This window comes from Aricia agestis, chromosome 21 (assembly GCF_905147365.1).
Source record: "Aricia agestis chromosome 21, ilAriAges1.1, whole genome shotgun sequence".
NCBI classification, from domain to species: domain Eukaryota; kingdom Metazoa; phylum Arthropoda; class Insecta; order Lepidoptera; family Lycaenidae; genus Aricia; species Aricia agestis.
The window spans coordinates 6782542-6854002 of NC_056426.1; the positions used below are offsets into that span (position 1 = coordinate 6782542).

Consider the following 71461-nt stretch of genomic DNA (forward strand, 5'->3'; position numbering starts at 1 on the left):
CATTATGCATGTTTAATGAGGTGCATAGGCGCAACATACGTAAGTTTGTCGCGCTACATGTGCATGCAGTACATACCATTAAAATCGGTTGAGCCCTTTTGGAGGAGCGCACAGACACTGTGACACGAGAATTTTATATATTAGAAGGTTTGGCCTTTTGCTTAAGAACCTATAACTAAATAATGCCAGACACCCTTTAATGCCCTTTAACTGCCATAAAATATTAGACATTGAAGTGGTCACACAGTGGGAAGCAAGCGTTATTAGTTTTGGGCAGTGGAAGATGCGATTCCTACAGTTATTTTATACGTGGGAGAGCCATGCTTCGGCACGAATGGGCCGGCTCGACCGGAGAAATACCACGTTCTCACAGAAAACCGGCGTGAAACAGCGCTTGCGCTGTGTTTCGCTGAGTGAGTGAGTTTACCGGAGGCCCAATTCCCTTTCCTATCCTCCCCTATTCCTTTCCCTTCCCATCCCTACCCTCCCCTATTACCCTATTCCCTCTTAAAAGGCCGGCAACGCACCTGCAGCTCTTCTGATGCTGCGAGTGTCTATGGGCGACGGAAGTTGCTTTCCATCAGGTGACCCGTTTGCTCGTTTGCCCCCTTCTTTCATAAAAAAAAAAAAAAAAAAAGTTATCCCGAAGAGACTAAGATAAAAAAAATGAGTTTTATACGTCATCGACGGTCAGGTAGAGCTTTAGAACTGAAACTCCTAAAGTAACTGCTACCGAAACCCTTAGTTACTTGTCGTTCTTACATATAGGGGTCATAAATAGGTTATTTTTAAAAAAAAACAGCTTTTATAAAATGACAAAAGTTTGGGTGTCGCTGGTCTTAAGGGTCCCACACATTAACAGTCCGCCCGCAGGCTCTGGTCGGTAGGCTGCCTGACAGTCATTGACCGTTGATACAAAATCTACAAAATCGTCAGGGGAACTGTGAGTCTGTGGTCTTTTCCGATTAACTGCCAGGCGGTGGCCTGCTGGCGAACTGTTAATGTGTATTTTTAGGCTATACTGTCGTAACTCCTGGACTCCAACTTACAAAACAGCGGAGAAGCAATCATACATCTTTTTCTTTTGGTCTGATCGACTTTTGTCTTTGATGTTTATGAATCAGGTGGCTGTTCTGCTGAAGTTTCATTTTCTTCTTCTTCAATGGTTAAACAGCAGCTGCATCTCAGATGCCCTAGACAAGCGGCAAACGCTTATCGTTTAAAACGCCAACGCCAACGTCACAAAATGTATGGGATTTGACATTAGTATTCCTTAATTGTCAAATCGCATACCGTTTTGTTAGCGTTATACGATATACGATAATCGCTTGCCACTTGTCTAGTAGAGCAGGTGTCATCTTACAAGATCTCGGCGTATTATAAGCCTTGTAGAGATTTATCCCATGTAGATTATCCTTACTAATATTTTAAAAGCGAATGTGTTTATTTATGTCTGTCTGTTACTTCTTCACGCCAAACCGCTGAACCGATTTTGCTGTTTTGTATGGAGATACTTTGAGTCCCGGAAAAGAACATAGAATACTTTTTATCCCGAAAAAACTCCCGCGCTATAAACGAATTTTGGCGCAACGGAGTTGCAGGCGTCATCTACATAATACTTGGATACATTAGGGGTGCATTTAGGTTTTATTATGCGCACTAAACCATAAGAAATGGTTTGCATTAAATTATATTACAGCTGTTAGTTTTATTAGAGCTGCTAAAAGCTTGGCCCAAACACTAGACGACACAAGCAGACTTGTAAATGGTTAAGACACGGCATGAAATCGGTGACATTTAATTTTGATAATATCATAATGTAGTTACAAGTCTAAGCTTGTTTTTTTTATCAAATAAGGGGGCAAACGAGCAAACGGGTCACCTGATGGAAAGCAACTTCCGTCGCCCATGGACACTCGCAGCATCAGAAGAGCTGCAAGTGCGTTGCCGGCCTTTTAAGAGGGAATAGGGTAATAGGGGCGGGTAGGGAAGGGAATAGGGGAGGGTAGGGAAGGGAATAGGGCCTACCCTAGGATTGGGCCTCCGGTAAACTCACTCACTCGGCGAAACGCAGCGCAAGCGCTGTTTCACGCCGGTTTTCTGTGAGGGCGTGGTATTTCTCCGGTCGAGCCGGCCCATTCGTGCCGAAGCATGAAGCATACCAAATTTAAAACGGTAATAGTATGGGAGTTACGATTCCTTAGTTTTTATTATTCGTAGTGTTATGTGATAATATCAAAATTAAATTTCACGTGGGAGAGCCACGTGAAATTTAATTTTGATATTATATGATATATCGTAACTCCCATATTATTACCGTTTTAAATTTGGTTCCTTTTGATCTGTCATGTAACGTCAGCCTAGTATCGCTCAAGGCCACCTAAATATTGCAAATGTATTGAAATGTGTACCAAGGTACACTTTTTTGACAAGTATTGTCATTGGAGCATGTTTTTTGACGGAGTTACTTTCCCTTAGTTTTTATTATTCGTATTGATAATACCTTAGAACAGTTTTAGTTGGGGTCCGGATACTGTGGGAGAATTTTGACGAGATCCAGAAAAACACTCACTTGTCCTATGTAGCTTGAAATTTTATTATTTTATTTATTAAAGGTATACGTGTACCTTATCTATGTATTAATTGATACTTGGCATACAATAGATAGTACATTAAGGCTTAGGCCAAACCTACGCGACCACGCGACTACGAAGCGGGAGCGTCAAGTTGCGTCAAGTTGTCAAATGTGTGTTTTGTATTGACGCTCCCGCTTAGCAGTCGCGTGGTCGCGTAGGATTGTTCTAAGCTTAAATTTGTTTTGCGGTCCGAGATTCGACCTTTGAAGTCTGTCAATTCAGTACAAATTTAGAAATTTTGCGGTCTGATTTGACCCTTATAAAACAATATAGTATTTTGACATGTTTAGCACTATATAGGTCTACATCAAGACCTTAGTACGAAGGTTAAAATTTCACTGTCCCTAAACGCCCTGGGATGCGTAAGTCGTTTAGGGTAATTCATAGCTGAATCACCGCCAGCTTCAGTCACAAACCTCGTAAACCAAAACAGTTATATGAATATTATCTTGTATACTAGGCAATGTTAGATTTATATGCGTCCGTCCAAACGCGCGGTTTGGCGACTCTACCTCGAGATCACAAACAAAATATGTATGTAAGTGTGCGCTTTAATAATTTTGGACGTGACGGTAATATAAATTGGGCGATCTCTAGTACTGTTTATTCGCCGCCACTTTAACGATTTATTCGTTAAGACGTATACTGCAAAACGTGAAAAAAAAACGTGCAGGATCATGGTGAACTTAACCTTACGTAAATCCAAACAATATTTAGAAATAAAATTAGTTGAGTTATGAAATGTTTTAGTTTAGTTAACCTGAGCCAGCTCGTGAGCTGAATATGATTATAAGCACTTCTCAATTTTCCGCCTGCTCAGCGAGTACGGGAATTTTGGGATCGCTATAATTAATATATTATTATTATCATCATTACCACCCATCAATTTTTAACCGACTTCAAAAAAGGAGGTTATGAATTCGACGCGCAGGGCCCCCCTAAGGGTTACTGGCGCCTGTGTGCAAAAAAAGTATTTTGGCGCCCCTTTAGGCAAATTGTTTTGGGACCTTGGTTTTGGCGCCCCTAAAGATGGCAATTTGGCGCCCCTAGAGGATGGCGCCCGTGTGCATTGCACACATTACACATATGGTAGCGGGGGCCCTGTCGACGCGTATGAATGTTATATTTTCAGAACTGCCCAATTTTCGTATTTCTCAGTCTATATCAGCATCTGAACAAATGTGTGTGTATGTATATTTTATGTTTGTGTTCGCAATTCGCATATCTCTGGATTCTGGAACTACCTACCACTTTGATTTCAGTCACTTTTTTTGTTGTACTAGGTATTGTTTAACTTAGGGAATAGTGCCAGTTTCATCAAAATCGGTTAAGTAGTTTTCGAGATAGGGAGTTTTAATTTTCAATTACGTACAATTTTGAAGTCGGTTTTGTCTTTTTAAAATATAATTCATATTGTATCCTTTTCTAATATTACGAATTTTTATAATATCTTTTAATGAATGGTTATGTGAGGGTGTGTTCAAAAAGTAGGTATAGTCTATCAAAAAAGTGAATAAATTGAAAAAGTGGCAACATCGTAGTGTCATGCCTTTCAAATCAATGAAAAAAAGGATGACACTACGATGTTGCCACTTTTTAATTTCTTCACTTTTTTGAGAGACTATACATGTTGTATTTGTGCAAATCTCACTGAATCCCGTGTGGGTTGGAATTTCGCTTCCAAATTTTCGTTTCCAAGTTCGTATTGAACAATACAGGCTGATCACCTGATTGTCTGACAATTAAGATCATCCATGCGTCGGATACTGGATAGGCATGTAAAAAGTCGGTCCTTATCTTTCGCCACTCGCCAGTCATGTCATGTCATATCGATCATCCATCTTACTAGGCTATGTGCAAGGAAGAGTGAGTGCTCCTGTGTACTGCGCACATATTACGACACTATAAAATTACTCTTGAATACTAGGGCCGGTATAAATAGTCAGTACCTACTCAAGATGGATCTCGGTCTCAAGACACGGTTCGGCTCTATGATTGGTCCAAAATTTGAACGCCAAACAATCACAGAGCCTGAACAGTGTCTTGAGACCACGATGCATCTTGAGTACTGACTATTTATACCGGCCTAGGTTTACTTCAAATTAAACCGGTGTGAGAGTTAAACAATAACGATCATTAAACGAGCCCTTACAAAGATACTTAATACTGATTGCAAAGGGTCTCAAACTACACAAACAGAATTAAATCATAAACACTGTCCTAATGTGCCCTTCACGGGCCAAGCAGTGATACCGCGTCCCTTGGGTCCGTTACGTTTAATGAAAAGGGTTTAAATTATATCACTCTCTAATAAAAACATCTACACTACAGACATTATAATTATTTATTCAATGCTTTGTTCTTTTCTGGCTAGCGATTGTGAAGTATCAGACAAGCTTTTTTTTAATATATGAAATAAGGGGGCAAACGAGCAAACGGATCACCAGATGGAAAGCAACTTCCGTCACCCATGAACACTCGCAGCATCAGAAGAGCTGCAGGTGCGTTGCCGGCCTTTTAAGAGGGAATAGGGTAATAGGGGAGGATAGGGATGAGAAGGGAAGGGAATAGGGGCGGGTAGGGAAGGGATTAGGGCAGGGGATTGGGCCTCCGGTAAACTCACTCACTCGGCGAAACACAGCGCAAGTGCTGTTTCACGCCGGTTTTCTGTGAGAACGTGGTATTTCTCCGGTCGAGCCGGCCCATTTGTGCCAAAGCATGGCTCTCCCACGTATAAACATATAAACAAGTACATAAAAACAGTGTACCTAGCTATTTTTTTATTAGTAAAGGGGTAACGGCCGCAATCCGGCTCCAATTAAGAGGATACACCAGGGGAGAGAGAAATTGAAAATAGGTATTTGAAAATGTATTGCTGTCTCACCAATCTCAAGTCTCCCACCGCAGAGCGCGATAGAGACAACACGACAAAAGTTCTAATAAAAGAACAGAAAATCTTCGATTCGTTGTCCGCTGATTCCTTCTCCAAAACTTAACCGATTTAAGTAATTTTTTCATTACGAATTAAAGCAAGGCTTGAGCTGTGTTCCTATGGTTTTTTTTTGTATATTCTAGTCAGTTTTGTTTTCTGGGTGTTTGAACAGAGGAAAATCTGGCCATTTTTTTGGGTTTTTGGACGTTCTTATCTTTTTTAATAATTAAATTATGAAAAAAAGAAAACATAGGGACATGCTAATAGTGGCCATAGATATTCAGGAAAAAAAAATCATAACTCTACCGGCATTATCCAGGTAGAAACAGGGGACAGCGTTTGTATGGAAAAACGGCGGTGTGGAATCCTCTTAAATAAAGATTTTAACATATTATTTTATGATATTTAACATATTATTTTATTATATTATGATATTTATGCAGCGTATTCACAGTCCGCTGTCTTTGCTTCCGACCTTCGAGACGGAGGAGTTCTGGCCGATTCCGAGGACGACTTCCGAACACGTCGCGCCCCACGTTGCAGACAATACGTGTTTAGTGTTTTAGTGTTAGTGTTAGTTTTAGTATAATTGTATGTATGTTAGTCTATAAGGGTATATATATAATATGGGCCTAGATGCCTAATTTAAATAAATAAATAAAGGAGTATGGGCAAATTTGTATGGAGCGTGGGCTATCCGCGGCCAAGAACAATTCTAACATATATTCATACTTAGGAGTCCTACAATTATTATAGTGTAGAAATCTCATCGCCAAAATATACTTTAAAAGTAGATAAAACACATTTTTATTTTTCAAGATGAAATATGCATAATCTTATAAAAATCTTAGCTTATATTTAAAGCAAAAACGTGTGCATAGCAGCACAAACTAGTTTTATTGTATTAATTGATTCGGAAGTTTAGAATGAAGCATTAGCATTTAGGTAAACATAAATAATTATTGAGCAATATTTTTCTATGCGATCACATTATTTCGCATTTAATTATTTTCTAAACTAAATGGAATACAATAACACGTCCAAAGCAAACGCTGTTTCTAAATATTATCAATACTTTCATTTCACACTAATTTCATCAGTGGCCGCCGATAGTCCAGATGTGCCCATACTCCTTTGTCCATACCAAATTTCATCAAAATCGTTTTAGCGATTCTGGGCCTCTTGGCCCTAAACCTTGCCTCTTGGTAACAGACAGACAGACAATTAACACACTTTAGCTTTTATCATAATATTACACATTAAGATGGATATTCAGTGTTTTCCGACTGTAGAGTTTCCGGATAGCGCTGAAATAGCATGGCTGCCATTTTGCATCGTGAATAAGCATTACTTGGAAGCAGATAGCATCGCTGGTCAGGGTGTTTTCGGTAAGACCCACCCCAGTGCAGACTGCATGAGGTGTGGTCCAAGACAGATACTCCAGCGGTATTATAACCGTAGATAGTGTGTGGCTAACAGTTAATATCCTAAGATCCGACCCTAAAATTCTGCATGAATCGTTTTTTTCGATCAAATATATTTTAAAATAATCTTTAGAACGTATAGAATGGATTAATGTTGGGTTGCCTTGTTAAAAGTAGCCGCAAGTACCTCTAATTGAGCAAAATGAAAGCCAGTAATACAAACTTGCGTGTATTCAATAGAAAAGTAAGAGAATTAAGAAGGAATGACATTGAGGAATGACAGGACAATACACATAAAATTTTATTTTTATTTAACGCCTGTTAAATAAAAATAGCAATCTTGCGAGTTCTCGACGTCCTCAAATAATGCCAGGCAATCGACGGTCGAGCAGGTCGTGGTCTGTGGACTACATCAGGAGCAAGACCCACTTCGTCTTGAGGGTCGAGCGCTTGGAGTCCCGCCACAAAGTGAATTTTAGCTCCTTTGTGGTGAGAGTCCCGACGAACCATCTATCGACCTTCGAGAAGGAGGAGTTCTGGCCGATTGGAGTCGTCGGACTTAGAGCTGGCAACCATTTATACCTTACTTTCTCACGTCATTTTCTTTCAAATGACGTAAAATTTACTGAAAAAAAAATATACATGCAAATTATGCATTTATCTCATGAACATTCTACTTAATTAGAGGTACTTGCGGCTATTTTTGACAAGGCAACCCAACATTAATCCATTCTATACGTTCTAAAGATTATTTTAAAATATATTTGATCGAAAAAAACGATTCCTGCAGGATTTTACGGTCGGATCCAATACTATAATGTCATCCAAAAACAATTTTGCAATATGGCCAAATAAGAGTCCTTTTTCATAGCACACATTGCAAAAAAAAAAATATGCACGAGTGAGATGATAACAATTATTATTTCATTAATTATGCAACCATTTTAAATAATGTAACATAACTACAAGGATCTTATAGCACACGGTACTCCGTGTGCTATAAGATCCTTGTAGTTATGTTACATTGTTTTAAATGGTTGCTTAATTAATGAAATACTATCTGTTTGACCGAGCTTTGTTCGGTATTCGATAAAACACGAATAAAATGACATTTTCTAAAAATGATTCCTAGCTAGATCGATTTATCGCCCCCGAAACCCCCTATATGCTAAATTTCATGAAAATCGTTGGAGCCGATTCCGAGATTCCAATTATTTGAATTAAGCGTTAAGTATGGGGAAACACTTGACGCTCGGGACCTTACCCATACAAAAGTGAAAAAAAATTTTGGTCTTTCAGCGCTGCTACTTTTACAGTGAACTCTCTACAAGGAACACGTACACACCCTAAAGTATTATCACTTATTTTTGTTACACACTGTATATATATATATATATATATATATATATATATATATATATATATATATATATATATATATATATATATATATATATATATATATATATATATATATATATATATATATATATATATATATATATATATATATATATATATATATATATATATATATATATATATATATAGTGCTCGTTTAAAGATATAAGATAATTATTCTTGTGTGTAAAAATCATTGTCATGGAATCGTGGGTGCAAAGCAGGTTTAATTCAAAATAATATTAATACTAACGTATTAACAACGTATAATTTCAGCCACGAGCAAGATGACATTGACTGAGTATTGTAAAGCTTTTTCACAAATGACAGATTACAAAAGGCTTATAATTAACTGATCACCAGAAATAGTAACATTTCACAGACAAAAATAGTAAACGATCACCAAAATACAGACTACCATTTTAATGTAAAATGATAACCAAAGATTTCACATCTCGCTATCCAATTTATGTAAAATGATTCCAAATAAATCATTGTAAAACCAAAAATAGTAAATGATCACCAACATTATATTAGCATTTGAATGTAAAATGATCACCAAGGATTAAACATCTCGCTATCCTATTTATGCAAAATGACTCCAAATAAATCATTGTTAAACCAAAAGTAGTAAACGATCACCAAAATTAGTAAATGATCACCAACATCATACTAGCATTTTAATGTAAAATTATAAACAAAGTATTTTCATTTTGCTATCCTATTATAGAAAAATAAACCATAAAAATTATTGCTACGGTTAGCAATAATTTTTTTAGCAATAGTTATTAGCCGGTAATAATAATATAATATAGTAATGATAACGGAACTCAGTATAAGTATCTTAATACCAAATTTCAGCAAAATCGGTTCAGTGGTTTGGGCGTGAAGAGTTTACAGACAGACAGACTTTCGCATTTATAATATTATTATGTAGTATGTAAAACTCATCATCCATGCTAATATTTTAAATTGGAAAGGGTAGGTGTCCGTCTGTTATCTCTTCAGGTTCAAACTGCTGAATATAACATAATAGGGAGATATTTTACTTTTTTTGTTAATATACTTACATTTTTTGTCGTTCGTAGTGATTTATTTGGAAAGAAATATCGCATTGATTTGCTCGCTTTGGTGATCATTTACTATATTTGGTGATCATATACTATATTTGGTGATCGTTTACTATATTTGGTGATCATTTACTATATTTGGTGATCATTTACTATATTTGGTGATCATATTCTATACTTGGTGATCATTTACTATATTTGGTGATCATTTACTATATTTGGCGTTCGATTACAATTTGAAGTGTAGCCGTGACTAAAATAGCTGGTAGTATTACAATTTTAGACTTTCTTTTTTTGGTGGTAAGTATCTTTTTTTGGTAAACAAGTTTAGGGTATCAGGGCATTTTTTGGTGGTCATTATATTTGTTCCCTTTACAAAATGGCAGCTAGCATTGTAGGGGTGTAAATCGCAACGGCAACAACTGTATAAAATAATTTTCTCTCAAGTTATATTATCTTCTTATATATAAAATTCTCGTGTCACAATGTTAGTTATCGTATTCCTCCGAAACGGCTTTACTGATTTTAACCAAATTTTATATGCATATTCAGTAGGTCTGAGAATCGGCTACTGGCTACTTTTTATATTGATAAGTGCATATTTTGTTAAATAAATAATAGTAAATTATTACAACTCGAGACTGACGGTGACCATTGTTTGTGCGACGGAATAGCGATGGACGTTGCCATGGTGACATACTTATTTAGTCACTTTAATAAAATAATACGGGCGAAATACTTTATATGGAAAAACAACGTTTGTCGGGATAGCTAGTACTTTATAAGATTGCAGCTAGCCTTGTGGAGCCGTAAATCGTTCAGTATATTATGTATAGAATAGCTTTCTCTCAAACAAACAAACTTTTTTGCTGATAGTGACACAAGCGATTTTACAAAATGGCGGCTGGCCTATAAATCGCTCAGTTCATGAGCATGAACCATAATCACTTGTGTAACATGTCTATAATTTGCTATCATAAAACCATTCAGTACACAATGCTGCTTTTAATTCTACATGGCTTCGTGGTTTATTGTTGTACTGAACCTGAGTATTAGTAATAACCCCCCTCCCCCCTACCTGTAACAAGGAGGGGGGTCTAAAAATCATCGAAAATGTGTGACGTACTTTATGGATGGTTCCTAAGCGAGGTAAAACAAGTACTGCATATAAGCCATCTTGTAATACATTAGTCGTAAACCGGTGATGTATCGTGAGCCATCGATAAACGTCGACGTTGAGTGCGATTACGTCACGATTTTAGCTCCTCCCCGCTTCTTTGTGACGTTTAAATTATACGTACTTCCATATTTCATACGACTTTATTGATGTGGGAGAGCCATGCTTCGGAACGAATGGGCCGGCTCGACTGGAGAGATACCACGTCCTCACAGAAAACCGGCGTGAAACAGCGCTTCCGCTGTGTTTCGCCGAGTAAGTGAGTTTACCGGAGGCCCAATCCCCTACCCTTTTCCTTTCCCTACCCTCCCCTATTTCCTTCCGTACCCTCCCCTATTCCCTTCCCTACCCTCCCCTATTACCCCTTAGAAGGCCGGCAACGCACCTGCAGCTCTTCTGATGCTGCGAGGGTCCATGGGCGACGGAAGTTGCTTTCCATCAGGTGACCCGTTTGCTCGTTTGCCCCCTTATTTCATTTAAAAAAAAAAAAAAAAAAAAACGTCTAGAGATCGCCCAATGGTCGAAATTCGACTTTAATTTTAATTTTGTAAAAAATTATAGACTATATCATTTTTTTTTAACTCTTGTGTCTGGGACTCAGCTGATCTCAGACTGGCCGTGCAAGCATTGTCTAATAGTATCTTAGATTCAATGAAAAAAAACTATAATCCATTTTCAATTTGTCAACTTGTTGTCAACAGACTTCAACCATAAATAAAAGAATATAATTCGTACGTATATAAATAAAAGAATATAGGCTTGTCACTCAAAAATCTGACGTTTCTCATGTGTGTGTGTGTTGTAGTGTGTGTTTTATTTGTTAAAAATATGTATGATAAAAGCATAATTTCAAAATAATATTAGTTCGATGCACTCCTTCACCGTATAAACTATAACTGTGCAAAGTTTCATGCACCTACGTTTCCCCATTTTTCGTAAAAAGGGTTATAAAGTTTTTCATTCGCGTATTAATATTATGATTATCCATCCATTTATGCAAAAATAAAGCATGTCTGCATATCTGTCATTATAAAAGTTACTTTTTAGTCCCCGACAAAAAAGAAAGATGTTATAAGTTGGTCGTGTCTGTCTGTCCGTCTGTCTGTCTGTATGTGTATCTGCTGACATTATCTAAAGTGTTCTTAGTTATAGTTCATCATCAGCCCACTCAGTGATGTTTTTAAATTTCTTTCCTTTAGGTTTGCTTTTGCGTCCATGAATAAAATGAATGGTAATGCGATAAAAGACTTTCGTCATTATAACTGGAATAAAAAAGTAAAAATGTCAATGTCAAATGCCGGACTTCGAGAATGTCGGAAAATTAAACGCGGGAAAGTTATGCTGATTATCAGATCTATGTCCAAGGAGTCAGAAAATTCATTTTCCTCGACTTTAATATTTCCGACTGTTGTCTGAATAATTCTGTATTATGGTAATGGAGATGTAACGTTTTTCTTTTTTCGTTTTGTTGATTACAGAATAAATAGGTCGAATATAACCATGTACAAAAAGGCACAAGTGATCAAATTATTGGCCCCATTTCTACATTATATTTTGGACAATAACCACAACATTATGATTGCTAAAAAAAGTATGCGCTAAGTCCATTTAGGCTTAGAAAACTTATTCTTCAAAATCAAAAAATCAAAATCAAAAATATTTATTTCCAAATAGGTTAACAAAGGTGTCTACATACCTACCAGGCCTACCACCGGTTCGGGAAGTACCCCGCCGAGAAGAACCGGCGTAAGAAACTCGCACGGGTTTTACCAAAAAGGTGGAAAATAACAATGATAGTTTAAATTAATTTATGCTAAGTATGTAAGTAAAGTAAGTAAAAATATGGTACACTAGATGATTCCCGCAACTCCGTTGCGCCAAAACTCGTTTATCGTGCGGGAACCGTACATTTTTTCGGAACAAAATATATCCTATGTCCTTTCCCGGGACTCAAAGTATCTCCATGCCAAATTTCAGCAAAATCGGTTCAGAGGTTTAGGCGAGAAGAGGTAATAGACAGACAGACAGACAGACACACTTTCGCATTTATAATATTAGTATGGATTTATACAGAAGCGACCTATGGTCAGTCAGCCTATTTTTCCCAAGGTGTGCTATCATTGAGAAAATCAGTTACCTTATAATAAGCCTTAGCACACAAACGATCTTTAACAACTTTTTTAAATTTATTAATTGAAAAATTTTGGACGTCGTCTGAGATTTTATTGTATAGGCGTATACATTGACCTTTGAAAGATTTTCTTACTTCAAAAACTTAACCCTCCCGAATCAGTTGTCGACCAACGTAAGTAGTCCATAAAGTTCTCAATTAGTACCATTTCTCAAAAAAGGTCCAGCTTATGAACGCCGATGCTGTAACGTTGATGATGATTATCCTATCATAAAACAAAGTACGTTAAAGAGATAATATTGAATTTTATGCCGGGCTTAGCTCACATCGGGCCACCGCGGGACCAACAGTTTGGTAACTCATTATAACTTTTAAATGATTTTTGTTTGGTTTAACCAATTATCTGGGGTTTTATTTACAATGTTATTGCTAGATGTACTTTGATTTTTTTTTAATCTTATTTATTTTATAAGCCTTACATCCTGAAGATTAAGTCGGCTTAAGAGTTAAGTACATTTTACAATTATATTATAACAATTACTTTAGGACATTAGGGTTAACATATTATGATTAAGGACTATTTTTATAGTATTCAAATCTTAGGCTCAGAGAATGTGTAATAAAATTTAAAAGATTGTTACTGTGTTTGTCAGTGAACTCTGAGGCTAAGATTCGATGGAACAAAAAGAGGAGGTCCGCCGAAGAACACCCACTGTCTCTTAAAAATACCAGCCTCGGTTGTTCGTTGATTCTACATTCTAGAATAAAGTGTAGGAGGTCCTCCTCCTTCTGACATATTGAGCAGTAGGGATCGTCTCTTTTTTTCATAGTATAATTAAATTTATTAAGCGGGACGTGGTATGTTCGAGTTCGGAAACAAATTGTCAATTCCTTTCGTTTCAAATGTCGTGAAGAAAACCAAGGGACGCGCGGTGGTTGGTCTACAATGGATTTATACCAAATACCCTTGTTTTGAGAACATTCATCGAAATATAATTTGAATTTAGCGTACATGTCTGCTTTGATTTTTGGAAGATGGTCAGTATAGTGAGGTATAACGTGGAGAGGTATACCGTCCCGGAGGGCCTCGGCCGCGAGCGAGTCTGCCACCTCGTTACCCCTGAGGCCCACGTGTGAAGGAATCCATTGTAGACGAACTTCAACCCCGTTAAGTATCAATCTGTGGATATATTTAATAATGAGGTAAGCTTCGTAACGACCGGCACCACCGCCCTTGATAACAAATGTTGGAGACTGCTCTTCGACTCTGTAAATATTACAATTTTAATGTATGGAATCGATTCTGAATAATGTAATGCTTCACTTATTGCTGTCAATTCGACTCCCATTATAGGTATACATGAATTTTCAATTCGAAATTTTGACCCAAAACCGGTAGTGTCATCATAAAAAGCGCAACTAGAACCGTCTCCTGTCTTGGACCCATCAGTGTAAAGATGAGTGTGATCAGAATACTGTGACTGAATCATGACTTTGCAAAGTTGTTTCAGAACATGGGTGGGTATTTGAGCTTTAGGTTCGTTAACAGTGTTCACTTCGTGTATTATGATCTTATTCCAGGGGATTGATTTAATTTCACGCGAGAGTAAAAATGGGGGCAAAACTTCAAATTGTGACATAGATAAAATGGAATACTGTCTGTAACTCTCGACCAGGAGTGGCAGTTGATTTTTGCGCCAGTACCTTGTGCCCAAAATTAATGAATCGTTAAATGCTTTGATTTGCTTTCTCAAGATATCAGATTTTCTAGACGAGAGCCTCAGAAAGTATTTATTACTTAAATACATTCTTCTTAACTTTAAAGGTGTAATACAAAGCTCACTTTCCATTGCAAAAATTGGGGTGTCGCGAATGAAGCTTCCACAAAGGCGTAGACATTGATTTTGAATCACATCCAACCTCTGGAGGAGCCTAGCACTGGCGTTGCCGAAGATGGTACATGCATAATCAAGACGAGATCGAACTAATGCTATATAAAGTCTTCTTAAGTGTATTGGATGGACACCTCCCTTTGAACTGCCTATGCAACTTAGGACATTAACGTGCGGAATACATTTTTGGGCCGTTTCAAGAATATGTTTAGTCCAGTTCAGGCGACCGTCCATCCAAACACCCAAAAACTTGACACAATTTATAACCTCTATTTTCGTGTTATTAATTTGTATACAAATAGTAGGCACTCTGTACTTTCTAGGGAATATACACAGTTTGGTCTTTGATAGCGATATTTCTAATCCTATTTTCTCTAACATAGACATGAATATGTTAAGGCTTGATTGAATAACATTAGCACAGGATTCAAGATTTCGACCGATACAATATAATGCAAAGTCGTCAGCATATTGTGATACTTTAACTATCCTAACGAGTGCGTTGCATATCTTAATAGTATTTATATTAAACAAAACAGATGACATTGGGTCACCTTGAGCCAAACCCTGTCGACATATTGTTGTGATTTCCCTACCATCCCTTAGCCTATATATTAAGATTCTTCGTTTTAAAAAAATTCTAATGTATACACACAAAAGCGGGTCTACGCCAAATTCAAGTAAAGTGGATATAAGTGGTTCAATAGCCACATTATTATAAGCGTTACTTATATCACAGTAAGCGCATAAAACGTATTCTTTGTTTACCAAGGCAGTTTCTGTGTCTACAATAAACCTACTGAGATTGTCTTGACATGAAAAGCCACGACGAAAACCCAAAGTGCTATCGTTAAATATTTTATTATTTTCGAAATGATATTCAAGGCGACGAGATATCATTAAATTAAAAATCTTACAAAGGCAATTAATAAGTGAGATTGGCCGATGTTTATCTCTTTGAGTACCCGTATCTCTTTTCGGTATTGCAATAAGTATTATTCTACGCCATTGTTCTGGTATCTCACCTTTTGTATAAATTATATTAAATATATTGATGAGGTGTGTTTTTGCGTTATCCGGTAAGTGACTTATCATAGAATAAGTAATATTATCCAGACCAGCTGAAGTATCTATTCTTTTAAGAATGAAATTCAGCTCTGAAACTATAAACAAATGTGGATTTAAATTATCAGTACTAAAATTAACGGGTGGTAAGTCAACACTATCGGGAGCGAGTTCTGTAATAAAAGAAGTCGCATTACTTTCTGTCAAATAGTCTTTGGGGCTGCTATGACCTTTAAGCCATTTTAGTTTTCTCCATACCTCACTACTGGACATTTTAGAGTCTACGCTGTCACAGAATTGCTGCCATGAAACCCTTTTTGCCAGTTTTATTAATTTTCGTGCATAGACTACTTTTTCTTGCTAAATTAAGTAATTTTCAACCGTACGTGATTTCCTAAAATGTTTGAGTGCTAATCTTCGTTGAGCTACTGCTCTAGATAGGTCTGGACTCCATCAGGGTTTCGGCTTAAATTTATTAGGGTCACTGCCGATTTTAGTATAAGGAATGTTTTTGTTAGCACTATCGTCAATAATATTTATAAATTCATCGTAATTGCTTTGTACATTGTCTCCAAGAACTAATCCCTCACACGCCGATTTAATGTGTTGTGTATATTCTACCCATTTGGCCTTCTTAATGTTTCTTTTCAATTCGGGACTGATTTGAGTACTATCTAACGTCTTAATAGAAATAATAAGGTGATCACTGCCTAGGGATTCATTAGTAACTTTCCAATCAAAATATAGTGAGATATCAGCACTACAAAAAGAAATATCGGGTGATGTACATATTATATTATTATTGAGCTTAGCGCATCGTGTATAGTCCCCACTGTTAAGGTAAACATAACCATGTTTTAAGCTTGTGTCTGCTAAAAGCCTACCCCGTGTGTCCGTTGTGTATGACCACGCTGAGTGGTGGGCATTAAAATCACCGACAATCAAAGTTTTCTCAGAGAAATGGCTAAAAAGTTCGTCGTAATCTCTGACGTTTACTGTGACATTTGAAAGAGAATACATACCTATAATATATTTAATCTTCTTGCTATTACGGATTTCAAGGCACAAAAGGTCAATATTATGATTGTTTCTGGGAAAACTCTTGAGAGTACAACTTAAAGATTGATGGACAAGAATGGCTAAAGCTCCATATCCATCTGTTCGGTCCTTTCTATATAAAGAATAACCTACTACATTAATTTGATTTTCGCTTTTTAGCCAAGTTTCTGAAAGAAAGCAAATATGTATTTCTCAGTATGTAAATAGGAATCTAAATCACTAAACTTTGGTATTAAACTTTGGCAGTTCCATTGAATAATGTTAAGCTTGAAATTTATCAACACCATTACACAAAAATAAATAATTGTAAGTAGGTATATAAGTGTAAATAAATGTATATAAAAATGTATAGTATGTATAGTATGTATAAAGTATGCTTTGTGTCAACCTAAAGGTGGCTGAGTTATGTGTTTAGGATTTTTATTACCTACATGTAATGTCTGTACTCTTCACTCTTAAAATACTGAACTAATTTTGCTGGGTATGGAGATACTTTGAGACACGGTGAATGACATAGGATGTTTTTTTTGCTGAAAGATGTACGGTTCCCTTAAACTACTTATTGCGCAACGTGAAAATGACAATAAATAAAAGTCTAAAGTCTAAGCTTTCAAAAATACAATGTAAGTATAATTTTTGTGACGATTTTAATATCGTTTTAGTAACTTAGTTTATAAGTCTTAGGAAGTTCTTTATGACCTAATTCTAAAATATCCCCCTCATTAAGAATTCCTGGAGGTCAGGTTAATCTTTAATGACTCCCTAAGTTAGGAGCGCGTTTAAACTCAGCTTATATTGAGTTTAAATAAGTATTTGTAGATCGCGCACAACATTAAGGTTGCTTGACGAAAATGAATGCGCAGTAGTCGATTTTTATGTTGTTGGAAGATGACTGAAATTGTGATCATACTACATACCCACTCAAGCAATTGAGTCACAGAGGTCGTCGTTAATTGCCATCTATTTTCAACGAAAAATAACATTTTAAAAGGGTAACACACAGTTTTCGTTCATTTTTGGCGGAATTAACGAACATAAAAAAATATCCTCTCATGCTTGCTTAACGCTAATGGAAGATTCCTTTAGGACGCACTGAGCTGATAATAGAATAATAGATTCTTTCAAGACCATTGTTAGAAAACTTTTTGTTAGATCAAAAACACGACGAAACGATGTGGCTGTTATTTTGAAACCACAATGTGTTGAGATGCGGTAATGTCTGTCTGTCTATTACCTCTTCACGCCCAATCCGTTGAACGGAAGTCCTTGTTTGGGGTACTTCAAAGATGTAATTTTTTTTAAATTCATCTACCGCGCTGGAACCGTACATTTTACCGGGATCAAAAGCATCCTATGTCCTTATCGGGGACTCAAAGTATCTCCATACCGAATTTCAGCAAAATCCGTTCAGGGGTTTGGGCGTGAAGAGGTAACAAACAAACACAGTTTCGCATTTATAATTTTAGTATGGATGTATACAAAATTACCTCGCTTACTTCATAAACGCCGGAGCGCCGAAACAAGTACTGCTGTAATTTGGTCCCATGTGCAGTAATTCATAACCCCACATCTGGCAACGAGCTTCATCTACGCCTAATGGAAAGTGTTTGACTACGCAATTTGTCTGCCTCAGGATACGTTACTATACACTTACAGCGCAGAGCTAAGTAGCCGTAGAAGTGGCAAATAATCAAAATTTTTATTTTTATTTTTTTATTTATTTATTCACAAGAGAATACATATTACATGAACAAAACTCGGTGTCACAAAAACCTGAAGGGTTTGTCCGTACACCGGTGCATCCATCTTCAAATGCTCAATGTTATTCATAATACTTGTCAAACTATTACCGTACATACAATATATAAATATGGCTAGAAAGCTTTATCCTTACTTATGCTAAAGTGTGTCTGTCTGTCCGTCTTTTACCTCATTACCCTTAAACGACTGAACCGATTTAAATGAAATTTGGTATTTAAGAAGACGATATTTCACAGACATGGGGTAGTGTTTATTGCCGAAAACTGTACGGTTCCCGCGAAATAAATGAATTTCAGCGCACCAGTGGAGGTGCGGGTGTCATCTGGTTATTTATAATAACGGGTAGCACTTCAGGAGTGCCGGCATAAAATAAAACGGCAGGAGGCCCGTAGTCAACACCTTTGCTTTATTGTTTCTTTATAAATTCGCCATGCGGTAGAAAGGTAGTGGCTATAATATTTCCTTTTCTAAGTCGCGCTGGGGGTCGAATTTTCGATCTGGTCACGTGTTCTGACCCGATTTGGACATTTTTTACTCTTACCAAAAAAATAACTTTACTTCTGAAAAATGAAATCAAATTAATTACTCGTATTGCTACTATATTTTTCGATCCATCGCTTGTAATGAAGTTGTTTGTCGTATCTACACGTTTCCTAGCTCCAAAACTATCTCATTTCGGCTCAGCCCACACATTCGTCTTGCGGCCCGGGTAGGGCGGGAAAGGCGGTGTAGGGCGGGCGGTCTTTTTTATCTGTCAGCCTTATTACCAATCATTGCCTACACTTGATTTATCACGACAAGTTTATTTTCCTTGTTATCTGCTGAAAAACTCTTTAGTGTGGCCATAGAGGCTTTATAGTTCTTCATTTTATGTCATTTTCTGCGCCCGCGTAATAGCGTTTTCCCGTGGAAACCGTACATTTTTCTGACACAAAAAATATGTTTTTTTTAAATGAAATAAGGGGTAAACGAGCAAACGGGTCACCTGATGGAAAGCAACTACCGTCGCCCATGGACACTCGCAGCATCAGAAGAGCTGCAGGTGCGTTGCCGGCCTTTTAAGAGGGAATAGGGTAGGGTAGAGAAGGAAAGGGAAGGGAATAGGGGAGGGTATGTAAGGGAATAGGGTACATGATTGGGCCTCCGGTAAACTCACTTACTCGGCGTGAAACAGCGCAAGCGCTGTTTCACGCCGGTTTTCTGTGAGCCCGTGGTATGTCTCGATTCGTGCCGATCCATGGCTCTCCCACGTTCAAAGTCAAGTCGTTTCCGGTGGTGTACTCTGCATTTAATTTTGTGCCAAATTCAATAAAAATAAGCCCAGTAGATTCGGAGCTTAGTCAATACAAACAATTTTCCACTTTATAATTACTAAAATAGAAACAGACTAGATTTTTCAACGTACGTGACGGTAAATTTTGCAGTAATATAAAGGGTACAGATCCTTTCACAGGCTCCTAAATAATGTTATTTCGATACCAAATTTCATTAAAATCAGTTCAGCGAAGTCAAAAAGGGCTTATATTTTTACCAGCTGTCTCGGCAAACGGTTCTTTGCCATATAAAGTATTTCGCCCGTACTAATATTTTATTGAAGTGACTAAATAAGTAATGTCATCATGGCAACGTCCATCGCTATCCCGTCTCACAAACAATGGTCGCCGTCAGTCTCGAGTTGTAATAATTTACAGTTATTTATTCAGCAAATGCACTTATCAATATATTACTAGCTATTTGACCGAGCTTCCAGTAGCCGATTCTCAGACCCACTGAATATGCATATAAAATTTGGTTAAAATCAGTAAAGCTGTTTCGGAGGAGTACGCGGCCTAACATTGTGACACGAGAATTTTATATATAAGATTAGTAGTATAGTATATTACTTTTTTATGCGCTACATAATATCAGATATTATGATTAACTAAAGTGTGTTTTTTACACCCTTTGTGTGTTCCAAGTTTGAATTTCTGAGTACTTAAATAAGTTACTTAACTCTCCCAAGATGGCGGTGTGAGTCACTAACACCTGCCTTTGAATTATTTTATTATAATCATTCAAAATTTCTGCGAAGTTTTTGATGAATTGAGTTCACTAAAGAATTGTTTCATGGACTTGGAAAGCTGTAGAGAGTACAAGAATTTAATATCTATAATCTTTTCAATAATAAAAAAAAAACTTGAGAGGTGTCAAGGGACACCCGGATGGAACGAAGTTATTTCTTATGTACAAAAAACCTGTATACACTCGAGAAACACGCGCTACCGTACGGCTTAGGTACAACTATAGCAAAAAGCACAGGCATAGAGAAGTTCTATGTCTGTGGTAAAAAGTGTCGTTATAACTTTTCGTATGAATTTTTTTCCGTTTAGTCTCCTTTCGCAACGCGCGATAAGGAACTTCGTTCCAATAAAATAAAATTTAAATTTTGTTTGTCTTGCTAAAACTCGAGAACGGCTGAACCGATTTGGCTGATTTTGGTCTTGAAATGTTCGTGGAAGTCCAGGGAAGGTTTATATTAGAAGGAAAGTGATACGAAGTTCACTGAGTCATCTACGAGTAGTATAGTAAATTATTAAGCTCTGAAAACACCGATTGTAAATATACCTTCTTTTTCTCGTAAACATATACGAACACAGAACGAAAATAAAGTTTAAACACAAACCTAAATGTTTTACAGTTGCTAGAATTCAGTTTTCACATTTCAGAGCTTCAAATTAACAAATCTTTACGAAAATCTTTTTGGTGTTCGTCAAAAAGGCTTTGAGAAGATTCTAATTACTGCAGAATCTAAAATTTAAGGCTTAAAGTAATGCATGGGTTACACGGTGTAAGCTGACCTCGCATAGTCAGTTACTGAGGTGCAGCTAATTGCACCGTTTGATCGTATCATACGAGTTTCATATGCAAGTTGGTCAGTTACTCGCGTGCGAGTTACTACAACATTTTGATTTCACTCGCCACTCGCCTTCCCCCACAGACTCGACTAGGCGATGTCACTGGAACATTATCTGTCTACTGCGACGTCAGTAGCTTGCATGATGTGACCCAGAGCGAGTCGAGCTGCTCTCGTGCGAGTACACAGGCACAGTAGCTGCCTACTGTCACTTCAGCTCGCACTGTGTAACCTATCCTTAACTCGGGCTGAAAGAGGTGCTAAATCATTTAGGATTTTTCACTGAAACAAACGAAATTTTCCCCAAAATAGCGCAAATTATACGGAGAAATGTTTTGTATGTTTTCCACGGTAATTTACTTTAAGGTTCTTTTTAATGTGGAAATGGTGTATTATAAAGGGGCTTACATTCTTTCTGTTATTAATGTTATAAAATTGAGCAAAAAGAAGTAAGATTTGGGATACAGAAAAAAGTGGACTTATAAGTTTGACGTGTCTGTCTGTGGCATCGTAGCATCCAAACGTGTGGACCGATTTTAATTTTTAATTTATAGAAGACACCATAGAAGCAGTTTCTTTCGACGGAAGAATAGACAAAGTGACAGTTAGACAATGGAAATTTGCCATTTGGTCGATAAAATCTGTCAGTATGTCGATTCTTTCCCATTTCTACTGTTGTTATGCTAAGGCTGTATCGATTCAATATTCTGATTCCTGACATTTATTAGGGTTTAAATAGATGTTCTCTTAAATTTCTTAATTTAACTATTTCCGGTTGAGACGGCATTTTCGGTTCCAGCAGGCTAATCACGGCCTCAGTAGAAATGCAAAAAATAGAAAAGTTGACAGTTTTTTGAGGACGAACTGACAGATTTCCTTTAAAAACTGAAAGATTTCCTTTAAAAACTGAAAGTCAATCCACTTTGTCTACTTTACCGAAAAAATAAACCTTTCAATGGTGGCCATGCTAAGCCTGCAGGAGCTCGATTCTCTTTCTTCAAATCTCGCTTCGAAAGTATCCTCATTTGCGCTAGACAGTGCTACGCAATGTACGCGCGAGTAGGTATAACCTGCGTACAAACTTCAAAGTGACATTCTAAGTATGAGATACGGGCCCGTAACGGGCTCCAATAGTAATAATAATAATAATAATAAAATCCTTTATTGAAGAATTCCACAAAAAAACTTAATCTAATTACCCGCCAAACCACATTGCGGTTTGTCGGCGGGCTTTCACGCTCTTTACTTTCTATAACTAATATGTTTAATTCTAATATTGTAACTAAAATTAGATGACCTTAAAGCAGCCAAGTAAGTACCCTGAGAATACAGCCCAACAAACAATAATTATTATTGACATACTTATTTGATAAAGTACACTGTACTGAACAAGTTTTACATTATAAATTATCATTTATGAAAGCCCCTTATATTATGTACCTATATAATGTGTAACTAATATGATAATGAGCTAAAACAGCTAAGTAAGTATCCTGAGAATACAGCCCAATAACAATAATTGGACGCTGCCAAGCATCCGTGTACCAACCCACACAAAAATTGCGTATCCAGTCATGAATGCAGTTATGTTCTTTAATTTAGAACAAGACTGCATTCAAAACCCAATGACAACAAAAAATTGTGGGCCAGGACACTAATGCCCAACAGCGACCAACCATTGTCATTTGATATTTTAAAGTACACTCAGTACTGAACAAGTTTTACATTATAAATTAACATTTATGAAGTTACACATTATATAAGCACACAATATAGGGGGCCTATATTATGCACCTCTACAATGTGTAACTAATATTATAATGAGATAACATAGCTGAGTAAGTACCCTGAGAATACAGCCCAATAAATAATAGTTATTGACACATTTGATATTTTATAATACACTGTACTGAACAGGTATTACATTATATATCAACATTTTTGTTTAGTTTTAGTTTGGTCAGCTTATACTCACAATTATTATATTTATTTATTATATTTAGTATTGAGTTTTGAATACTTAATAAAACAATTCGCTACTACAGCAAAACCAGTAAGTCCACGTGACATAGCTAGATCAGATGGCCCGCATATCCCTTGAGGTCCGTTTAAATTGGCCCAGGTATACCCCGAGGCCCGCAGAAATTGGCCCATAATTAGATCTTATTTCGTTTGAGGTATTCGGGTACCCTTTTCCTTGTGAAACGTGATTTTTAACCTTATGGCTCAAAAAATAAGGGTAGAAGGTTTTCAATAATAAGGTACTAATTTGGGTATCCTTGTGAAACGTGATTTTGAAAGCTGAAACGATTGTTCGTATTTCGGTCAGTGATTTATTCATAAAGAAAAATACGTCATTGATATCTTAATTGGCGAGTCTTGTTAATTCAATATTTTATAGGTAAAGTATTTTAAAAGAAAATGTCTGCATCCGTATTCTTTTATTTTAGCTAAGCTTACAAATTTTTATCAAAATCGGATCCGCGGTTTGGGCATGGAGAAGTAACAGACAGACAGATACACATTTGCATTAATTACATTAGTATGGAATACGGATATTGGATATCATTTTGTAGTTTTACTGTACTGGCCCTGTATGAAACCTACATTGAATCTGGATTAAAGATAGTCGTACACACATTATGAAATCGGAAATTCTCTGTTTGATCCTGGACTTACATAATATTTAATTCCGAAAACTGAATAAATGGACATAAAATGTCCTCTTGTAACCCAAGAGCCAGCGACAGCCAGACTTTTGTCATTTTATAAAAGCTGAAAGTTTACCCACTTATGACGGTCCCTATCTGACAAGTAAGAACGACCAGAAACTATAGAGTTTCGGTCGCGGTTACTTTAGGAGCTATCCACTTCTGAAGGTCTTCTTAAGAGGAGTTCACACCACCGTTTATCCATACAAACGTTGTCCCCTGTTTCCTCCCTGGATAGTGCCGGAAGAGTTATGATTTTTTTCCTGAATATCTATGGCCACTATTAGCATGTCCCTATGTTTTCTATTTTTTCATAATTTTATTATTAAAAAAGATAAGAACGTCCAAAAACCCAAAAAAATAGCCAGATTTTCCTCTGTGTTCAAACACCCAGAAAACAAAACTGGCTAAAATATACAAAAAAAAAAAAAACATAGGAACACAGCTCAAGCTTTGCTTTAATTCTTTATGAAAAAAGTACTTAACGGTTAAGTTTTGAAGAAGGAATCAGCGGACAACGAATTGAAGATTTTCTATTCTTTTATTAGAACTTTTGTCTTGTTGTCTCTATCGCGCTCTGCGGTGGGAGACTCGAGATGGGTGAGACAGCAATACATTTTCAAATACCTATTTTCAATTTCTCTCGCTCCTGGTATATCCTCTTAACCTTCGATAAAGTATTAATCTCAATGTTTTTATCTTATTTTCTTTAGAATGAGAATATAATAAGTTAAAACAAAACTAAGTGATAATACTTAAGGGTGTTCAATGTTCATGGATCCTCTATTAGAGTTCGCTATAAATGTAGCAGCGCTACATTATTTTATTTTTGTTAGATTAGTTTAGTACTTTTGTTACACCTTGGATAAACCTTCCTAACTAGACAACCTCCTGAATTAGCTGCGACCGAACTTTCATAGTTGCTGGTCGTTTTTACCTTTGTAAAGGTCATAAACAGGTAAACTTTCAGCTTTTATAATATTACGAAAGTCTAGATGTCACTGGCTCTTGGATTATTGAGTCTTCCATTTTAAATTAAAATTTTTAATCAACATAATTCAGATTAAAAACTTATTTCAATGAAACGTCGGACGCACGCGTACAGTGTAGCAAATTTAAACACTGGTGCTTGGGTTCCGTATCCAAAGGGTAAAAGCAGAACTCTATAACTTCTAAGACTTCGCTGTCTGCCCGTCTGTCACCACTCACCAGGCTAATTCTGTATCTCATGAGTCAAGAAGCACGATAGCTAGATAGTTAAAATTTTTGCTAATTATGTATTTCTGTTGCCCTTGCCACTTAATAAAAAATATTAAACAAATGTTTAGTTATACTTATTAATAACTAAAGTATAAAAATAAAATCTTCTTTGCTTCATAATGATACGAAGGCTGGTTGGCTGAGTTTTCTGTTATTCATTTAACATTGTTTAAAGTAACACAATAATACCTAAGTAATTACAAATAAACATAACAACGTATACTTTCTCATTTGTGTTAAATGATTCGTATAAGATACTTAAGGGTGGTTGCAAAGTTTGTTTTGTAACTTTGGTAATAATATTGTGTGGTGATTATGTACAGTCAACAAAACATTTATCTCAACTCTAGATGACCCGGTAAACTTCGTATCCCTTTCCTCCTAATAAAGAGGGATTAAAGTCCAGGGATGTTTAATCCCTGGACTTCCACAAACATTTCAAGACTAAAATCAGCCAAATCGGTTCAGGCGTTCTCGAGTGAAACTCGTAGGACTAACAAAATTTAGGATACATTTTTATTTATACAAAAGATTAATGCCGCTATGGTCCAGTTTAAAGTGTTGCTCGCAGGTTGTGGGTTTGTTTCCCACGTTGGAATATTCTATCCATGTTTTGTTAGGATAGACTTGTCAGACAATCAGGTGATCAACCTGCATTAAGGCTGATCTGATTGTCTGACAAGTGAAAAGATCTATGCGTCGAAAGGGCGTGTCCGAAAAAGTCGGTCCTGCACCTGATCTCTCGCCAGTCGTGTCCTACTGAGTTATGAAAAAAAGGGAATAGTTATAATTACTCTTGTGTACTTTTTGTGTACTACACTAAGTCATTCCTGCGTAGGTAGGAAGCATTCTAATATGAAAGACCTTGAAACAAAATTAAGATTTTAGTGTTGGCTGTACCCAAGATGTATGATGTATGAAGTTCGGTATTGACAAATTTTCATGGATTCCAAACTTTTACATTTACAACTTTAGGAACTCCTGAACAATTGTTATTAAAAACTTGTTATGTTAATGTATGAGTATTGTATGGAATGGAAAACTCATTAGTCGAGTATAATAATATATTTGTAATTAATTTCGCACGCGTCAGAATGTAGTAGTCAGTGAGCCCTAGAACAGATTTTTTTTTAATTACTATCAAGCAAATTTTTTGGGAGTAGATTCATTTTAATGAGACGAACAACATTTTTATTTGGGGAAATCTCGAAGGTCTCTAAAGGAACTCTAACGAGCTGATGTTTTGTATATTAATAGATTAGTAGTCATATTATAATTTAAGAGTAACATTGTAATACAAATAAAACAGTCCATATTTTGGGACCATCAATTCAAAGTATCAAATTTTTACTATCTCTGTTAATTACCACTTTCGAGATTTTTCGCAAATAAAAATGTTGTTCGTCTTATCAAAATGAAGCTACTCACAAAAAATTTGCTTGTTAGTTTAAAAAAAAATGTTCTACGGCTCCCGTACTACAGGCTTTTTTCTTTATTTTACTTTTTCATCTTTTTACGTCATGTATTTCAGTAGTGAAAAAGATTTTTATACAGCACTAGCTGACACCTGCAACTCCGTTTTTTTTTTTTTTTTATGAAATAAGGGGACAAACGAGCAAACGGGTCACCTGATGGAAAGCAACTTCCGTCGCCCATTGACACTCGCAGCATCAGAAGAGCTGCATGTGCGTTGCCGGCCTTTTAAGAGGGAATAGGGTAATAGGGGAGGGTAGGGAAGGGAAGGGAATAGGGGAGGGTAGGGAAGGGAAGGGAATAGGGGAGGGTAGGAAAGGGAATAGGGTAGGGGATTGGGCCTCCGGTAAACTCACTCACTCGGCGTGAAACAGCGCAAGCGCTGTTTCACGCCGGTTTTCTGTGAGAACGTGGTATTTATCCGGTCGAGCCGGCCCATTCGTGCCGAAGCATGGCTCTCCCACGTATAACCAAAATTAGTTTGCCAAAATTCGTTTATCGCGCGGGAACCGTACATTTTTCCGGGCTAAAAGTATCCTATGTCCTTTCCCGGAACTCAAAGTATCTCAATTCAAATTCAAATCAAAATTCAAATTCAAACTCGCACTTTATTTACCAAAAAAAGTGAGAAAAAAAATATTAATCTTTTAAAATAAAGTTTACAATGCTGTAACTTAAAATTATACAATTATACAATAAATACATAATTTCGGCTCAGCTCAAGCGGTTCAGCGGTTTGTGCGTGAAGAGGGAACAGACAGACAGACAAACTTTCGCATTAAAATATTAGTAAGTATGGATATAGACACGATAAAAGTATAATCCCTTACGCTTAAAGGGAGAATGCTACTTAAGTGGGTACTTCGGAAAAAAATTCACCAACTTTCTACGTTTCGCCTCAATTTCGGGATAGGGATTATGGACAGCTAAGTTTTGAGTGAAATCCGAGTTGAGAATTTTATGGATTAGAATTATTACTTCACTTTGCGTGTGATTTTAAAAATATTTTATTTTTGGGGGAAGTTTTCCAATTCTATAAAAGCTTTTAATTTTGGTTAAAATTAAATTCGTTGGATATAGCGGGCTAAGTAGTAAGTAATGACGCCTATACCGATTTTGATGATGGTTCAGAATTTGCCCGATTCTGCCTTTAGACCGTTTTGTATCTGCAAAATGATTCTCATACTACGAATAGCAAAAATCTCTTATTTTATTTCAAACGAACTCATAGGAATACCATTTTTTAGTTTGATCGTTAACAAACTGGATAATAAACGAAACCATGTTAGAAGTGATGAGGGAGCACACACACTCTACACCTTTTTTTTTTCGTTGGGGGAATGTATTAACGCATCCCCGGGGCCTGGGGAGGACCACCGAGGTATGTAGGACTCCCCGGGGCGGACGTCCGCACCCGGGACTACCCACTAAACCCAACGGTGTTCCTGCTCCTGAAGGTGGGACTACGGGAAACGCGAATACGGGAAACGGGGATATATAATACACTCTAACACCTGCAGGTCAAAATCGTTTTCATCCCTTTTTGCTTCGCCATAGTCGAGCCAAAATTACCTCTACTTGCAAGGTAACAGAATTTTTGCTCCCTAGTGGAGTTAAAATTACGTTCAGTTGTAAGGAAATACTAAGTAAGGCGCATTATTTCGGTGGCTGAACCTACATTGTAACAAACCTCAATTTGACAAAACATCTTCAGAATAATAGCGCGTTGTATGCCGACAACAATGTATTGTTTTGTATTGTTTCCCTAAAGCTGCGACTAGGGTTGTACAAAATATTAAAATTAAAGGATTAAATGGGACTGGGCGGGCCATAACAGCCGCATGCATCCTGACCGCTGGGCAAAGATCACCACAGAATGGGTACCAGACGACGCCGCCGTGGCCGGCCTCGATGGTGGTGTGATGAGCCAGGCCTACGGTTATGTTGGATCGAGAGGATTGAAAGACTTTGGGGGAGGCCTTTGCCCTTGGCCTTTGTCGGTTAACTATTGATCATATCAGTTTTCAAACCAAAAAAAAAAAGATCTAAAATTGGTGAAGCAGACAGACAGACAAACCCTTCTCCAACCCATATTTTTTTACATTGTATGTTTTATGTTGTCGCATTATAATGCGATTTGCAAGTGTTGATAACCCTAGATCACGGTCAACACTTTCTTGACTCCCAACAATTTCATTTTCCCCGCGAATGTAAAACCCGGGTACAAAAACCCTTCCCTGAGGATTCTCAGACATTCCTATCATTCAGCATTTGAAGTTTCTGGCTTTGCTGAATTTGTCTTAGTAGGTGATTACCTGTATCTTGTATTACTTTGTATTACTAAACTCACCGGCCAAATTAGAGGAACATAACAAAATTTTAATTTTTTTTTAAATTGTTCACTGATTTTTATATATTTATTTATTTATTTACTAATTGATTATTAAAAAATAAATTTTATATAAATTTAGGACATAAAAACGTGAAAAATAGAAAAAAATCAGCAAAAATCAAAAAATTAAGAAAATCTTTGAAATTTCAGTAGTAAGTTTTTAAGATAAATTCTCCATTTTTATTAAAGAAATGCCATGTTAAAAGCGTGTAATGCCTTCTATGGATCTCAAGAGGGCCTGGATACGCCAATCCATGCTTGCATTTTAATTGTCAATCATTTCCTGTGGGATATTCTCCTACTCCTCCAGTATCGCCAACTTGAGCTCCTGGACACATTTTGGAGCTGGAGTTTTAACTCGTACCGTTCACCCATTGATGTGCCACACGTCTTCAATCGGATCCACATCTGTAGACCACGCTGGCCTCTCCACCTGGGCTACGCCAGCATCGTTTAGGTAATAATGCCCGATTTTCTTACTCTATGGACGCACATAAAATTGAAATTACTACATAAAACTGTGTAAAAGGCACACCATGCAGTTCCAGGATGTCGGTGCTATAGCACTGTACTGTCAAAGTACCATCATCTATAATCATCAGCTCCATGCGGGCTCCAAATCATATGCAACTCCAAACCATTACGAAGCCTGCATCATAGGCCACTGTTTCCGGTAAGTTTGATGGCCTGTAGCTTTCCTTATGATTTATCCACATTCTTTATCGCCTGTCAATACAATGTACACAGAATTTGCTCCCATCACTGTACAGCACAAGATTTCACTCACTTGTCTAATTTTGATGTTCACGCGCAAATCTTAGCCTGGCTCTTCGGTGTCCTGTCTCAAGTTTTGGTGCCCTTGCTATCACTTTTAAGTTTAATTTAACTTCTTTGAGTCTTCTTCTTACTGTACAATCACTTACACGTTCATCTTGGACCTGTTCCGACAGGTTTCGTGTCTGCATAGCAGTTTGAGGTCGATTTTTTAAGTTTTGTTTCCTTACAAAATGGTCATCCTGAACCATTGTCACCCGATATCTGCCTTGTTCTCGTCTCCGAACGTAAGATCCAGTCTCTCTGAAGCGTTGAAAGTTACGCTGAACCACGGAAGCCGACACACCTAAGGCCTGACTGACCGAACGGTAGGTGTGACCTTTCTCTATCGTGGTTACAGCTCTAGCTGTCGCAGATGCTGGGAAATCACTAATTTTGTATCTAAGCAATGTGTTCTTCCAAAAACCAAACAATCAAATGAGCTGAGCATACCTTTCACCCCGCTAAAACGCCATTCTTATCAGGAACACTTACAACGTCAATAATCGAAAAACACTTATTAGGGCATAATTGCTATAAAACCTGTCAACTTGCCAGTTTTGTTCAATATTTTATTTCTTGAATGAGCTTAGAAGCTATAAAAAAGGCTTTCAGACAGCCCGACCCACTTGAGTTCAAGTTTTGGACCTTTTTACCTATGTTCCGCTAATTTTGCCAGTGTGGTATGTTTTAAACTTCTGCAAACTAATAAATCTATTAGTCTACATAACTTTTAAACTTAGTATGTAACCCATACATAAGCCGCATGTATCCTGACCGCTGGCCAAAGATCATCACAGAGTGTTTTTTTTAATGAAATAAGGGGGCAAACGAGCAAACGGGTCACCTGATGGAAAGCAACTTCCGTCGCCCATGGACACTCGCAGCATCAGAAGAGCTGCAAGTGCGTTGCCGGCCTTTTAAGAGGGAATAGGGTAATAGGGAAGGGAAGGGAATAGGGGAGGGTAGGGAAGGGAATAGGGTAGGGGATTGGGCCTCCGGTAAACTCACTCACTCGGCAAAACACAGCGCAAGCGCTGTTTCACGCCGGTTTTCTGTGAGAACGTGGTATTTCTCCGGTCAAGCCGGCCCATTCGTGCCGAAGCATGGCTCTCCCACGTGTGTATATATATATATATATATATATATATATATATATATATATATATATATATATATATATATATATATATATATATATATATATATATATATATATATAATTATATATAGTATATATATAGTATAGGTACCAGATGATGGACGACGCCGCCGCGCCGTGGCCGGCCTCGAAAAAGATGGCGCGATGAGCTAGACAAATACGAGCCAGGTTGGCCTACGGCTGCGTTGGATCGAGATAACTGGAAGACTTTGGGGGAGGCCTTTGCCCAGCAGTGGGACAGACATAATACTTTAGGGTGTACATATTGTGTTCCTTAAATATAGAGTTTACTGAGAAATTAGTATGAAAGTGACACTTTTGACTTATTGCCATGAGAAATGCAACATCGTCATTTTGCCCGGAAAAATGTAAGTTTCCCGCGCGAAAAGCGAATTCTGGTCCAACGGCGGGCATTATATTATTATACTTGTTATTAAACTAGATGTTTCGTATTATGTTTTTTAGATTACTAGATATTGCCCGCGGCTTTGCTCGCGTTAAGAAGTACTATTATTATATACAATCTTTCACCCACTATTTTATCCCGTTAGGGGTGGAATTTATCAAACTCCTTTTTAGCGGACGCCTACGTCATAACATCTACCTGCATGCCAAATTTCAGCCCGATCCGTCCAGTGGTTTGGGCTGTGCGTTGATAGATGACTATATCAGTCAGTCAGTCACCTCTGAGTTATTAATATTAAGATATATAGCTATGTTTATCTATTTACCGAATAAACTCAAAGTCCCATTATACCGAGTAAACTCGAAATATTTCCTGATAGAATATAACAATATTTGAACTCTTAAGCTTTATGAGAAACTTTCTTTTATAAAAATATCTGAACCCTAGGATTGAAAACCAATTTCGTTTAAGGAAAGGATTTGCATCTGAAAATATTTGGTGCCCGAATACTTTGTTAGAGCTGTTTTTTAAACAAAAAGAGTTGTAAAATAATAAATAATATTGAAGGTTTTCTTAGCCGGTCAAGCGCGAGTCGGATTTGTGCCCGAAGGATTCGGTGCTGACGAAATGAATATTTCAAGTGGTCTTTTTTTTATGAAATAAGGGGGCAAACGAGCAAACGGGTCACCTGATGGAAAGCAACTTCCGTCGCCCATGGACACTCGCAGCATCAGAAGAGCTGCAGGTGCGTTGCCGGCCTTCTAAGGGGTAATTGGGGAGGGTAGGGAAGGGAATAGGGGAGGGTACGAAATTAAATAGGGGAGGGTAGGGAAAGGAAAAGGGTAGGGGATTGGGCCTCCGGTAAACTTACTTACTCGGCGAAACACAGCGGAAGCGCTGTTTCACGCCGGTTTTCTGTGAGGACGTGGTATCTCTCCGGTCGAGCCGGCCCATTCGTGCCGAAGCATGGCTCTCCCACGTCAAGTCTGTGATGTTTTTAATATTGGGCAAACATTTTGTTATCAAACCTCAGGTTTTAGAAGTGAAAACTTCTTTAGCGGCGTTGAGCACTTTTGTGAGATGGGTAAAAAACTGTGAAACTCGCGTCATGTTCTCGTGCTGATCGAAAAACCGTAAGAAGGTTGGAGAGTAGTGTTGTAACATCGAAATCGATTGTTTTTTTTCGATTGTCGATATTTTTTAATCGATTGCAGTCCGACTTGTTTTTGACCGACCTCTGTGGCTCAGTGGTGAGCGCGTTGGTAGCTCAAGCCGGGGGTCGCGGGTTCGAATCCCGCCGACGGAACAAAAAGTTTTCAATGTTCCCGGGTCTGGATGTGTATTAAATATGTGTATGATATAATAAAAATCTTAAATATATGTATAGTATAAAAGTATTAAATATATTTCCGTTGTCTGGTACCTGTAACACAAGTCCTTCAGGTACTTAGCACGGGGCCAGACTGACGTGGTGTGAAGCGTCCATAGATATTATTACTATTATTATATATGTAAGGAAGTATGGATTAATAAACAACATCAGGTAAAAGATTTTTCACTACATTTTACAATTGAATTGTGTTTAAGAGTTGTAATTTCATAAGAACTATTGTATTTCAGTATTTTCCCGGAAATTTTCCGACACCCGGTGCACTGGGAAATGTATTTTCCAGGAAAAACTCAAATGTGCTAACATTTTCGCCACTAGCATTTATTTGCTAAAGTATTTGAACAATGCGCGTTTACTTAATACCTTAAACAGTGCTTTTATTTTTAAGTGAGTTAAAAACCGCATATTTTAGGGCATATTTTCTGAAAATTTGCATATTTAAACTCTGAACATAATGTATGAAGATAATTTTAAAATTATTTAAATATTTTTTGACACTTGTGCCACAGCCCTTTTGGGCTACTATAAGTGTCATCGCGTAATTGTTCTATTTTGTTATTTTGTTTTGGAAAAATAAATATTTCATTCAATCATTCATACATTTTTTAATGCTTAAACCGCTGAACCGATTTTGATGAAATTAGGTATTAAAATAATTTGAGTCTAGGACAAGAGATTCTTTTTATCCAGAAAAAAATATACGGTTTCCGCGTCATAAGCGAATTTGTGAGCAACGGAGATACGGGCGTTATCGTAATATTGTAATAATAGAAGACGCCCAACTCTGTTACATCAAAATTAGTTTATCGCCCGGAAACAGTACATTTTTCAGGATAAAAAGTATCTCATGTCCTTTCCCGGGACTCAAAGCCTCTCCATACCAAATTTCAACAAAGTCAGTTCAGTGTTTTAAGTGTGAAAAGGCAACAGACAGACAGACACAATTTTGCATTTTTTAATCTATGGACGCTTCACACCACGTCAGTCTGGCCCCGTGCTAAGTACCTGAAGGACTTGTGTTACAGGTACCAGACAACGGAAATATATTTGATACTTTTATACTATACATATATTTAAGATTTTTATTATATGATACATATATTTAATATACAATATACATCCATGACCCAGGAGCTTTGAAAACTTTTTGTTCCGTCGGCGGGATTTGAACCCGAGTCCCCCGGCTGAAGCTACCAACAGCCCACCAACTGAACCACAGAGGTGGTCGAAGTCGAGTATGGATGGATGTTGAAAACTCATACAAAGTATGTAATATGTAATATTACTTTAACGTCTCTTTTGTCTTGTATAATAGGGCAATATACGTGAGTGTTTGTAGACTTTTACGAGGATATAACAGGGGTAATAGAACTCAACGACATATTATATCATAAAAACTCAGGTACAAAACATATTATATTTAAGAAGTAAAGTAAATAATCGTATATTGTATACGAGACGATCTTTTGTTCTGTATGTTTAGATGCTCAGCAACGGTTGCAAGTTCTGTGAAATTTATTAAGCTGGCTCCACACTCGCGACGCGAAAGGCCGCGAAGTGCACGAACCGCGAGTGTGGAGGGTTTCACGGCTTCGCGTTCGCGCTTCCCGGCTTTCCCCGTGGTGGAGGTGGTGGAGGATTTCGCAGCTTCGTGTTTGCGCTTCGCGGCTGCGTATTTGTACGCATCGTGTTCACGGCGCGTAGCATCCGTGAATCGCGGCCACAATTCGCGCCGCGAGTGTAGGGCCCGCATCCGACGTTCGGGGACGTTTTTTTGGGCCCGCAACAAAGGGCTTGCGAAGCGCGAACGCGAACATCATCCATAGTCCACACTCGCTTTTATTCGCAGTCACAATTACAGAGCAGCAGCAACAGTGACATCAACGTCTGTTTTACTCAAATGCGCGAACGTAAATGCGAAGATTGTGAGTTTAGAGTTCCGTATTTGTTCGCGTCGTGTACACGGCGCGTAGCATCCGTGAATCGCGGCCGCAATTCGCGCCGCGTGTGTGGAGAGGGCTATATATATATATATATATAGGGCGTTGTTTAGCTAGAAATAGATCCAGCAAAGCTTCGTATCATTTAAGACAGAGTGAGGTATTGTCTCAGAATCTAGTTTTAGCCCAGACACTCTCAGTTCAGGATTCAGGTCATCAAAAGATCTCCTGATAGGCTTATAAATTAAATTGTAGATCTATTTGTCTAGCCTTGGGGTTTGTTATTGCTATTTTAATTATATCATTATAACTATCCAGCCATACTAATATTATAAATTCGAAAGTGTGTCTGTTTGTCTGTCCGTCCACAGGTTCGCCGTATAAAAAGTTTGGCAGTACACCTTAAAAGCCAAACGAGCGTAATTTGTGAGTTGTGAGTCGCAGAATTTCGGCTGACAGAAATTCTGCTGCATTCAGTTTCATAAAAAAGTCCTGTTTGATTCACACGAGCGTAATTTTGTGAGTCACGATTTGTATGAAAAGATATTTACGCGACCGAAATTCTGTGACTCACAACTGACAAATTACGCTCGTTTGGCTTCACTCTAAAGGGCACTTTTTTTAATGTGGGGTCTACCAGACCCCTCTATCTCTTGTGTAACACGGCGCTCCACGGCTATTTACTTTCTGTAATTTTCACTAAACAGAATTTCTGTACTTTGATGTCTTTGTCCAACTCAGAAACTTTCAGAGTGTCTGCCATTTTCTGATCTCGCTATTTAATTACAAACTTTTATCTTAAGGATTTGTAAAAAGTAGCAAGTAATTTCGTCACTAGATTTTGCACTTAATCTAATATAATTTATAATTCTCGTGTCACTGTGTGTATGATTTATAACGTATTATAATAACCTAGTTTGCCAGTGCTCATAACGTGTAGAATCGACGCCATACTATTCGTTCAGAAATATACGCCAGTGCATTGGCGTATATGAGTTTCTTAGGATGTAATTAAAATAATTTTTACGTGGGAGAGCCATGCTTCGGCACGAATGGGCCGGCTCGACCGGATAAATACCACGTTCTCACAGAAAACCGGCGTTAAACAGCGCTTGCGCTGTGTTGCGCACTTGCAGCTCTTCTGATGCTGCGAGTGTCCATGGGCGACGGAAGTTGCTTTCCATCAAATGACCCGTTTGCTCGTTTGCCCCCTTATTTCATAAAAAAAAAAATACTATTCGTTCCGAAATATACGCCAGTGCATAGGCGTATATGAGTTTCTTAGGATGTTATTAAAATACGTCACACATGTCCTACTATATTATTCGTAGCACTCTACGAATAATAAAAATTAGGGAAACATAACTCCCATACTTCAATAGCTTTGAATTTGGTTCCTTTTCGCACACTAAAATTAAAGCCGTTGACAATAACTGTCAACACTTCTATAATTACAGAAAATTTTTGCATGTATTCGGGTCACATTTTGTAGAATCGGGACAAATTTGACACGGTTACTCTTCCTTAGTTTTTGTTATTCGTAGGTAGCACTTGTCTATATTCATGACATCTATACGTATACTGGGTTTTGTTTCGGAACCTAGGCTGACGGTTTAAAATCAAAAGAATATGACCATTTAGCGACACAATTTCTGAGATTGTAACTATATTATATCAGCACTGATTTAAGGCTATTCGGCCTGACTTAGCCACACTGCTTTCCAGCAGACCGAGTATTATTTATTAAATAGCAACACAAGGGCAAAAAAGGCTTTTTGCTGCCTATAATTATCTCTTACATCATACTCAAACCTCTGAGCCTGGAGTACCTTTTTCCCCCTCTGACGGTATCGAAAGTTGGGGTGTCTCCGGTGTTGAGTATATGTAGACTCATTGCTTTTGACGACCTCTGTGGCTCAGTGGTGAGCGCGTCGGTAGCTCAAGCCGGGGGTCGCGGGTTCGAATCCCGCCGACGGAACAAAAAGTTTTCAATGTTCCCGGGTCTGGATGTGTATTAAATATGTGTATGATATAATAAAAATCTTAAATATATGTATAGTATAAAAGTATTAAATATATTTCCGTTGTCTGGTACCTGTAACACAAGTCCTTTAGGTACTTAGCACGGGGCCAGACTGACGTGGTGTGAAGCGTCCATAGATATTATTATATTATTATTATTATATTGCTTCCAGTACAGCAGACACTTCCCTTCTTCGTGGATCTTCCTTATCGCCACCCCACCATGGGCTTTTAGCGTTCGCGTCGCCTCCAAAAACCATCTTATCAGATCCCAGCTCCCTTCCTATCCACATAAGATGGTCCAGGTATGGCCCTACAGGCTTATCGGGCTCGAAATAAATGTTATACGTGGATGTGACAGCGTGCTCCGACGATCTGCTGGACCGAGTGGGCTACTGGAAGGTGGAGGAGAGTCTGACGAGCTCGGACCACAACGGCATATCATTCGGCATCAGACAACAGAAATCCACAGGCACGAACATAATACGTACCACACGCATATTTAACACACAGAAGGCAAACTGGACTCAGTTTCGTGAGAAACTGACCCAGCTGATGTCAGACAGACAATTGACTCTACAAGTGATGGACTCAATACACAGCATACAACAAATAGATGAAGCAATAGACAGATACACGAAAGTCATAACACAGACATGCAGAGACACTATGCCGACCAAAAAACACACACAAAAATTCACCTTGTCGTGGTGGAATGATGAGCTCGCGCAGATGAAGAAGGAGGTCGCTACGAGGAAACGCAGAATCAGGAACGCAGCGCCTGATCGCAGAAACCGCGTGGTTGGACTTTACCTGGAAGCGAAAGAGAAGTATGAAAAGGCAGTGAAAGAGGCTCAAGTAACGAGCTGGAAGGAGTTTTGGCGAAAACAGGATAGGGAGGGGGTCTGGGAGGGCATCTACAGGGTGCTGAACAGAGTTGGAGGGAGGGATGAGGATCTGCCCCTAACAAGGGGCGGTGAGACTCTCGACGCCCGAAGCTCTGCAGAATTGTTGGCGGAGACCTTCTACCCCGCGGACCTGGAAAGTGATGAAAGTGAGGAACATCGACGGACGCGCCGGCGTGCGGAGTCCTTGTACTCCGAACCGCCGACGGGCCCGGACGACCCTCCTTTCATCATCGAGGAGTTGAAGAGAGCCATAAGGTCCTTCAACCCCAAAAACTCTCACGTCCGACATCTGCCAGCACACTGTCGATTGTAACACGGAATGGTTCCTTGCCCTGTTAAATAAGTGCCTCACTGTCGGTTACTTTCCCGAAAAGTGGAAGCAGGCGACAGTGGTGGTGTTGAGAAAGCCGGGCAAGGAATCATACCGGGTACCAAAAGCCTATTGACCGATCGGCCTTCTTCCTGTTCTCGGCAAAATCTTTGAGAAGATGCTGGTCTTCCGACTTAGGTTCTACCAGTATGGCTTCATGCCCCAAAGGAGCGCCGGGGACGCCCTCTATAGGTTGGTGAACCACATCAGAAAGAAGAGGGAGGAGAAGAAAATTTCTGTTGTGGTATCACTGGACATAGAGGGGGCCTTCGATAGTGATTGGTGGCCGGCCATAAAGGTTCGGTTGGCTGAAGTTGGGTGTCCGGAGAACCTGAGGCGGGTGATCAGTAGCTACTTGAGTGGAAGGAGTGTGAATGTAAGATATGCTGGTGTGGAAGTGAGCAGGGATACCGACAAGGGGTGCGTGCAGGTGGCATTGGGGGACAGGGAGGTGGAACGAATGGCTTCGGCGATTGAGGACCCACATCCGGCAGAGCAGGTAGAGCTGAGGTTCGGGATGGTAGATGAAGACTCATATGCCGATGTTATTGATAGCCACATCCATAGGATCTATACGGACGGCAGCAAGATTGAGTGTCGAGTCGGAGCCGCACTCTCCGTATGGAAGGGTGAGGCCAAGACAAAGGCCGTCAAGCTTGCCTTGTCGCCGTATTGCACCGTCTACCAGGCTGAACTTCTAGCGCTCCAAAGAGCAGTAAGTATAGCCTGCAGGAGTGGAATGGCAAAGGTCGGTACCCTTAGTGATTCCAGATCGGCTCTTCAGGCTGTTACCCTTAGTTCCTCTCATCCCCTGGCAGTGCAAACTCACAAAAAGGGAGGTCTCCTTGTTTTGGATTATGGCGCACGCAGGGTTGAGAGGGAATGAGAGGGTTGACGAACTAGCCAAGGAGGCCGCGCTGAAATTGAGAAGGAAACCTGACTACGATCTGTGTCCTGTTTCATTCGTCAAGCGTATCTTGAGAGAGGATACGATTGAGGAATGGAACAGGAGATACGAGGTGGGAGGGACGGCCGGAGTCACGAAGCTCTTTTTCCCAAACGCTGCTGCTGCATACAAAATAGTACAGAAAATAGACATCACACACCACACCACACAGATTCTAACCGGTCACGGCGGATTCGCCTTCTACTTGAACAGATTCAAACTGAAGGAGGATCCGTCCTGCCTGTGTCAGCCAGGAGTTGAGGAGACGGTTCCTCACCTGCTACTCGAGTGCCCAATTTTTGCTAGCAATAGATACGATATTGAGCAGAAATTGGGCACATCGATAACGGGTGAGAATCTGCCATCCATCCTGGGGGGTAAAAAGCAGGATATCTTCCTGGCTTTTTGCAGGACAATCGTGGGTGTACTAAATAAGCGTAACGGTAGTATTTTGTGTGATAATAATAATTAGGTTCTAATTTTAAACTGTGATATTAGGATAGTCTCTGTACTCTTGGTTTTATATTTGTGCCGTTGTTTTATTATTTGACATTTTAATTGTATTTTATTTTATATTTTGTTTTTATTAGTGGAATCATTTATTGTATTTTTTAATTACATCGTGTAAATTACATTGGACATCTATCATATTTTGTACAAATTATAATTAGTGAACATAATTGTTACATCAAAGGCTGATTAGACAAATTGTATGTATTTATAGACAAATAGAAAATAAATAGCCCTGATAATGTTAGGGGGACGAAATATTAAAAAAAAACCTCTGAGCCGATTTTGATGATATTTCGTATACTTTGAGTCCTAGGAAAATACTTAGTGTTAATAATACGTTATTAACGTCGGAGTACGTTTTTAACGTGGGAGAGCCATGCTTCGGCACGAATGGGCCGGCTCGACCGGAGAAATACCACGTTCTCACAGAAAACCGGCGTGAAACAGCGCTTGCGCTGTGTTTCGCCGAGTGAGTGAGTATACCGGAGGCCCAATTCCCTTCCCTATCCTCCCCTATTTCCTTCCCTTCGCTTCCCTACCCTCCCCTATTACCCTACCCTCTTTTAAAAGGCCGGCAACGCACCTGCAGCTCTTCTGATGCTGCGAGTGTCCATGGGCGACGGAAGTTCCTTTCCATCAGGTGACCCGTTTGCTCGTTTGGCCCCTTATTTCAGAAAAAAAATAACGCTTTCTTTCTTCACAAACCTTCACATTAGTACTACTACAACATTTTATTTTAAAGTATTACTTTATAGTCCGGGAGCCATAGAACAAATTGTTTTTTTGATTACTATCAAGCAAATGGATGTTCTATTTGTAGGACAATGTTACTCTTAAATTAAATAACTATTAAACTATCAATATACAAAAAATCTGCTTGTTAGGGTTCCGTTTTAGGGTTCAGTAGACAAAAGGGTACTGTAATTAACAAGTCTTGTTGATTACAGTACCCTGTAACGGAACCCTAACGAGCTGATTTTTTGTATATTGAATATTTATAGACTAAGGGCCTGTTTCACCACTTCCTGATAAGGCTATCCACTAGTTAACTTGACAGATCAACTATGGAGAATCTGTCAAAAAAGTTGTGAATATCCTATTAGGCACTTTATCAGAAAGTGGTGAAACAGGCCCTAATAGTCATATAATTTAAGAGTAACATGGTCCTACAAATAAAACAGTCCATATTTTAGGACCATCAATTCAAACATTTCAAAGTATGAAATCCTTTCTATCTCTGTTAGCTACCACTTTCGAGATTTTTCGCTAGTAAAAATGTTGATCGCCTTATCAAAATGAAGCTACTCACAAAAAATTTGATTGACAGTAATAATGAAAAATTGTTCTAGGGCTCCCGTACTATTTATGGTTGCGTGGTAAAAAATCTTAACTTTACAATCTTATACTAAGTACAATATGCACGCAAATACGCATGGCAGGACGCACGCCACACGCACTTGCATGCCGCCGGGTAAAGCGGTCTTGACATTTCAAAATTGATGTACAACCTTTATTTTAACCGATTTTAAAAGAAGAGGAGTTTTAATGTTCTGCTGTGGATATTTTTACTACTCTTAATCTAAAAGGAAGGGTAAATTTTTTTCCGGTCCACGACGAAACAAAAAGGTAGCATACGATTTTAGATTAGAGTTCGATCCGGTTCCAGCAATCCTTCGAGCGGCTCGATGCGAGCCTTCGAGCTGTCAGTTTTGCGGTCCACACAGTAATTATTACTCGATTTGGGGTAAAACTATTGATCAAAACCGTATGTGAGTACTTAGCATTAAACTGAATAGAAGTTAGGGAGAAGCCACACGGTGCGGGGCGGCGGCAGCGCGGCGCCGGAGCGGTGCCGCTGCGGCGTCCTGCATATAAAAATCAATGATATGCCACACATCGCAGGCACACCGCGCTTCGATTGAGCGAGACGCAAGGGGGGAGAAAGTTTTGGTCCGGTCGGTCAGCGGTGTCGTTGCGGCGCCGCATGCTCCGTGTGTACAGTGCTGCGGCAAAATGTTCGCGGTGCGGCGCCGCATGCTCCGTGTGTACAGTGCTGCGGCAAAATGTTTGCGGTGCGGCGCTGCATGCTCCGTGTGTACAGTGCTGCGGCAAAATGTTTGCGGTGCGGCGCCGCATGCTCCGTGTGTACAGTGCTGCGGCAAAATGTTTGCGGTGCGGCGCCGCATGCTCCGTGTGTACAGTGCTGCGGCAAAATGTGGCTTCTCACTTACTTCGTAACCTAATTTCATTTACATTAGAAGCTTCCAATTACCATGTCAGAAAATTGTTATCACGTTAGCACAATATTACGGATTTCGGAATTCCCATTTTCCGAAATTCCCACCTCTTCCCGGAATCCCATTTCCCACTTAACTCCCAAGGCAGATATAATTGACTCGATCGCTTCGTCGTTCCGTATATTAAGCTCTGCGAAAGCTTACCGTAAATTGTCATATACGTATATTACTGATTCCAATTATTATATGAGGTGTGCGAAGCTCAGCAAGAGCTTATAACCTAGTGTGTGGTTCTTAAGTTTCCACTTGCAAGGGTGCAGGTTCGATCCCGAGTGGAGGCGTGTATAAGACATTTTTAGTTCTCTAGTACACACGGGCGTATATATAGCTTTGATAAGGGGGGGGGGGGGTTCCTAAAGTCCCTAGGGGGTAAAAAAGCGGCCAAGTGCGAGTTAGACTCGCCCATGAAGGCCTACGGACACGCTCCACAGTATAATAATTATTATTATGTTGTAAATAGAAACAAAATACATGTACCTCGCCGATGAAGATCGGTGGGTACATAATAATATTATATTGTCGATTGGACAAGTAAGATGGATAGTAATGGGGGGGGGGGGACCCCAAGGACAACTTATATCCCCCCCCCCCCCTTATTTACGCCCATGCTAGTACATAATAAGCTTGAACGGTGAAGGAAAACATCGCGAGGAAACCCGCACATGGTTGGTCATCGACATACAGATCTGTTCATTCCACTCGTGAGAATGCATAGGTGACCATGCAGACATATTATTAGTTGGTCGCTGTTAAGCATTAGTGTCCTAACCCACAATTTTTTTTGTCGTAAAATTTTGAATGCAGTCTTGTTCTAAATCATCTAAAGAACATAACTGCATTCATAACTCAATACGTAGGTAATTTTTGTGTGGGTTAGCACACGAATGCTTAACAGCGTCCAGTTATAAAGATTTTGAATGTTGGTTACTTTGCTCAGAAAATTATGTATAAATCGTCCACAGTGAAACCGAAGGCCATGTTTCTTTACAGACAGACTAACACGTCAAACTTATAGCATGAGAGGTGTTATAAGTATTTTTCGTCGGGGGTTAGCCCGGCCGCACATTATCCGAAAATTCTGATCAGAAAAATTCGAGCGCCCGCCGGATCGCACTCTGTTCATACATTTTGTTATACTATCAGAATTCTGACGTGTCGAAATGTATGATCGTCCTTCTGATAAGAAATTCGGATAATGTGCCGCCGGGCTTAAGGCCAGGTAGTCCCTAATTTACATGACTTTGAATCAATAATAAACAAACAAATAGTGACTTTTAAAAGCCAAAACAATACAGTTGTTTACTTAATGTACTTTGACAATTTGTGGTTCGAAACATAATATTGAAAACTTCACTCAATCAAAAATAACCCCGAAGAGGAGGCTCAATTCGTAATATTTTTCTTATTTTTCATGAAGCTTATGATAGTTTTACTTTCAAAAATGGATGCAAATATGCGACAGTATCGCGACTGCATCGCTACAAAAAGCCCTTAAAGTGCTGTAAAGTAGAATTTGCAATCGAACCACGACGTCGCCGTTTATGAGACCGCCATAAAAGTAATTTTCCGTGCTCAGGTGATACAATATATCTTGGTAGCATTATAACTTGGCTGAAGCGCCAATGTCATTATCATAACATTTTATTTTAGCATGCCAATCAAAACCCAATCCGAGAAAATTGTATATTTATCGAATACACATTATTATATTTCATAATAAGAATTAAAAGAATATCAAAATGGTTGAATTAAGCTGAACTAATTTATAGAAGCGCTGGATAAAACAAGGAAGAAAATTATGCCATGGAAACTATATTTACAGTGGTCAAAGAAACATTGATGGCAAACAGGCATTTTTTTTACCACGGCGGATTTTTTTATGTTATCAAATAACATTCAAGTTATTAATGTGTTTATTGCCCCGGCGTCGCACGGGTATAAAATATAAAGCCACTGAAAAAATTATTAAAATCGATAGACTATGATCCTTCACGTGGTCTACTTATTATCTGTGCCAAATAACATAGAAATAGCTCAAGTAGTTCGCAAGATAAGCCCTTTCAAATAATTTCCTCCGTTTTTTCCACATTCTCCTATTAGTCTTAGCGTGATAAAATATAGTCTATAGCCTTCCTCGATAAATGGGCTATCTAACACTGAAAGAATCATCAAAATCCGTTGCGTAGTTTTAAAGATTAAAGGGAACAAAGGGACATGAGGGAAAAAAACGACTTTGTTTTATAATATGTATAGAAGAAGAGATAATCGTTTATCGCGTTGGTACCGTACAAACAAAAACTATACCGTCTTTCAAAGTAGCTCCATAACCATCATAAATCGATGTAATATTATGTTTAAACAGCTCAAGCATAAAGAGTTAACAGATAGACAGACAGGCTTATACACATTCGCATTTATAATATAATATTAGTATTCGCATTATAATATAATATAACGCCTCCGTGGTCTAGTGGTTAGAGCGTCGCTCTCGACTCCGGAGATCGTGGGTTCGAATCCCGCGTTAGAAACATGTTATTTCCAAGTTTGGTTAGGACAATGCAGGCTGATCACCTGATTGTCTGACAAGTAAGATGATACATGCGTCGGATGGGCATGTAAAAAGTCGGTCCTGCGCCTGATCCCTTGCCAGTCGTGTCGGTCTTCCGTCCCACTGGGTTATGAGATTAAAGGAATAGAGAGTGCTGTTGTGTACTGCGCACACACTTGGGCACTATAAAATTACTCCTGCGTCACCGAAACCGGTGTGGGAGTATTATTATAATATTAGTATGGATGTTGTATAGGAGCGTAGCAATTCTACAATGCTCGTAGCGCGTAGAGCTACTACGCCGTAGCAGTGCTACGCCGTAGTTACATTGGTACTACAGCTTATATAAGGCAAGGTTTACAAAGAAAAATAGAGATTTCTTTTGGAAATCAACGGATATTCGTTGGCAGTTTGGTAACTAGGAAATACAGATTTTTATTTAGAAAATACTATGGTTTTAACTTTTAATGTTAATTTTTCAAAATAAAATTGTATTTTAAAATAAAAAAAATACTAGAGCACGCCTGCGACTCTGTTGCATTGAAACTCATTTATCGCGTGGGAAACCTATATTTTTTGGTAACAAAAACTATCTTGTGTCCTTTTTCGGGACTTAACGTATCTCCTTACCAAATTTCAGCAACATAATTTGAGCGGTTTAAGCGTGAGGAAGTAATAGACAGACACACTTTCGGATTTATAATATTACTAGCTGTCCCGGCAAGCGTTGTTTTGCATTATAAAGTATTTCGCCCATATTATTTTATTGAAGTGACTAAATAAGTATGTCACCATGGCAACGTCCATCGTTATCCCGTCGCACAAACAATGGTCGCCGTCAATCTCTAGTTCTATTATTTATTCAACAAATGCACTTATCAATATAAAAAGTACCTAGTAGCCGATTCTCAGACCCACTGAATATGCATATAAAATTTGGTAAAAATCAGTAAAGCCGTTTCGGAGGAGTACGGTGACTAACATTATGACACGAGAATTTTATATATAAGACTATAAGTACGGATATGGATATAACTGTATAATACTTTATGAAGCTAGTTGTACGTATAATAAAATGTTTATATCCACTTTAAACGAAATTTCTCGAAGCTAGAGCTAGTTCAGAACACCCACTAACCAGACAAAAGAACTAGGACGCTCAAAAACGTAACGATAGTTCCCAAGTTTATAAATTTCAGCCACACATAAAGCTAGATAGGAAAACATAAAGAGAACCGTAAAAAGGAGAGCGTTCGAGGAAATTTCTCCCACAAATAGCTCGGAACAAGCGCCTTTGGGAATTCCATAATTTGAGTTAAAGGTAATCTTGGTATAAGATAACAAGTCAAACTTCGTGATTCTTCGTGAGTTAGGATGATTTTACTTCCTGTGTAACGTGATTGTGTTTGTGTAATAGTAGCAAGCTACACAGCGAATCCATACTAATATTATGAATGCGAACGTGTGTAATATGTTTATTACCTCTTCACGCCGATTTTCCTGAAATTTGGTAAAATAATAATAATAGCTCCCACACCGGTTTCGGTGACGGTGGCCGGTTTCATTGAAACCGGGCCAGCTACGCAGGAGTAATTTTATAGTGCCCAAGTGTGTGCGCAGTACACAAGAGCACTCTCTATTCCTTTACTCTCATAAGTCTCATAACCCAGTGGGACGGAAGACCGACACGACTGGCGAGAGATCAGGCGCAGGACCGACTTTTTACATGCCCATCCGAACCCACGACCTCCGAGTCAAGAGCCGCGCTCTATACCACTAGACCACGGAAGCGTTTTTTTTTTTGAAATTTAAATAAATAAGAACATTTTTATTTTGTCACCACACAACACATGTAAAACACAATACATACATAATATTGTGTGATGTCAAAATTTGGTATGGAGATACTTTCAGTCCCGGGAAAGGACTTTGTTTATTTTATGCCGGAAAAATGTACGGTTCCCAAACGAATTTTGGCAGAACAGAATTGCGGGCGTCATCTTGTATAATAAGGTAATGAGATAACAAGTCAAACTTCGTGATTCCGTTGGTACATTTACTGTGATGATTTTAATACCTGGGTAACGTGGTTTTGTCTGAGTTATATTGAGGATTTTAGAATTACAAATAAAAAACGCGTCTGTACAAAGTACACGTGTCAGGCTTCAGGGGGAGGGGAGGGGTGCATGGCGTACTAGACGGCTTATCCATATAAATCTATACATTGGAAGTTGGAACGCGCCGCCGCCGCTTCCGGCCCGCTGCCCGCTGATTTTGAGACTGAAGCCTTCAGAGTAAACGAGTCAAAGTAAAACTTCCGTCCAATACCGTGACGGTGTCGTGACGCAATATTATTATTCAATCCTCTTTTTAATGATGCGACCTTTAAATTTCATTCTCAACGTGACTAGAGAAGTTTAATAGAAATGTTACACAATGAATAAGTTAACCAATGTTTTCAACCGACGTCCAAAAAGGAGGAGGTTATATGTTCGGCTGTGGATATATATATATTTTTTTGTCTTTGATAGTCAAACGCATTAAGCAAAGTGTAAGGCTGCGTTTCCGCCAGAGATGTGTTGCGAGGAATGTGTTTTAAGCAATAGCATCCAATATCATATTTTTTGGTTCTCAAAAACACATATTCTACGAGGATCACATCTCTGGTGGAAACGCAGCCTTACAGTATTTTTCATAGTGCCAGTTTCTTACTGTAATAACCCAGTGGGACGGAAGACCGACACGACTGGCGAGAGATCAGGCGCGGAACTGCAACTTTTTACATGCCCATCCAACGACAGGATCATCTTGTTAGACAATCAGGTGATCAGCCTGCATTGTCCTTACCAAACATGAAAACAACATGTTTGTTGTTTCAATTTGTTGTTATGAAATTAGGGGGCAAACTACCAAACGGATCACCTGATGGAAATCAGTGACCGTCACCGATAGGTACTTGCAACATCAGAAGTGTATTGCCACTGGAGGGAATCGAATCCACGAGCTCTACTGTTAACTCTAAACTACTAGACCACGGAGGCGCAATAAAGTCGCCCTACAACACTCACCGTTTATACTAAATCAAATACCCAAGCTAAGCCAAGCACATAGCACAGTAATAATTGAATTCTGAAGCTAAATCGAGCTGTGACTTACGGCTTTTGTCCAACTCTACCGTCACCGGGACGTCGCCGACAAAAATAAAAATAATATGCCACTTTATGACCTAGGGCCTAGGTTATAGCAGAGTAAACAGCCCTAGTAGACAAGTGGCAAGCGATCAACAAGCGACTGGAGAAATACCACGGGCTCACAGAAAACCGGCGTGAAACAGCGCTTGCGCTGTGTTTTTGCCGAGGGAGTGACTTTACTGGAGGCCCAATCCCCTTCCCTTTTCCCTACCCCACCTTCCCTTATTTCCTACCCTACCCTCCCCTATTCCCTTCCCTACCCTCCCCTATAACTATATTCCCTTTTAAAAGGCCGGCAACGCACCTGCAGCTCTTCTGATGCTGAGAGTGTCCATGGGCGACGGAAGTTTCCTTCCGACTCCGATTAAGACCTTGCTGGTCCAGACCCTCATCTTCCCTATAATTGACTATGGTGACGTGTGCTGTTTTGATCTTAGTGCCGATAAGCTCAATAAACTCGACCGTTTGTTTAATAATTGCCTCCGATTCATATTCAACCTTCGAAAATACGACCATGTTTCCTTGTATCGCTCCAAGCTACACTGGTTACCAGTACGTCAGCGCCGCTCTGTGCGGGCACTAAGTGTGTTATATTCACTGCTGCATCATCCCAATCCTCCCGAATATCTCGCCCCTCACTTTCAATACCGTTGCAACAGACACGATTTAAACCTCCGATCCACTTCAAATCAGCTTTTAAGCTGCCCATCCCATAAGTCTAGTTCTGTCCACTCTTCTTTCAATATCCAGGCTGTTCTTCTCTGGAATGCTCTTCCTCCGGAAATCAGGATGTCAAAAACCAGAGATACTTTCAAGCGCAGGGTGCGTGACTTTTACTTGAAACAGTTGGCGGACTCTTAGTTTTCGTATCATTATGTGGTTATATTTATATATTGTATATATATTATAATTATTAATAATAAGTATATTGTATATATAATATATTACATTATATTTATAGTTAAGTATATATAATATTATGTATAATTTATTTACGGTATGTATTTTATTTAAAGTATAGTATAATATGCAATAATTATGTATTTGATAAGTTAAGTAAGTATAAGTTTTTCTTTCTTTTTCCTTTTTTTTTTTGTAACTTGACTGGCACCTACACAATTTTATTCCTGTATCGCCCAAAGGTTGACTGGTAGATAATGCCATTAGGCATTAAGTCCACCTTTGTACTTTTTATGTGCATAAAGTTTTTAAATAAATAAATAAATAAAAGTTGCTTTACATCAGGTGACCCGCTTGCTCGTTTGCCCCCTTACTACATCAGATAAAATCGCTTCGCTAGCGAATACTAATGTCAAATTCGCCAACGCCGACGCCACATTTTGTGGCGTTGGCGTTTACGACAATCGCTTGCCGCTTGTCAGGCCTTCACAACTAACGAGTAGGCCGACTCAGAAGAGATCTCGAAAATACTTATGACGTAGTATGTCATATCGGCCGGCGCGCGCCGAAGGGTCCCACCCTTTTTTTATAATAGAATATCATAGGGTCCCACACATTAACAGTCCGCCTGCAGGCTCTGGTCAGCAGGCTGCCTGACAGTCATTGAACGTCGACACAAAATCTACAAAATCGTCAGAGGAATTACTGTGAGTCTGTGGTCTTTACCGATTAACTGCCAGGCACGGCCTGCCGGCGAAATGTTAATGAAAGCGCCCAACTCGCGTATATTTTAGTTTGTCGAGATACTCCTTAGTTCTGTCTACTCTGGCTATAGGTTTTATTGGTCAACGTTGGTCTACTGATTCATTTTGCTTTGTTATGGCATAGAGCAAAATTAACCCTATAGCCTAGGTAATAAAGTGGCATTTTATTTGAACTTTTGTCGGTGATGTCCCATTGACGGCGACGATGGACAAACGGCCTTAGACTTACAAGTGGATTGAATTTGGTATGCTGATTGCTGATACAGATATATTGCTGATACATCGCTCAGTCGTGCTGGAATATTGGCTATTGACCTTTATTGTCTGTCTCGCTCCATTATTATGTATTTTTTTTATTTCTAAAGGTACAAGTTACAATGCTATAAAATATTGAGTTCTGTCAAAAAACCTCAGAAACAAAGAAATAATTCTCTTTAATATCTTAGAATTTAGAAAATCTCAAACTAGACTGGCAAAGGCAGCATACTCTGGGAAGATATTGCTCTAACTCTCTTAGCATTATGTGGATTACTTTAGATTTGAGAAAAATGGAATTCTGAACTGAGGAGGAATTTTAATTGTTTCGGTTTATCCACTTAAAAATGGGCTAAAATAAGGCTTTAGTTTTATCAATCTTCTTTTAATTTTTTAAATTATATCCATAGGTACTAAATGACGCCTGCAACTCCGTTGCGCCAAAATTTGTTTATCGCGCGGAAACCGTACATTTCTCAGGGATAAAAAGTATTGCCTGGGAATAAAAGTATATATGGAGATAGACGTGGGAGAGAGAGACCATGCTTCGGCACGAATGGGCCGGCTCGACCGGAGAAATACCACGGGCTCACAGAAAACCGGCGTGAAACAGCGCTTGCGCTGTGTTTCGCCGAGTGAGTGCGTTTACCGGAGGCCCAATCCCCTACCCTTTTCTCTTCCCTACCCTCCCCTATTCCATTCCCTACCCTCCCCAATTACCCTGTTCCCTCTTAAAAGGCCGGGCAACGAACCTGCAGATCTTCTGATGCTGCGAGTGTCCATTGGCGACGGAAGTTGCTTTCCATCAGGTGACCCGTTTGCTTGTTTGCCCCCTTAATTCATAAAAAAAAAACTGGGTATGGACCCAGCATAATCAGTTCAGCGGTTTGGACGTGAAAAAGTATTAAACAGACTGAAAGGTAGACAGACAGACAGACAGACAAACAAAAAGACATTTAGACAGGCAGACTTTCGTATTTACAATATTGGTATGGATTATTAGGGCCTGTTTCACCACTTTCTGATAAAGTGCCTAATAGGCTATTCACAACTTTTTTGACAGATTCTCCATACTTGATCTGTCAAGTTAATTGGTGCATAGCCTTATCAGGAAGTGGTGAAACAGGCCCTAAGTATTATAAATATAAAAGTCAATGTGTCTTTTAGTCCATGAATGCGCTGAATGTACATGAAGATACATTGAGTTCCGATATAAGTTCTATTTCGGAAAATTTGCGGTTCCCGCTCGAACGATTCCAAAGTATTGTCTAAACCTTTTTTCAACACTCGACAAAAGATTTGATATTGAAGTGTAGCCATTCAATGAAATTGCGATCAATCCCTCTTTTTTGCGTCGGTAAAAAACATTTGAAGAATTATCTCGCCATGTCCTGCGGTTGGCTCTTACTTCTTTTACGGCAATTTATACAGTCCGGCGGCAAGGATATATAGATTGGTGGATGTTGTTCTATTAAATTAAAATAAGTGAACGTCATATTATTGTTTTCTATTTATTTTAATGGACATTAATTTGTGGGTTTGTTTTTTTGTTATATGCTTTTAGCTATAAATAGTAAGTTTTTAAAATGCACCCGGATCTATATTATGTAGGCCGTAAAGGTCGCTGCCTAGAGGCGGCTGCGTCCTAGGTGGGCGGCAAATTTTGTACATGAAGCGACGGAAATAAAGTGGCTTACACTCATAAAAATATAAATTCAAACTGGCATGATTGTTGATGAACGAAAACGCATGTTTAATTCCGTTCAGACAACGGAATGCAGGAGTGTGGTCTCAAAATATTTAAGAGCTTTAGAAATATTATTTACTACTTATATCATTGGCCACTGGTGCTCGAGTGAAATTCAATAAAATCATCCACATAAAAATGTCTCCGTCCGGAACAGAGGAAGATAAGCGGTAGCATCCCGGCGGGTTAAAAATTCTGTTTTATGCTCCAAGTGGCTTCACAATTTAGAAGCTGCAGCTTAAAACGAAGTTTATCTGTCCCAGAGGCTGTGAACTAGAGACGACAGTTTTAAAAACTAAGCTGCCATGTTGAATTTTTAAAAGCTGATATTTTATGAAACAAAAGAAAAAGCGTGGGAAGTGGGTTGTAATTTTATACTAAATATTAAAGGAAATTCAAAAACTGTAAGTTATCATAATATATTAGACTCCTGCAACCCCGTTTACCGTTTATCGCGCGGCACCGCGACAAACCGTACATTTTTACTGGACAAGAATGTCCTATGTCCTTTCCCGGGACTCAAAATATTTCTATACGAAATGTCAGCAAAATCCGTTATGCGGTTTGCGCGTGAAGAGGTGACGGACAGACAGATACACTCTCGCCTTTATTATGGATTACAAATTATTACCTAAAGCGGTTTCTAATATTATTATTTGCTTGGGTACCATTATCATTTAAAATATAAGAAATTGTTCTCTTTGACGTTGAATACTTTTTAAGTGAAACAAAAGGTTTGAGTCGAGGTAGAATTTTCTTCATAATAAGTTAGTTGATGGTAATAAAGTGTTAATTAATTTTAAATTGTTGTGTATTTTTATAGTCTATCAATTTTCCCTTTTGAAATTAATTGTGGCACACACAGACATGTATCAAGATTACATACTGGTGATACTAGCTAACTAGCTAAAAAGCGCTCTTGTGACGTCATAGTAGGTATGAAAAAAGTGGCACGCTCGTTTTCATACAAAGCGAGCGACATGCGGCTTCTATCTTGATCTATTTTTGAGGTGGCACATGATGGGCAATTTTGGCACAACGGAGTTGTGCCAAAATTCATTTATTTTTCGGGATAAAAAGGTATCTATGTTATTTCCCTGGAGCGAAAGTATATCTTTTTCAAATTTCAACAAAATCGATTCAGTGGTCCGGGCGTGAAGAGCAAACAGACAGACGGACGGACACAGTTTCTCATTTTTAACATTAGTGCAGATAACCAATGGTAGAGTTTTTCCTTATCCGACTACGGCGAAGCCAAAACGGAGACTGTCTATGTATTTGACGACCTCAGTGGCTCAGTTGGTGGGCTGTTGGTAGCTCAAGCCGGATGTCGCGGGTTCGAATCCCGCCGACGAAACAAAAAGTTCTATTTTAGTTTTCAAAAGTTCCTGGGTCATGGATGTATATTAAGTATGTGTATCATATAATAAAAATCTTAAATATATGTATAATATAAAAGTATTAAATATAATATTTCCGTTGTCTGGTACCTGTAATACAAGTCTTTCAGGCACTTAGCGCGGGGCCAGACTGACGTGGTTTGAAGCGTCAATAGATATTATGTATGTGCCTTCGTAGCGCCTAGACTATTGCTACTGGTCTGATTTTAACAAATGAGATCTCAATAGATTAGTAATAATGCCACCGTAGAGCGCTTTTCCTGCCATGAGTGTGTGCCCGCACACAGATGTGTGTGTGTGACATGCAAGTTGTCCACATCCTATCAATTCATAGATGTTTTCCTGTCATGTGGGTTAGGCCAGCGGGACTAAAATGGTCGTATAGCAATTCCTCTCAATCAATTCACAAAATGAATTGTCAAAACTGTCAAAGTCACGAATGTCAAATTTAGACCAATTCAACTGGTCTAAATTCGTACTAATTTGACATTCGTGAGTTTGACCAATTCAATTGGTTTATATTCGTACTAATTTGACATTCGTGACTTTGACAGTTTTGACAATTCTTTTTTGACTTGATTGAGAGGAATTACTATACGACCATTTTAGCCCCGCTGGCCACAAACAACGCTGCGTTGCGCGTCGCATCGTAAAAATCTACGACGCCGCAGAACGCATCGTGGAAAATTCCGATGAGACAGTGACTATTTCCAATGCAATGCGACATCCCATCGCATTTCTGTGCGATGTTGTTTTTGCGATACGACGCCGCAACGCAATGTTGTGGGCTGTGGCCTGGCCGTATGCGGGTAACACGCGTGCGGCCGGGAGCATTTGTCACCCGCATCCGGACACCACGCATGACAGCAGTCTGCTGCCATGAGTGTCATTGCCCGCGCGCAGAACGGGTCCGCATGCGTATGTTGTAACATACCCCACCCCGAAGGGCACAGAGGCTGTTGGTCGGTGTGGCATTGCCAGATTTCGGCACGGCATTTGTGTGCGTGCGACTAGACGTATGCGAATTTTAACTGCATAAGTTGACAAATAATGCTATCCATTATAACGTATTTTTTTTGTTATTTACGCAGTCGAGTAAAGTAAACTTATAACTTGCTTCCATTTTATATTAGTGGTTTTGGTGCTACGATTGAACATACATACGTAAATTCACTGTATAACAATGCGACTTCAACCAGGTGCTAGAACAGGAGCCAATTTAAAACCACATTTCTTTTCTGCGACCAACTTTAAACGACTTGAAATGTATAGCGCAGGAATTGCCAACCTTTTAAAGTTATTGGGCTTTTCATTTCCGTCGCGTATTTGTTTGTTAGCTTTCCGATAGATTACTCGATTAATTGGACGCATCCTACAGAAATCGTACTTTTTCGAAAACAAAGTATACTGTCAATAACATATTTTGTTTAAATAGGTTAATGATAAACTAGTTGATGCCCTTACACAGTCTAGAAACAGCTATATGAACAATCGAAATAAGTCTGGCAGGCGTTCAATTTATGTAACACTAGATGACGCCTGCTAAAATTTGTTTATCGCGTAAACCGTTCATTTTTTCGGGATAAAAATATCCTATATCCTCTCCCGGGAATCAAAGTATCACCACAGCGAATTTCATCGAAATCGGTTCAGTAATACAAACGTAACAAACAAACGGACTTTCACGTTTATAATATTAGTTGCATTACGTCTTTAATAAACATTAAAATGCGCCTAGTTCAACGCAAGCAAACCTTTCCTTTATTAAAAAAAAAACTTGGGAGAGCCATGCCAAGCCATGCCATGCTTCGGCACGAATGGGCAGGCTCGACCGGAAAAATACCACGGGCTCACAGAAAATCGGCGTGAAACAGCGCTTGCGCTGTGTTTCGCTGAGTGAGTGAGTTTACCGGAGGCCCAATCCCCTACCCGTTTCCCTTCCCTACCCTCCCCTATTCCCTTCCCTACCCTTCCCTTCCCTACCCTCCCCTATTCCCTTCCCTACCCTCCCCTATTACCCTATTCCCTCTTTAAAGGCCGGCAACGCACCTGCAGCTCTTCTGATGCTGCGAGTGTTCATGGGCGACGGAAGTTGCTTTCCATCAGGTGACCCGTTTGCTCGTTTGTCCCCTTATTTCATTAAAAAATAGTGGGTATGGACCCAGCATAATCGGTTTAGCGGTTTGGTAGCTTATTTCATTTAAAAAAAAACTAATAGACGCCCGCAACTCCGTTGCGCAGATATTCGTTTATCGCGCGGGAACCAGACATTTTTCGGGACAAAAAGTATCCTATGACCTCTCTCCTATAGTGAGAAATCAACCTATCGCTATGCAGTTTAATAAAGTTTTGTAAGCGGGCTCATATTATATGTACGTTTAGAATGTAGCTATCAATCTACAGCATGACTGGTGAGACATGTTCAATACTCGAGGACGTGATATTTGGCTATTATATTAGTTGAAAAAAAAAATCAATTGATTACTGAGTAAATGTAGCTTAACGTTGAATAATTATTTACCCAACGCATGGACACCGCGCGCGGGAGGGGTAGCGCGCGGCGCGGGACGCACGCAGCCGCGCCAGCCGCATAGTAATTTACTAAGTGTCCATGATTCATTTATTTAAAGGGAAATTTGGTCAAAAATTAAGTATCTAATTTTATTACATAATTAAAATCAGAATCGAGTACCGAGTACTCTCCTTAAGTATTGATCATGTCTCACCAGTCATGCTGTATACTCTATAGTCTATACTACTATTATTAAGAGGATTCCACACCGCCGTTTTTCCATACAAACGCTGTCCCCTGTTTCCTCCCTGGATAATGCCGGTAGAGTTATGATTTTTTTCCTGAATATCTATGGCCACTATTAGCATGTCCCTATGTTTTCTTTTTTTTTATAATTTTATTATTAAAAAAGATAAGAACGTCCGAAAACCCAAAAAATGGCCAGATTTTCCTCTGTGTTCAAACACCCAGAAAACAAAACTGGCTAAAATATACAAAAAAAATAAAACATAGGAACACAGCTCAAGCCTTGCTTTAATTCTTAATGAAAAAAATACTTAAATCTATATGTTTTGGAGAAGGAATCAGCGGACAACGAATCGAAGATTTTCTGTTCTTTTATTAGAACTTTTGTCGTGTTATCTCTATCTTTCTCTGCGGTGGGAGACTTGAGATTGGTGAGACAGCAATACATTTTCAAATACCTATTTTCAATTTCTCTCGCCCCTGGTGTATCCTCTTAACAGGTATTTTTTACGAGTTTGCAGCAGAATGCACGGTTTCCATAATACATTTTTATGACTGCACAACGTCGTAGTTAGCACAAAATTGGCATTTGAATAAATAATGCAGCTCGTGCCACCGGTTGCGCACACCTTCTGCCGCAGAACTCTAACGTGTTTGACATAGTCTTGTAGTCTGTGTTCCAATTCGTTTTGCCTCTATTTGTACTTTGTCGTTTGCGTTTAATCTTGCAGAGTTTTATGCGAACTCTTGCACCTTCCTTACTAATACTATAAGAGTGTCTGTTCGTCTGTCTGTTGACCAACCAAAATGAACTGAACGCTTGAACTGATTTTGCTGAAATTCGCCATGGAAATACTTTTAGCCCCGGGAATGGACAGATGATACGTTATATCCCGGAAAAATGTTTGGTTTCCGCGCGTTAAACGAATTTTACCCGTCATCTAGTTATCCATCCATTTTTACGACGATCATAATCTTTTGTTGTTATTGAGTGTCTAACTGTGAAAACGTGTAAATGGTGTTAAGTGTTTTTGTAGTATTTAAGATTGTAAATCAAATCACTGTATGTTTTCCTGATAAAATAAAATAAAATAAAATAAAAAAAATACTATTATTTTAAATGCGAAAGCGTGATTTCTGTCTGTCTGTCACCTCTTTACGCCCAAACCGCTGAATTGATTTTGCTGAAAATATGGGGATATTTCGCGCCCTGGAAAAGGACAAAGGATACTATTTATCAAAAAAAAAATGTACGATTCCCGCACGATAAACGAATTTTGGTGCAACGGAGTTACGGGCGTCATCCAGTTCTTTATAAAGTAATAGCTATAATATTATCTTACGCAAAAATACATGCTTACTTTGCTGTTTCGTTTTTATTTCGGCAGGAGAGTAAAGGTACAAGTTGGAAGCCGGCTTGAAGCCGGACATGAAGCGGCAGGAGACGACGTGTCGTCGCGACACTATCGGTTTCTAAGTGGTGTGAAGCGTCCATAGATATTATATTATATTATTATATTATGTATTTCTATGAATGTGTCGCTAGCTTCATGTCACTAGGCAGGGTATTTCATAGAAATACATAGAAACCAGTAGTGTCGCAACGAGAGGTCGTCTGCGGTTGCTTCATGTCGTCCGCTGTCAACCGGCACCTTTAAACCCGTTCTCTTGTCTAAATAGTGGAATAAATACATTTAGAATTAATTCTTGCACAAGTTGACAATGAAGAACAGACTGGAGCATGTTCTTAGCACTGTTTAATAACGCTAGTGCAAAGAAGATTTATACGACTTGCAAATTCTATTGTTATACCTTCGGCGTAGGGATGTTACAGAATCTATCGATACAATGCAAGAAAATAACTGGTTTCCTAGGTATTTTGACATTACTTTATCTTTGACTAACACTTTTGATTGGCTGCCATCAAAATATTAATAAATCTACTGCGTGACTGGTGAGACATGTTCAATACAAGAGTATTGAACATGTCTCACCAGTCATGCAATAGTTATCGATAATGTGACATTTGGATATTATATTAGAGGAAAAAAATAATATAAAAATATTCTATCAATATTCAATTGATCACTGAGTAAATGTAGCTTAAAGTAAAATAATTATTTACCCAACGCATGGACACCGCGCGCGGAAAGGGTAGCGGCGCGGTGTTTCTTTGATGGCGCACGCCGCCGCGCCGGCCGCATAGTATGCCTAACTTGCCTAGCCGCTTAATTTACATAAGTGTCCATGATTTATTTATTTAAAGGGAAATTCGGACAAAAATTAAGTACCTAATTTACAGAGTACTCTCCTTAAGTAATTGAACATGTCTCACCAGTCATGCTTTATAGCTGTTGAATAGATTTAAAACTCCTCTAAAACCTCGGAAACCAGGTATTACGTCGTACTAATAAACCGCTCCAACCACTAATAATATGCTCCAGATTACTCTTGGGACGCTATTTTACGTCGCTGGGGGGAGGGAGCAACCCTAAGTGTTTTTTGAATATCTCTGTACCACTTTTTGGCAAAAGCACACAGAATTCAGTGAAATTTGTTCAACACAGTCAGATTTTTTAATTCATTTGTGTATTTTTTTTTTCGCTAACGCAACAAAATTATTGCTACCTTTTTGAGTCGTCATACCCTTGTACTTTAACGATATCTACCCTTTTTGTAACGATCTGCCTTAGGGGGTGTGTGGTCTTGATTACCCTGCGTGACTAATATTGTTATTAAAAAATAACAAAAACACATTTTTTTTAATTATTTGCCGATACAAAACATTAGCTATCGATATTATATTTCACATCACTACTCCATTGTGCATGTCGAAGATATATTGCTTTATTCTGTTGGTGTGATAAGCTTACAGTTACTTCAAGCGGTATAAACTGCAGTTATAGTACTGTTGTAGGGTTAAGACGCCTCCGTGGCTCAGTGGTTAAGAGCGTGGCTCTAGACTCGGAGGTCGTGGGTTCGATTGCAGCATTGGAAACATGTTATTTCTAAGTTTGGTTAGGACAATGCAGGCTGATCACCTGATTGTCTGACAAGTAAGATTCATGCGTCGGATGGGCATGTAAAAAGTCGGTCCTGCGCCTGATCTCTCGCCAGTCGTGTCGGTATTCCGTCCCACTGGGTTATGTGAGTACCTAGAGGAATATAGAGTGCTCTTGTTTACTGCGCACACACTTGGGCACTATAAAATTGCTCCTGCGTAACTAGCCTGGTTTCAATGAAACCGGCCACCGTCACCAATCACCGAAACCGGTGTGGGAGTTATTTTTGTGGGGTAAAAATGTACGGTTCACTGTTATTTGCTGTCTCTGCCTGTCACAAAACCTCTTCATTTTATAAGCGAACACATTTTTTTAACTAAATCAAACTTAGTCTTCATATTGTGGGGTATGAGTGGCGGCCACAAAGGAGGATCTTCGGCCGAGCGAGGTGTTATGCTCGGTCAGGCCGAAGCCCGCGTGATACATCTTACTCAGCTGTCGTATATATACCGACGCGCTCAGAAAACTTCGATAGCGCGATGCAGGAATGTTAGGCGAATTATAATATAAATACTTAATACATACTTAATAAATTTAATAAAAGGTAAAGTTGGTAAATTTGTTAGTTTGTGATACTGTAGATAGGCATAACCTACCTGACGTACTCAATTTTTTTAAATTTTTTTCATCATACTGGTTACAAGCCTGGTCACATAGAGGCTGTCTCTTATATTACATAAAATTCTCGTGTCACAATGTTAGGCCGCGTACTCCTCCGAAACGACTTCACTGATTTTAATCAAATTTTATATGCATATTCAGTGGGTCTGAGAATCGGCTACTGGGTACTTTTTATATTGATAAGTACATTTGTTGAATAAATACTTAATAGTAAATTATTACAACTCGAGACTGACGGCGACCATTGTTTGTGCGACGGGATAGCGATGGATGTTGCCATGGTGACATACTTATTTAGTCACTTCAATAAAATAATACGGGCGAAATACTTTGACAAAATATGGCAAAGAAACGTTTGCCGGGACAGCTAGTATTATAATTAAAAAAAAAATGTTTTTTTTTTTTAAGTATTTCTGACACTATTTCACTTGGCAAAGGTAACATTTGCATTGCTGCAGTTTACGGTACCCTTGGTAGTTGGTACATCACTATTATTCTTGCACGAAGTTATGTGTGATCTAAAAAATCCGACGCAATCCTTTGCTTCAAGTTTCAACTGAATCAAGCAATTTCGAGCTTTATTAACGCTGCAGTGTATGCAAAATTTAAAAAATTGCCTTGGCTCTGCGCTGATGCTGCTATGGATTCCACATCCAGCCAATAACAATAATAGCCGAGGATTGAAATGTTTGCCTTGCTGTACATCCGTCATATTATATTTTCGTGGTGTCCAAATTGAGCCTTATATGGACGGCATAAGGTTGTATATGGCGTGAGCGGATAATAGTGTTATAAATTCGAGGGTCCAAGGGTAGGCTCCGTCTGTTATGACATCCGCTAAAAGCCAGTCACGTAGTTTGAGAGTAGACAGTGAAACAGATAAGCAAGTGGATATAAAATACGTCAAAGTAGATTTAAAGTTGATATAACATTGCAGGCGGAATCAAGCCGAACTTCCGCCGCGGAAATTCGGCATAGTGTAACTTTTATAATTTTTATAATTTTAAAACTTTTAAAATTTAAATAAATTACCCATGACGCACCATGCCGAAATTCCGTCGCGTTATATTGTATGCGTTTGACATTGCTGACGTAATCATGCGGAATTTCCGCCGCGGAAATTCGGCATTGTGTGCTTAGACACTCATACGGGTTTAGTCGTAATTTTAAGTTGTTTGACACGACAATTGTCACGAAACATAAAGGGTCAATTCAGACCGAAACGCGACGCGTAGATGCATTTCTAAATTTGTACTGAATTGACAGGTTTCAATTGCGCGAGACGTCCTGCAAATCTGTCCAATAAACAAAAATTAAAAAATGCATCTACGCTACGCGTTCCGGTCTGAACTGACCCTAAGGCTACATAGCTCTGCCTGGTAGGAGGTGGAATGTAGGAAAGTGTCGGAAATTTTTTATTGTCAATTTTTGATGACACAGTAGCCTGTTTCCTAGCTTCATTTTTTCTAAAATTTATTTCTTATCTATCTAAAATTCATAGAACAATCGAGATCATTATATTAGAAATTATTTAACATGTAAATATTTTTCATAATTTCCCAGAGTTTTGGAGAAAATTGCAAATCTTATTTTATAGTTACGTTAATATTTTTTCTAAATTCCTAGAGTTTTTGGAGAAAATTGCATATTATCTTATTAATTTATAGTTACAATCTGCATATTAAATATTTTGATTAGTATTTAAGGGGGTGGCTGTTTAGTTCATCTTATACATCTTTTTATACTAAATTCGAAAATATTTGCATTTTTTGCGAATTATGCCTACTAGCAAGAGTACTCTCTATTCATTACTTACTCTCATGTCATGACGTCCTCACTAGTCTTCATATTCTGCACCTAAATTGTAATTTCATTTTGTGCTCGCCACAGATATATAGCAATTGTTTTGTGAAGAGACGTGATTTGGAAATTTTATTTAACAAGATTGTTTTCGGTCCGTTTGCAAAGGATATTGGCTGATTTTTACCCAACCTAAGCCAAAAAAGTGTGCAGACTGTGCATAATTCAACTACCTGCAACTACTAACTGTATGTATTTTGTCAACTATTGTAGAGTGTAGACACAAATAACTACTAATTAAAGTGGCGACGGGTCAACGTTTTTTAACTTTAACAGGAGTTCACTTATTCATCATCACGAAGACTTTTGATCTTATATTTAGAAACCTCGAGTCCCTTTATCCTTTATAATGTCCTACTTAGACTTACCCTTATATGCATTTAAAAAATCAAATCAAAATATTCAAAGCCACAAAAAGGTTAAAAGCTAAAATATTCCCTAAAATATTCGGGAAAAGGTTGCTGAGCCCTGCATATTTTAACTGGCTATAAACTGTGACATGCCGAAGACCGTTTGTCCATCGCCGTCACCGGTACGTCAACGAGAACGAGATTATTTTGGGCCGATAGAATGCTATAGTCAGGGTTCCCTAGAACATTTTTTTTATTACTATCAAGCAAATTTTTTGTGAGTAGCTTCATTTTGATTTTTTGTATATTGATAGGTTAATAATAATTATAGTCATATAATTTAAGAGTATAAGGACCGTCAATTCGAAGTATGATATCTTTTCTATTTTTGTTAGCTACCACTTTCAAGATTTTCGCAAATAAAAATGTTGTCCGAGTTATCAAAATGAAGCTACTCACAAAAAATTTGCTTGATAGTTATAAAATTGTTCTAGGGCTCCCGAACTACCACTTTATGACCTAGCTAGGCTATAGGTTTCATTTTCTATCGACATTGGTCAAGGCTCCTGCCGCCGCTGCTTTGTGGTGGCGAAGAGTAAAATGAAACCCACTGGACCAAGAGGACGTAGCAGGACAGCCAGACCTTCCTCAGTTTGTGGCCTTTACAGAGGTAAGAACGACCAGCAAACGCGGTAGTGGAGGAATCTCGTCTTCCAGTGCCGAACATTTTTGACAGTTGCTTCCCACTACTAGACACCCGCAAAGTCTTACTTTAAGAAAGTTTAAGGGTGTCTGGCAGCTGTCAAAAAAGTCCGGCACCGAAGACGAGATTCCTCCACTTACCACGAAGAATATAAGCTATGAAATTGAGCTTTACTCTTTCTGGAAGGTAAGGTAAGGTCAGGTTTAACGTGGGAGAGCCATGCTTCGGTACGAATGGGCCGGAGAAATACCACGAGCTCACAGAAAACCGGCAAGCGCTGTGTTTTGCCGAGTGAGTGAGTTTACCGGAGGCCTAATCCCCTACCCTTTTCCCTTCCCTTCTCTGTCCTATTTCCTTCCATACCCTCCCCTATTCCCTTCCCTACCTTCCCCTATTACCCTATTCCCTCTTATAAGGCCGGCAACGCACCTGCAGCTCTTCTGATGCTGCGAGTGTCCATGGGCTACGGAAGTTGCTTTCCATCAGGTGACCCGTTTGCTCGTTTGCCCCCTTATTTAATAAAAAAATGGCAAACCTTCACAACTGGATACCTCCTAAAGTAACTCGTATAGCCTATGTCATACAGTGGTATTTTATCGACCCAAAATAATCTCTTTCTCGGTGACGTCCCGTCAACGGCCGTGGTGGACAAAAGAGTCGTTTAATAACGTCACTGACGTACGGTCTGAAAAGCCACAAAGGGAGTCATATCGAATAAATTACTAGTTGACGTCCGCAACTCCGTTGCGCCAAAATTCCGAACACAAACATTTTTCTGGAATAAAATAGAAAACAAAATAAAGCGTTTATATTTCGGTCTAATATAATAGACCATAATATTATATTGTGTTAGTTAACGTTAGGCCAGGTTCACATGGCAAAATTCTGCACGTTTTCTGCACGCTTTTTGCAGTATACGTCTTAACGAATAAACAGTGGCGCATACAATGTATATAGAACCATTCACACGTCGATTGTACTGCACGATTTGTTGCAGTACTATCGGCGTAAGAATGGTAATGGTTAATGTTAAGGCTCGACTCAAACCACAACGCATTTATCACGCGGAAACCGTTCATTTTTTCGTGTGTCCTTTCCCGGGACTCAAAGTCCATGCCAAATTTAAGCAAAATCGGTTCAGCGGCGGCAGGGCGTGAAGAGGTAACAAACCATGAGACAGACAGACATATACACATTCGCATTTATCATGCATTTATAATATTAACGAGTTTTACCCGCGGCTTCGCTCGCGTTAAGAAGTAATATTATATACAAACTTTCATCCCCTACTTTAACCCCTTGGAGGTGGAATTGATCAAAATCCTTTCTTAGCGGATGCCTACGTCATATCATCTACCTGCATGCCAAATTTCAGCCCGATCAGTCCAGTGGTTTGGGCCGTGCGTTAATAGATCACCATGTCAGTCAGTCACCTTTGAGTTTTATATAATACGAGCTTTTGCCCGCGGCTTCGCTCTCGTTAAGAAGTATTATTATATACAAACTTTCATCCCCTATTTTAACCTCTTGGAGGTAGAATTGATCAAAAGCCTTTCTTAGCGGATATCTACGTCATAATATCTACCTGCATGCCAAACTTCAGCCCGATCAGTCCAGTGGTTTGGGCTGTGCGTTGATAGATCACCATGTCATCACTGACCTTTGAGTTTTTTATATATAGATATAATATGGACTACCTGTTATCAGAAATAAGTGATATTGGCTTCGTCGAAAAGATCATATTGGTTCGGAGTATTCATTTTATAATGGACGCAGATGGAAGAATGCGGGTCACAGATTAATTAATTAAAACGGCATAACAGACCTTACATGTTGTCTATTATTATGTGAAACATATTTATGGAAACATAAAATACAGTTCGACAAGGCTTTAATTGAACGTGTCAATGTCAGTCAATGTGCGCTGCTGGTAAAGGAGAACTGTCAAAAATGACGTTTTTGTATGATACAAGCGTTAGTTCCTTTTCTCGCCACGTTCATAAACAGCCTTGTCGAACTCTAAGAATATTTTGTTAATATTCTTTTCAAATTTAAAAAATGAGTATTTCAACACAAATACAACAACTATGACAGTTGCAGTGTCAAAAATGGATGGATGGACGTACCGTCAATGCACACCGAGTACACTGCAGGCTCTGGATGGATGGATGTTGGACAACCTTGGTGCAGCATACGGGTTGCAACTTTGCCGCAAAACATAAATATTATAAGTAACAAGATGAAAGCATTTTTCATTAAACTTTTACCGTACGTGATTCGCCAACATTTTCCGGACTGAAATCCGGAATCCTAAAACCGGGATCAGGTGGAATCCGGCACGGACATAAATACTGCGCCAAGTTTGCAACTGATGTGAATTGGGAAGTGCAGCTTAGAGAAGCACACTCATATTCCCTGATCAGGGGTGGGAAACCTTTTTTTTTTTACAAAAAAAAAAAAAGACTGTGATCATGGATGTGAGAGATTCGAATCCTTGACTTTTTGTCAGTGAAAAAAGTCAATAGTAGATTTATTTTCTTAGACTGAATTGTGAATTCTAATATGAATTATAGATTCTGAAAATCTATAAATCCATATTTTGATATTAATATGGTCTAAGTCTAGAGACTCTATGGCACAAAACTTCTTATACTCGTAATGCAAGATAATAAAATAAAGATAAGAAGTCATTCAATGGCCTCGTGGTTAAGAGTTTAGAGTGTATAATATCAAAGCCTATTAGGCTTAAAGAAGTTTTCATCAAAATATTAAGCTGATTGGAGCCGCAATGCAATGTTTATTGTCCTGTACAATAAAAAATAGGTGCATTGCAGCTATAATAAACTTTGATTATATTAAGAAAGTACAGTGAATATTTTTGTTTTCTCTAAATGTATGGTTTCGTGGGTTTTACGGACATCGTATAGTATAATAATAAATAATAATTAGATATTATAATATGCGTTTTAATAATTATGAAAAAGTCAAAGGCTGCGTTTACAGAGATTCTAAAATTATATTGAAATGCTTGATTTAAAAAAGCGGTGCCTTATTTATTTGGCTATTTTTTGATCACAAATGGTTGCGTACTCCTGGAATGAGTATTTCAACGAGGAAATAGCCTGGAAGTTAGAGTGTAAGTTAAAAATTTAATATTTCTTCGACCGAAGCGCTCCTCACAAGATTACGATAGTATTATAATTTAGCTTCTGTTTAGTAACAGTGGGTTAAAGATTTTGAAACTAGGGATCGGGTATGACGTACATCTTCTTATACATAATATTATATAAAATTCTCGTGTCACAATGTTAGCTACCGTACTCCTCCGAAACGGCTTTACTGATTTTTACCAAATTTTATATGCATATTCAGTGGGTCTGAGAATCGGCTACTGGCTACTTTTTATATTGATAAGTGCATTAGTTGAATAAATAATAGTAAATTATTACAGCTTGAGACTGACGGCGACCATTGTTTGTGCGACGGGATAGCGATGGACGTTGCCATGGTGCCATACTTATTTGGTCACTTCAATGAAATAATATGGGCGAAATACTTTATATGGCAAAACAATATTTGCCGGGACAGCTAGTAATATTATTATTTGATAGGAAAATCTTCATGGCCCCAAAATCCTGGAGCTGTAAGATCATTATCATAATATTCAGAACTAGTTGATGCCCGCAATTCCGTTGCGCTGAAATTTGTTTATCCTGCGGGAACTGTACATTATTCAGGAATAAAAAGTATAATACAACCTTTCCCGGGCCTTAGGGCCAACCACACGTACCACAGCCGCAACCACACTACGTGGTCGGGCGTATGTTTCGTATTGTAAATGAACTGGACTATTTACACGTACCACATTTTGCAATCGTTGTCGACCACTTGTGTGATACCGACCCCAACGCAACCACAAGCGAACTAGTGGCCGACCACATCGCAACCACAACGTTGCGTCGATGCAATGACAGTACGCGCACACCGCCCGCGCTCTTGCCCCCTCCGTTTCATTGTCTTTCGTCGTCATTTTGTCGGTACCACAACGCAACCACAAAAAGCTGCAGCGACACCATTCACACGTAACCACTGCTTGTATATTGTCGTTGCAATGTGGTGTTGCAACGGGCGGGTTGGCCCTTAGAGTATCTCCATACCTTTCATCAAAATAGAGAGCTCTACAGTCTACAGAGCACTGACCTCCATTATACAAGTACGCTGGACTTATGATACCCTTTGAAATGACAGCTATTTTTTGTGTCTATTTGAATCGGAATCAGCGCCTCCAATGCGGGGGAAGAGAACTGAATCTGAACTAAATCTGATTTAAAAATGACGTTTGAGAGTCGCCATATTGGCGCTGATAGCAGTAGTGGGAGTTCTTGGAACTAATACTAGTTTCTACAACCAATAGCGATTAAGCGGCCATTTGCAAGTTACGTCAGATTTAGTTTTCTTCCCCCGCATTGGGGGTGCTCATTCCGCTTCAAATAGGCACAAAAACAGTTGGGTATCATAAGTCCAGCGTACTTGTATAATGGAGGTCAGTGGTGCAGAGGTAACAGACAGACATATACACTTCCGCAATTTATAATATTAGTATGGATAGTGTGGAACTATATTCGGATTATAGGAACGCGGCTCCATTAAATCCTAGGGGACGCATATTTCACCGTCATCCCTTAAAATACGTCAATAGTTTCAGAGTAATTTTATCCTGTGACTTACAATGCTAAAGTAAAAATAATTCAAGGTGGCACCAGTGCGAAAGTGTGTCTCCCTGACTGTCTGTCTGTCTGTCCGTCTATCCGTCTGTCTGTATGTCTATAACCTCTGAATGCCCAAACCACTTAAGCGATTTTGCTGAAATTTGGTACAGAAATACCTTAATAATATGTCCTGGGAAAGGACAGTGGATACTTTTTATCCCGAAAAAATGTATAGTTCCTGAGCGATAAACGAATTCTGGCGCAACGGAGTTGCGGGCGTCATCTAGTGTGTTAGGGCCAACCCACACGTACCACAACCACACCACGTGGTCGGGCATATATTTCGTATTGTAAATAAAATGGACTATTCACACGTACCACATTTTACAGTCGTTGTCGACCACTTGTGTGGTACCGACCACATCGCAACCACAAGCGAACTAGTGGCCGACCACATCGCAACCAGAACCGGTGCGCCCCCCCCCCCCCCCCTTCGTTTCATTGGCTTTCGTACGTAACCATATCGCAACTGCTGGTGACAACGCAACCACGTCGACATTTTGTCGGTACCACAACGCAACTACAAAAAAATGCAGCGATGTGGTGTGGTTGTGGTACGTGTGGGTTCGCCCTACACTCGAAAAATCTGTTTCGTTGTATCCTTAAAATGGGAGTAAAGTTTTTTGTTTATTTGATTCATTTATAAACATAACCCTGCTTGTACAGTTGGTAAAAAAGCATTTAGTGTATCCAGTTCAAAGGTAAATATTCAAATTAGTTCACAGTGTAAAGCAATTTCCTTTCGGATGCGCTTTCGGATTCGTTTCGTCCGGATTTTCCGGTAAACGGTATTGTAATACTTTCAGTTTCATCAGTTTACGCGACTTACGAAGAAGGGTTGTGTGTATAAAATCAAAACAGATCAAAACTTTATAAAACAAATCAATACTTTACTTATTAGTCATACAATGTAGGTGGTAGGCAACGTAGTTTCTTCGTTCGACTTTCAAAAAGTGTATCATGATACCCATTTTGAATAAAAAGATATTTTATTTTATTTATTTAAAAATGACCCTATATAAAATATACAAGATGTTAGTGTAAACACCCATCCTTGAAACCATCGAATGAGCCCGTCAAATTGAACAACTTTTTCTGTGAGAACAAAAAAACAACAATTTGCCGATCCGGGCATCCGTATGAGTATGAAGCCGGCATTTTTTTTGAGTTCCCAGCATTGTCCTTTCGTTTCGTTTCGTTTCAAGGATAACGTTGTTTACACTAACACACTGTATACTGTATAGGGTCATTGTACGACTAATAAGTAATAGTATTGGATCCGATCGTAAAATCCTGCACGAATTGTTTTTTTCGATCAAATATATTTAGAACAATCTTCAGAACGTATAGAATGGATTAATGTTGGGTTGCCTTGTCAAAAGTAGCCGCAAGTACCTCTAAGGCCCGATTCGACCAAACTTGAAGTTACACGAGTATAACTATCATGAGAATAATTTTACTCCTTTAATTTACTCTAGGGTATTATCGTTTGCATTTTACCAAGTTACTCAAAGAGTATGAAATAAAATGTCAATTATAGTTCACAATGACACCGACCGTGACAGTTGAACCCTGTTGTGTTAACTATTCTCAGTTTAATATTTACTCCACCAAAATAGCCCGTGTAAATATTTACTCCCGTGTAATTACCTTATGGATTAGAAGTTGGAAAAATGCAAAACCAGCTTACTCTTAGATTAGGAGACAGTTATACTCGAGTAAAATTTTACTCCAGTTTGGTCGAATCCGCCCTAATTAAGTTTACGATGTTGCCACTTTTTAACTTTTAATTTTTAATTTTTTAATTTTAAATTTAATTTTTAATTTCTTCACTTTCTTGACTTTAGTTTCATGTCAATTTCTGTACGTTTTACTGTTTAGTTTATTAGTATTGTGAAGCCACTCATTGGCCCCCGCAGAATATCAGTGCAGCGGGCTCGCTTGCTGCGTTTGCTGAGCTGGGGCCAATTTTTGGCATCACACAGCATTGTAATAATATTTATAGATCTTATATATACTGTTTGTGACTAGATCATAATAACTGTACCACTGAATACTGTTTAATTATTATGATGTTTCGTGTGATGCTGGAAATAAAAGTATTCTTATTCTTATTCTTATTCTTAATGTTCATGAGATAAATGCATAATTTGTATATATATTTTTTTCAGTATATTTTACATCGTTTGAAAGAAAATGACGAGATAAAATAAGGTATAAATGGTTGCCAGCTCTAGGTCGGCCGCAACCTAGGGTTGCCAGCCCATACACAGACATAGTTCTTCATCAAAATTGAACATCGATTTTTTTGATAATTTTGATACAAAATTAAAGTTTTATGCATTTTGTACATGAATATCCATGGTTGCCAGTTGCACGATAGCCGCAAACTGGGGTTGCCATCACTTTTGTTTAAGACAAATGTTCAGGCCTACAATTATTATGCCTGGCAGGATTTGAGGACGTCGAGAACCCGCAAGATTGCTATTTTTATTTAACAGGCGTTTTTATTTTTATGCGTAGTGTCCTGTCATTCCTCAATGTCATTCCTTCTTAGTTCTTACTTTTCTATTGAATACACGCAAGTTTGTATTACTGGCTTTCATTTTGCTCAATAAGAGGTACTTGCGGCTACTTTAAACAAGGCAACCCAACATTAATCCATTCTATGCGTTGTGAAGATTATTTCTAAAATATATTTGATCGAAAAAAACGATTCATGCAGGATTTTACGGTCGGATCTTAGGATATAAATGCAAAGTTATGTCTATCTGTCAATCTGGCTGTCACCTCTTCAAGTTTAAGCAGCATACCCATAGTAGGCAGTAGGAGACGGGACAAGACTATACACGGTGTAACTAAACTACGTGATAATACTTTAGGGTGTGTATGTGTCCCTCAAAGAGAGTTCACTGTGAAAGCAGCAGCGCTGAAAGACCGATTTTTTTTTCGCTTTTGTCTGGGCAAGCGCCCCAGCGTCATGTTTCCATACAAAAATGAAAAAAAAATTGGTCTTTCAACGCTGCTACCTTCACAGTAAACTCTCTACAAGGAACACGTACACACCCTAAAGTATTATCACTTAGTTTTGTTAAACCCTGTATACGAGTATAACAGTTTTGGTTGTGGAAAATTGTACGGTTCCCCTGAGCAAAGAAGTTGCGGGTGTAAATCTAGTATTTAAACAGAGTTAATGTATTGTTCGCTATAGTACTGCTTAGTTTGCTTAAAAACGCAGCGATTCGTTGCCGTGTGTAATGGCCCTTATACGTCTGAAACATGCGCTTGACATTGATTGATTAAAATTATCGATTACACTACCCTGGCGGTTGAGAGGGCAAAAGTCGTCTGTAATAATACCCGTTTGTCCTGTCTTGAAATTTTAAGGGAGAATAACGCAAAATAAGATTTAAGTATTCCAAAACAACTCCCGATTCAATAAGTACTACCAGAAAAGATGATTCCTAGGCAGATGAGGGACCTAGGTAGTTTGGTCGTGTTACGTCAAACCCAGCCGACAGATCACAATTAACATTGAATTGACATGATCCGACCAAATGACGTTGGTCTGTCAACTGCCTAGGAATAAATTTTCTCAATGGTACATCAAACGGTATAAATGGTACATATTTATACGTGGGAGAGCCATGCTTCGGCACGAATGGGCCGGCTCGACCGGATAAATACCACGTTCTCACGGAAAACCGGCGTGAAACAGCGCTTGCGCTGTGTTTCGCCGAGTGAGTGAGTTTACCGGAGGCCCAATCCCCTAACCCCTGCCCTATTCCCTTCCCTACCCTCCTCTATTATCCTATTCCCTCTTGAAAGGCCAGCAACGCGCTTGCGGCTCTTCTGATGCTGCGAGTGTCCATGGGCGACGGAAGTTGCTTTCCATCAGGTGACCCGTTTGCTCGTTTGCCCCCTTATTTCATTAAAAAAAAAACTCAACTTTTTCAGCACTGAGCGGGCTGATGATGATGAGCAATAGCTAAGAACATGATCCATAATGTTAGCTTTCAAACAAAAAAACAATCTAAATTGGTCCACCCGTTTGGATGCTTCGATGACACGGACAGACGGAAAGAACACGTCAAACTTATAACACCCCCATTTCTTTCGGCGGTAAAATGAATATTACAAGACTTTGGTATGTTTTTTGGGTAAAGAAGGATAAAAATTCTATTGCAAACTGCGAAAAATGCAAACTTAAAACTGCTACTTAGTAAGATTTATCGAATTGAAAAACTAACATACGAACTTATTCTACAGCTTCAATTATATGAGTTTTACAGAATTTCTAAAAATATTCTTCTTCTAGGATATCTAAGACCTAATTCACTAGAAATACGGCTCTGGCAATTGATTTCTAGTCTGATTTCCATCTGAACATTCCAGAAAATTGATTAGTGAGTATCTAAATTAATTTGGCCAAATACCAGATCTGATTGTCATATGACCCCTACTTCGGGCACAATCGAGAATGAAATCA

General features: G+C 38.8%; 1 long non-coding RNA gene across 1 annotated transcript; it reads left to right on the plus strand.

Annotated features, from left to right (window-relative positions):
- Positions 1-27258: 27258 nt before the first annotated feature.
- Positions 27259-49374, plus strand: LOC121737628. Its single transcript, XR_006037167.1, has 3 exons — positions 27259-27269; positions 35913-35922; positions 49289-49374. It is a non-coding gene; the product is annotated as an uncharacterized LOC121737628 (long non-coding RNA).
- The last annotated feature ends 22087 nt before the right edge of the window (positions 49375-71461 follow it).